This window comes from Triticum urartu, chromosome 4A, assembly GCF_056163025.1.
Source record: "Triticum urartu cultivar PI428250 chromosome 4A, HENAU_Tu73, whole genome shotgun sequence".
Taxonomy (NCBI): Eukaryota; Viridiplantae; Streptophyta; class Magnoliopsida; order Poales; family Poaceae; genus Triticum; species Triticum urartu.
Window position 1 is genome coordinate 400,485,468 of NC_141876.1, and position 72,089 is coordinate 400,557,556.

The window sequence follows — 72,089 nt, forward strand, 5'->3', positions numbered from 1 at the left end:
GCCCTACTACACTGGTCATTTCTGATGCCCCAACTCAGCAGACCCCAGCTGCAGCAAATAGTATGATTATCCAGTTGACATAGCACCAGCTCTATGATGCAAAACCCACATTCCAGCAAAGAGTATACCAAATCCAGTTGCCAAATCCCTTTTCGAAACAGAGAGAGCCCCAGTTGCAGCAAATAGGACCCATGTTCCATTTCTTCCCAGTTTAGAAGATGAAGCTTATATTTTTGTCAGGAACTTTGTGCGCATCTTTCCTTCATGGAAAGATTATACCGCAGACATAGAACAATTTCCAATCTTCCTCCGCAACTTACGCATAAGTAATGTACTAATGTTATTCATGGACATTACTGCATATGTTTCTGCTGACAGAAGACGCAAGATTTCATTCTTTTAAATAGGCGAGGACCAAACTGGATTGTGAAGAAGAGCAAGGGTTGGTTGCGCTTTTCAAGCACTCGTTGATGAAGTATCGTTCCTACCTGAGGCAAGCGCACTTCAATGGCAAGCCTCTAAATGAAATTTATGTAAAGTCTCCGGTGCTACATTTATCTGATGGTGACTGGAATAATCTTGTTACACATTGGTCTCGGCTATAGCGTAAGGTACTGTCTATGATATCACATCCAAATTTTAACTACATTTCTGCATTTGCCTTAACGTCTCACTTGTACAAAAACTGTTAGCAGAAGAACATTCATTCTCAAGGGACCACAGAATCTCGTAACTATACTGCACACTGCATTGCTCTTGTCACTACCTCTTGCCCTGTATGACCATACTTACTTTCATTGTTGTTTGATTATGTAGCATCACTCCACATGTTAGCCTCGTTATCGTCCATGTGGTGGACATTATAAGATCTGTATGGACTCTTACATAAATTTAGAATCAACCCAATGCTTTTGAAGAGGTTTAGCTCAGCGTCCCCTTGTAAGGACTGAACGTCATCTATCATTGTACTTACATTAACAACTACTCCCTCCGTCCCATAATATAAGAACATTTTGTATAGTACACCATTGTTCAAAACACTCTTGTATTATGGGAAGAGGGATTGGTTCATTGTGTAGCATTCTGCATCTTATCTCCCTCGCCCACCATTTACTAAAAAAGATCAGATCTATATTTAATCTTACCAAAAAGTAGAATACATAGACAATGCCAGTGCAGAAGTGTAGCCCATTGCTCTCGTCAATACATTTTGTCATGTAACACTTGTACTTCCAGGGATTGGTAGTTGATTATGTAGCATCAATCTGCATCTTATCTTCATTATCCTCTATCCCTTCCAGTATTATCATATCTATAATTACTCTCTACAAAATGTAGAGTACAGGCAATGCTTATGAAAAAGATTATGTGCTGAAATTCTTGAGTTATCCTTCCCTTGACATGGAGAAGGGCATTATAAAGCCGGTGTTAACTGTTAATGTAAGTCAGTCCTTCTAAAGCCTTTATCCTCAACTGCTTTTTAATTTGTTGATACTCCCTATCGTTTACTGTTGTTTAGTTTGCTGTTTCTACCAAAATGCATGTTCGCAAGAACCGTAAGTTCTAAGTTTTACTTGTAAAACAAAATTCCTTATTCATACCATGCACATTACTCAATGCTCCCTATATATATGCTTGTTTTGTGGATCTATAATACAGTGTGTGGTGAAGCAGCCCACGTTTGCACCTTGTCATCTCCTATTTTATCTTACTGATGTGGCTGATGATATGAACAACATGTCATGCACATTAACCAAAATAGATACAATGATTTTCTTTGCCCTTCATCTATTCTTGCTATGTTCACATGGTAATCCAGTAGTGTGGTGAAGCTCCTGCATTATGAACAATGCCAAATTATGCTATTGATATTTTGAACTTACTCTTTATTTTATAATTTGAAATTGGATGGAACTGACAGCACAGTTATCATCTTTGTTTATACACATGCAAAACATGTCATCTCTCTGCTTTGTTTCAGGGTGATATGCCTGATGGCATGCACAAGTCTGCTGAAGGCTGTGAGACAAACCCAACATATATTGCAGCAAAGAAGGCAAAACATCTTGAAGATAGCGAGACAACCCCAAAGTCTTGTCTTGATGCAGTGTTCAAGTTACTTGAGACTAGCAGTCATACAAGCTCACAGAATTCGTTGTGTGGATCAGTTTGACTTCTTCAGTCCTAAGTTCTAGCAGAAAGGCATTCTGCAACTCAGCTTCGACTTGAAGTCCTATCTCTAAGAAAGATTGCAGAGAACACCAATGAGAACCTCATCGCTAAACAGCTACACCTAGAAGCTATGACCGACATGCTAGGCCGGTCTCACAGCCTTGCTCAGCAGCTTGCGCTGCAGTTTCCACACAAGGCTAACCTTTCTTGAACTGTCTTTGAAGTGGTCTCGGTTCAGTATTATTTTGTTACATTGCAATGGTGCCCAGTTTTTGTAATATGCTTCTTCGTTGCGCTTTATGATCACTGGTGGCGAACTTCGATGCCCAGTAGATGTAATATACCATAAATCCTTTATTGTATACTGTAGGTTTATTCTTAGTTACTATGCCGTAATTTATTTATTGTATAGAGTAGGTTTGTTCTTAATTCCTACTAGTTACTGCCATCATTCGCTATCTGAAAAAAGTAGATGTAGTCGATCGGGCTGAAACATTCGCCTCTAACGGGCCTGGTTTTAGCGGGCCACAATTGGGTCGGCCTGCATCTTTCTTGGGCCCAAATGATTGGGGCCTTCACACTTTGCATGAGGCCCACAACTTACACCGGCCTATATTTTAGTTGGGGCTTTTGTGGACCCAGTGCTTAGTTTGGCCCAGGTAGAGTTGGGCCATTAACAGGCCAAATATTGTACTGGCCTGTTACGGCCCAGATAAAACCATGGGCCTTTAGCAGGCCCAAATGCATGTTGGGTCTCAATTTCTTCACTAGTCGTCGACGGGCCTTCAGCAGGATGAAATGTAGACCGGGCCTTTTTGGGCCCAGTTATATCACGGGCAGTTACCAGGCCGAAACATATCTCGGGCCTTAGTTGGCCCACTGATATCATGGGCCTTTAAGGGGCCGAAAGCTTAGTACAGACATCAACGGGCCGAATTATGCGACAGGCCTTTAACAGGCCCAAAGTCACGTTGGGCTTAATTGTTGACACCTTTATCACGGGCCGTTAGTGGGTCCGATGTCCTGTCGGACCATATATGGCCCATGGGCAGCACGGGCCACTCCTAGGCCGAAAGTCACACTGGGCTGAAATGGGCCCATGTCTACATTGGGCCTCTAACAGGCCGAAAGTCACTGGGCTATAATTGGGCCCAAATATTCGGCGAACAATTAACGGGCCAGATCTGGCTTCGGACCGTAAATGGGCCCAAATATTCGGCTAACAATTAACGGGTCAGACCTAGCTTCGGGCCGTAAATGGGCCTTTATTAAGAAGGTCGTTATTGGGCTGGCCCACTAGTACCTGAGTAAGTACTATGTGCCTTTGAATGGGCCGGCCTTTTTAACCTATATGGGCCTCTGTTGGGCCCAGCCACATGTCGACGTATCATAGGCATGTCTCCTCCAATGGACAGGCGACATCTGGCCCACTGACAAGCTGACAGGTGTTCCCTCCGGCCAATCAGAATTTTTACGTGGAAATTTCCCATTGGTCCCGGCTGTTAACGGGTTATCGGATCCAAAACTGGACCCGATAGCTTAACGGTGTTCCGTTACGATGGATGCCACATGTCGGTCACCCTTGACGAAAGCACTTCTGTGATGCGCGATTTATTGTCATGGAAGTGGACACTTCCATGATGATAATTTTGGTAATGTCATGGAACACTTCTACGACAGCACAGGTATGACTATCTTGATTCTGTCATAAAATCGTCATGGATGTACATGCACGACAAAAACGCGACCTACTGTGACAAACACGTATCATCACAGAAGTGTATTTTCTTGTAGTTCTATCGCACACACTGGCAAGGCGATGGTTTAAAACTCCGTCGTGAAAAGGTGTTAAAAACCGTTTGTATAGCAGCTCGCTGTACCAGTGCTCTAGTGAAAACTATGGCCATCGGGTCTACTTTAATCATATTACTAAAAGGTATGCACTACGAATAGGAACCCTAAGATGAGGCCCAAAAAGGTATGCACCACTATGCAGCTAGAAGGATTACGAATATGAATACAACATAGAGCATAAAAGAATTAGATTAATCAGGACAGATGCAAATTTGCCTGCATCTATAGCTCTGTATTCAACTCCATTCGAGGGGTGAAGATGCAGTGACCGGTGAGGACACCAACTAGTACAAGTGAGAAGAGAGTAAATCTTTAGGATGATAACAGAAACCAAGAGCCAGAGCGGAGGAGAGGAGAGGGGAGAAGGTCTGAAGAAATTCATATATGTGGGAAGCAAGCTTAGTAGGGAGCACAGAAATAAATGAGTCGTATCTCAAAGGGAGGATGTGGGTTGTGAGGAATACAAGAACTGACCAAGAGGTTGGTATCCTGTAAGTATGATACAATAAAGCATGGTATTTTTATTTCGGGGCAACAAGTTTCGGATGAAAGAACTTAGAATTTAAACCGGAATAAGGTAGAAATAAAATAAATGGCAAGTTACGTTCTAAATTTAGTATAACCTCAGTTGAGGAAAGAAGAGGTTCTATTTGATTTGGACATTGTAGGGAAGGTAAGGAATGTTTTTATCTAATTGAAGTATCGGAGCTTTCAATTTATTGGACTGAGTTAATGTAGGATCGGAAGTATGTCTAGAGAGGGGGTGATTAGACTACTTGACAAAAATTAATGGACTCTTTTCCTAATTTTAGTTCTTGGCACATTTTAGCAATAACTAGCAACTCAAATAGCACCCTACACATGCAAGCCTAGAGTGTAGGCAGTGGAAAGTCCACGAGGGCTCACACCCACGAAGGGTCCACGAAGAAGCAACCTTGACTATCCAACCATGGCTTACGCCCACATAGGGTTGGCCTCAATCAGGTAGATCTTCATGAAGTAGACGATCTCCTTGCCCTCACAAACTTCTTGGTTTCTTCATAATATTTGGATACTCCCAAGCACACCTAGCCAATCTAGGAGGCACCACCCTCCAAAAGGTAATACATGGTGTCATTGATGATGAACTCCATGCACTTGTGCTTAAAAATATAGTCTCCTCAACAATCAAACACTCTCTCACAAATTTGGATTTTGGGTAGGATAAGTTTTGGTGGAAAGCAATGAAGGTACTAGAAATCAAAGAATCAATAGTTGGAGTTGAATCCCTTTGAAATCAACACAAGAAGTAGGAGCTCTCTCTCTCTCTCTTAGAAATATGGATGTGTAATGCTTTTTGCTTTGAGATATAATGGTGGAGTGAGTGGGTATACATAGGCGTCACCAAAAATTTGATTGTTACTCACCTTTTAGCACACCTCAATGAGACCGGCTGAAAACACTCAGACAGACCGATCTATTCAAAAGGTTTAAACTTTGGATATTTCCGTGACTCCGGATGAAACTGCTCTGTGGCTCTGAGTTGTCTTGACCTAATCACTTTCCACACTTTGGCATCATCGACTAAAGCTGTTCAGAAATTCTGAATGAATTCCAGTAGGCAACAAAAGGTTGGCAAGTGCTCTTCGGTGAGACCGAAGGGTCAACTCGCTGAGACCAAAAGTCTAGGGTTTAGGACAATGACTATATCAGTGTGACTCGATGACTCTGATGGGTTTGGTTCAGTGAGTCCGAGTTAAAATTTTGGTTTGCGATATAGAGGAATCATGTGAGGCTTTTGGAGTTTGATCTTTAAGCACTTTGAGCGATGAACTCATCATCTCAACCTCATCCACTTTTTACAGTATTGGCATACCTATGGACTTAATGTGATCTTGGATCACTTAAATATAAAATGGAGTGTTGAGGCATTGACCAACACTTGTCTTTAGCATTTTGATGGGTCCATTTTCACATCCCATTGTTGTACCTAAATTGAACTTTCCTGAAATATTCTTTTGAATAGGCATTAGTTCAATGATGTATATGTTCTTATGAATTACCAAAACCATTCGGGGATTAGATGCACTTCCATTTAATGCACGAAGGTGGTTTTGGGAGCATGTGTGACACACGAACATACAAACACGAAAGATGGCATCACGTTGTAGACTACCCTTTAATAGTCACAATTTACTTAACCATGTAAGTTGTAATATGTTAGGACTATAGACGCGCTATACGGATGACAACATTTCGAAAGACAACAGGTTCTCCCTCTTGTTTTGCAAAACCTTGCATCGAAGTTGTTTGAAAGGAGAACAAATCAGTTGTCATGAGTTGAATATATATTATTTTTCTAAAGTACTGATTGGATAGATTATAAATATTGAATTTGTCCTTTAGTCCTCACGCTTACCGGTGTGATCATAGAAATAGTTGGTATCCCACACATGGTCTAAAGAAACGCAGTTAAGGGTTTAGGGTTAGTGTTAGGACTTAGGGGTTATGGTTTCTTGGGATATAATTCTTGTAGGGCAAGTTTGAATGGCCTGATTATGTTTATGAGGCAAGTTTTGGACATGAAATCTAAAGAGGTAAACAGGAAATATGGTAGAAAGGGAACGAAAGGCAAAATTGGTAGAAAGTAAGTTAGGAAAAGAAGATGTAAAAGGTGATTGATGTGGTATATTGGTTGATCATGTTCACCTAAATATGCTTTCGGTGTTGTGGTGCGCTGTGACAATGCAGTAGTAGTTTCTTTCATGTCATATATGGTTCCTATATAGTTATGACACCTAGGCCCTTCTCGTAAGGCAACTTCAGAATACAAAAACTAGTAATGATGCTTTATGTCTGGCAAGGTTGGCAGCATGGAAATTAAGAGTTAAAGGGGAATCTTATAGAAAAAGAAACAAATGGCAAGTTTCACAAAACTTAACTTAATAAAACAAGATCTAATAGGTTAGCAATAACGAAAAGAACAAATGGAAGAAGAACAACTGTGAGTGGAACAATGAGATTGTCGTGTATATATAACTAATCAAATCACAATAGACGAAGATTTATGTGTGGGATGACATAAACTGGCGTACCGCAGTAAGGACAAGGGAAAAAGAGTCGATCAATTTCAGAACGAAGAACCATGGGAATCTGACAGAACAAGAAGAGGATGTGCAACTAGAGTGTACAAATTATTCATCAGAAAAACGATGGCATGAAGTTGCAAAGGGACAAAACTAAAGGAAGTCATGAGTTCATGTGAAGTAAAGGAAAGTAATCATACATAAAAAAGGGAATAGAGAAAGAAGACGATGAAAAATTGGTGGAACCTGAGAGTGAAACAAGACTGGTCCCAAGGAAGATAGAGGTGAACAGGGGTGAAAAACAAACAAGACGATGACGAACTAGTGCAACATGGTTGAAAAAGAAAGAAGTATGTAGAAGAACGGGAATGCAGCATACAAACAGGTAGAAAGCCGTAGAAGAACAGTCTGCTTAAGTATTTGTACATAATAAACATGTGTACCATCTCGTATTGAGTCAGTTAAGAATTTGCATCAAATTTTCAAGCAACTTCTTTCGGAACATTTCTTCCAATCACGGTGTCGATGAACGGTAGCAAAAGGATCCACATGTGTGTCCCCCCCCACCTGCGTGCCCTTAAGATTTTCGGGTGTGAGCATATCAGGAACTACCGAATCGTAAGACAAGGAGGGTTTGGGTATTAAAGAACAAGTGCCTACTTAGTAAATGACTATATCATCTTTCGGTGGAGGAGCATGGGGTGTGGATACAATTATTGCATAACAAATATCTGCATTCCAAAACTCTTGCACAAGTTATGGCGCAGCTAGATGATTCTCCTCTTTGGAAGGGGTTGATGAAGTCAAATGTCACTTTCTCTAACATAAGTAAATTTATTGTTGGTAATGGTCATACTCCTAGATCCTAGGAGGATACTTAGCTGGGGGAGACACCTTTAGCCTTGTAGTATCCAACACTTTATAATATTGTACAATGTAAAGATGACTTTGTGAGTATAATATTAGGATATGTTCCCTTAAACATTCAGTTTAGGCGGGCGCCAGTGAGGGAACGATGGGATACATGGAAACATTTAGTGCGTAGGTTGATAGAGGTCAACCTGTCTAATGTGCCAGATACATTCCGTCGAAAACTTTTGGTTTTAGGCGTATTCGCAGTTAACTCTATATATGTCATTGACTTGATTAATATTGGACCAATCCCAAGGTCACTCCATATTTGGAAAATAAGGTGCCTTTAAAAATCAATATTTTATGTGGTTTGTGCACAAGGGGATGAATTTTACTAAAAGACAACTTGTTGAAACGTAGGTGGGAGGATAGTAAATGATGTTACTTTCGTGATCAGGAGGAAACGATTCAAGATATGTCTATCAAATGCCCACTAGCCAAGTTATTGTGGAAAACAATACATCTGCCCTTTAATGTTTTTCACCTAGTAGCATCTCCAATATCTTCAGCAATAGATTAACTGGGGACGAGTCTAGTACAGTGGCACAAATTTGCTTGGGAGTTATGCATTACATTGGGTTATTTTAAACTGTCGGAATGTCATTATTTTAACCAAACTAATATCACAAATGTTTTGCACATTATCTTTTGGGCATCTACGCGAATCCGTACATGATCTTTACTCAGCCATGTGTAATGGCTGAGTAACCGCTAGGAGACGATAGCATGGATTCGTACAACTGGTTTGGATGGGGGTCCAATATATATATATATATATATATATTGAAAATGGGAATATATTAATATCAAGTAGATACCAATTATACCCAGTCTTTGCACTAACAAGATGCCTAATAACATCCAGGATGCACACAACTGAAAAACAAAATAAAAAGAGGAAGAAAAGAGAAAATAGACCCTCTCATGGTGATCAATCACCCGTAGTAGTAGCACTCTAACCACCACCGTAGACAACACCCGGACTAGAAAGAAGGTTCCCCCAAAGCAACGCCTCCAGGAAGGAAACAGTGCACAAGTTTTGTCGTTACCCAATCAAAGAACTTAGGTTTTCACCCTGGAGAAAGACTGTGTTCCCAAAACAATGTCTTCAAATAGGCCACTGCTAGGCACAACCAATAAAGGCTATAGACCCTGGGTTTTTACACCAGAAATCATGACTCGTTACTCAAAGGAGCACCACCAACAAAGAAGTCCTCTAATGTTGCCGCCCCCATTTGCGGAGGCTACTACTACAAGTCACATACCACCAGGCTCATAGCAACTCGTGCTCGGTCTAGACGGGAACATATCCCGCAAGCCAAGATTGAACAACTACATGTGAAGCAAAGTCTTCATCGCATCCAAGACCCCGCCTTCGCCACTTGCAGGTCCTCTAATCACGCCATGGCATTCTCCGCATGTGTTGTTCCCTTGGAAATCTTGGTGCAGACATGTCCCAAGGTGTCAACAAAAACAGAGCTTCGCGAAACCCTCGTGAAGCTGGTTATGCTGATGTTGCGGGTGCACACAAGCGGCCCTATCCAATCAAGGTGTCCAAAGAGCACCATGTACGCCAATCCTTGTTTTCCTTCAAAGGAGAAGTACGAAACTCGACGATGGCCAGATCAGAGAGTACTGATCATAGGTAGAACGATGACTTCGCGCAAAGACCACTAGGGCCACCGACTGGCTGATTATTTTGGGTGACATGAGATCCCATGATCAACCATATCTAGATGCACATCTCTGGCGGGAGGAGGAGTCCGCCGCCGCCATGTCTGGGGCCGCTGCCCTGTTGGAAATATGCCCTAGATTCAATAATAAAATGGTTATTATCATATCTCCCTTTCATGATAAATGTTTATTATTCATGCTAGAATTGACCGGAAACATAAATAGATGTGTGAATACATAAACAACACTATGTCCCTAGGGAGCCTCTACTAGACTAGCTCGTTGATCAAATATGGTTAAGGTTTCCTAACCATAGACATGAGTTGTCATTTTATAATGAGATCACATCATTAGGAGAATGATGTGATGGAAAGACCCAACCATAAGCTTAGCACCAGATCATATCACTTAGTTATTTGCTATAGCTTTCGTAATGTCAAGTATCTATTTCTTAGACCATGATATCATGCCACTCCCGGATACAGGAGGAATACTTTATGTGCTATCAAACATCACTTCATAACCGGGTGATCATAAAGGTGCTCTATAGGTATCTCCGAAGGTGTTTTGTTGGGTTAAATGGATCGAGATTGCTATTTGTCGCTCTGTGTGATGGAGAGATATCCCTAGGACCTCTCGGTAATACAACATCATAAGAAGCTTGCAAGCAAGTGACTAATGAGTTTAGTCACGGGATCTTGTATTACGGAGCGAGTAAAGAGACTTGCCGGTTGATAATCCCCAAGTGCAGGGAATCATCATAGCAATTCCCAATGGTGGAAGTGATAAGTATGGAGTGTCGAACCCACAATGAGCTAAGTTAAGATCAATATTCTCTCAAGCCCTATCTTCCACTGATACGACTCTACGTACACCGAACGTTTGCTTCCAACTAGAAACGAGAAATAAAACTACGTTGTGGGTATGAAGAGGATAACTTTGCATGGTATCGGAGAGATAAAATATAAAAGTAGGTGCTATTATCATAAAGTTAGAATATATTACTAAATATTATAAATAGCGAGTGTGGAATAATGGTGGATCAGTGTGCAGAATTGTCTTAGGCAATTCTTAACAAGACCGGTAGTCGTCATTGCAATTTCATATGAGGGAGAGGCATAAGCTAACATACTTTGTCTTCTTGGATCATATGCACTTATGATTGGAACTCTAGCAAGCATCCGCAACTACTAAAGATCATTAAGGTAAAACCCAACCATAGCATTAAAGCATCAAGTCCCCTTTATCCCATACGCAACAACCCCTTACTCGGGTTTATGCTTCTGTCACTCAAGCAACCCACTATAAGTGAATCATGAATGCATTGCAACACCCTACAGCGGGAATCCCTCACGCTTGCGCGACATGGAGGGCACAATAGGACAGCACCAAAATAAAACATACAACTCGTACCAATCTAGATCATCAATCAACCCAAAGACAAAGGATATCTACTCAAAACATCATAGGATGGCAACACATCATTGGATCATAATATGTGGCATAAAGCACCATGTTCAAGTAGGGATTACAGCGGGGTGCGGGAGAGTGGACCGCGTAAAAGAGATGAGGATTGAGGGAGTCCTGGATTAGGGGGTATCCGGACAACCGGATTATATCCTTTGGCCTGACTGTTGGACTATGAAGATACAAGATTGAAGACTTCATCCCGTGTCCAGATGGGACTCTCCTTGGTGTGGAAGGAAAGCTTGGCAATATGGATATGTAGATCTCCTTCCTTGTAACCGACTCTGTGTAACCCTATCCCCCTTTGGTGTCTATAGAAACCAGAGGGTTTTAGTCCGTAGGACAACAGACAATCATACCATAGGCTAGCTTCTAGGGTTTAGCCTCTCTGATCTCGTGGTAGATCAACTCTTGTACTACTCATATTATCAAGAATAATCAAGCAGGACGTAGGGTTTTACCTCCATCAAGAGGGCCCGAACCTGGGTAAAACATCGTGTCCCCTGCCTCCTATTACCATCCGCCTTAGACGCACAGTTCGGGACCCCCTACCCGAGATCCGTCGGTTTTGACACCGACATTGGTGCTTTCATTGAGAGTTCCTCTGTGTCGTCATCATTAGGCTTGATGGCTCCTTCGATCATCGATAGCGATGCAGTCCAGGGTGAGACTTTTCACCCCGAACAGATCTTTGTATTCGGCGGCTCCGCACTATGGGCCAACTCGCTTGGCCATCTGGAGCATATCGAGAGCTACGCCCCTGGCTATCAGGTCAGATTTGGAAACTTGAACTACACAGCCGACATCCACGAAGACTTGATCTTCGACGGATTCGAGCCCTTGACGAGTGCGCCACACGGTCACGATGAGCATGACTTAGCTCCACCATCGGACGGTGTTTGGGAGATCGCACCGGCGACCGCTCCGACCCTCAAATCGGAGCCAATTGCGCCATCCAGTGACAGGTGGATAGACCCCGCCGTGGAGGCCGCACTCTCATCGGCGATCGAGCCGAGTATCGACCTTACCCTTCAGGAGAGCCGTGACGCCAAACTGTCGGATTCTTCCCCGGCCACGGACTCCGAACCGCCTGCGCCCGTGCCCATCGAATCCGACTGGGTGCCGATCATGGAGTTCACCTCCGTGGATATCTTTCAACACTCGCCTTTCGGCGACATACTGAATTCATTAAGGTCTCTCTCTCTCTCTGTCAGGAGAGCCCTGGCCGAACTATGACCGGCAGAATTGCGATGCGGATGATGAAGAAATTCGCCGCCCACCCACCACCCACTTAGTAGCCACTGTCGACGATTTGACCGACATGCTCGACTTCGACTCCTAAGGCATCAACGGTATGGGCGACGATGCAGGAGACGAACAGGAACCACTGCCCACAGGGCATTGGACGCCCACTTCATCATATGATGTATACATGGTGGACACACCCAAAGAAAACGACGACGAAGAACGGAAGGACGCAGCGAAGGGTTGTTCCCTCGAGAAGCAGTCAAAGCGGCAGCGTAAGCGCCGCTCCAAATCCCGCCTCGGCAGAAGCAGCGATCATATAAACCCAGCGATAGAGCAAGGCGAGCCAGCGGATGACAAACACAGCATTGAACCATCGTCCGACCACGGCAACACGGAGAATCAAACCGAACAACCTGACTCCGTTGAAGATAACAGTCAGGATGACATCACACCGGACAGGCACCCGGAGCAACAGAATACCCATCAAAGGCTTGTTGCACTGTGAGGAGTCTGAAAAAGCAGAAGCAAAGGCTCAGGGCTACACAAGACACACTCAGAATCAGATGGAGTGAAGTACTCAACACTGCAGCGAAGTACGGCGGTAATCGCCACACCAAGAGCTACCCGAAGCGAAAGTTGCTACCTGAATTCGATGAGGAGGCCTTAGATCCCCCGCAATCAAAAAACAAAACGGCCATCCGGTCGGATAGACGACCTCGTGGCCAACATAGAGTGGCAAACGACGCCGCACATAAGCCAGTACGCGATCCACGTGAGGGCTCGCATCAAAAGGACAGCTCAACCAGATCCATCTACGGGCCACGCAAGCGCGCTCCAGCATGCAATGCAACACAAAAAAATCCCAACACCACGGTACACCCAAATACAGGGGTGTCGCACACCCCCTATGTTTCACCGATGAGGTGCTGGACCATGAATTTCCAGAGGGATTCAAACCCGTAAACATAGAGGCGTACGACGGAACGACAGACCCTGGGGTCTGGATTGAGGACTACATCCTCCATATCCATATGGCTCGAGGAGACGATATCCACGCCATCAAGTACTTACCCCTCAAGCTCAAAGGGCCAGCTCGGCACTGGCTTAAAAGCCTCCCCGAAAACTCCATTGGAAGCTGGGAAGAGCTCGAAGACGCTTTTCGGGCAAATTTTCAAGGGACCTATGTCCGACCACCGGATGCAGACGATTTGAGTCATAGAACTCAATAGCCCGGAGAGTCAGCCCGAAAGCTTTGGAACAGGTTTCTCACTAAAAAGAACCAAATAGTCGACTGCCTGGACGCCGAAGCCTTAGCAGCTTTTAAGCACAGCGTTCGAGACGAATGGCTTGCCAGACACCTCGGCCAAGAAAAGCCGAGAACAATGGCAGCATTAACAAGCCTCATGACCCGCTTTTGCGCGGGCGAGGACAGCTGGTTAGCCCGATGCAGCACCAGCGACCCAAGTACATCCGAAGTCAGGGACGGAAATGGGAAACCACGACGCAACACAAACAAGCGCTGGAATAAAGAAGACAGCCCGAAGAGCACGGCGGTAAACGCCGGATTTAGAAGCTCTCGGCCAGGTCAACAAAAGCTGCCCTCCAAAGGCAACAGAGATGAACTGTCCAGCCTAAACAAGATTCTGGATAAAATATGTTAGATCCACAGCAACCCCGATAAACCTGCAAATCATACCCATAGGGAATGTTGGGTCTTCAAGCAGTCCGGCAAGCTCAACGCCGAACATAAGGGGCAAGATACACCAAGCGAAGACGAGAACGAGCCTCGCAAGCAAAGCACTGGGGAACAGAAGAAATTCCCACCATAAGTCAAAACAGTAAATGTGTTACACGTGACAAAGGGGAGAAACAAAGCGGCACTCCTAGAGACACATGCCCCAGGGCCTATCACTACGGAGTTCTGCCACTGGTCGTCCCAACCGATCACCTTTGACCATTGGGATTACTCGGCAAGTATCCGTCGTGCAAGATGGGCTGCCTTGGTACTAGACCCAATAATTGACGGATACCACTTCACATGAGTCATGATGGATGGCGGCAGCAGTTTAAACCTGATATATCAGGACACAGTCCGCAAAATGGGGATAGACCCAACAAAAATTAGCTGCAGCAATACTACCTTTAAAGGAGTAACGCCAGACCCAGAGGCCCATTGCACGGGCTCCCTGCTACTAGAGGTTATATTCGGCTTTCCCGATAACTTCCGCAGCGAAAATTTAACATTCCACATCGCTCTGTTCCAAAGTGGTTATCAAGCACTGCTCGGACGCGAAGCTTTTGCTCGCTTTAACGCAATACCGCATTACGCTTCTCTCATGCTTAAGATGCCCGGTCCATGTGGCATCATTACAGTAAATGGAAATATTGAGCGCTCCTTGCGCGCGGAAGACCGTGCGGCTGCCTTGGCAGCCGCACACTAAACGGCCTCACCAACTAAAGCATCTGACAGGTCGTTAAGACCACGGACGCGGTTGGGCGAGTCCGGTGCAGCTATATGTAATTGATACAGGTTTGATGGCTATACCCCTATTACAATACAAGGGGCTCAAAGCGCGCAAACAAGTGGCAATTAGGCTCAACTTTACTCATTTTGAACTGTACATGGTTTATTTAGTATAACCTACCTTTTGCACGACAACTTTTCAATTAAGTTCCTTTCTTTTTCAGATGACCATCGTGCTACACCCGTCCAGAATACGGCACAACGGAGACACAGGCGCAGACGTGCAGCAGGGACCCGTTCCGAGGATTCTTTTTAGATTAAGACTCTGCATAAACCTTTTTTATTGTCTCTTGTTGATACACATCCCTCGGATTCTCAGTACAATCAAGAAGGATGCTGATGTATTGGCATGTGGCCACGTCGGAATATTGCACGTACCTGGACACCAGGGGCTCATTACAAAGGGCAATATTTCGACCCGGTTTACATCATAAAGACCGAATACCCTAGGGAGTGTTCGGCGTCGCGAGTTTGGCCTTATATGCATCAGCTCCGAATCATGTCTTTGGTAAAATGTTGGGTTTGCCCGGCTCCTGTGTTTTGCTGCCTTACGTTCCGCTATATTGGCTAAGGCGGCACCATGAGACTACTGCGATTGTGCCCTGGTTCATCCGGACAAGCACCTCGGTAGAGAAAGCCAAAAACTGACTGTCATGATATAGCGTGAGACTTGTCAACCACTCGATGACCTAGCGGAATCTTCGGGGTTCCTCCGCCTTAACGAAGGGCCGTTTCCCGGCCAGGCATGTACGCGCCCCGAATCCGGATGAGCGTGGAGCCACCAGGGGCTATATAGTAGCCCCACTGTCAAACTCCTCTGGCTAAGTGAGGGTGTTAAAGCATTATAGTCTGATTGCCTAGTTCGCTGCGCTTTCACCTCCTTAATGGACCAAGATGTTGGATCAAGTGTGAACATGCGTCTTCTGCGAACACCCCCGCATTATATGCGTGGGGGCTGAAGCCGACGACTGCCATCTTTCAGGTTATATACATATATACATAAACAGCTGCACAGGAGGCATCATAGCACTTTCGAGCAAAAGTATAAATACAGCCTTGATAAATTCAATAAAACATTGTTCTTACAATGGGAATACATGTCACTTAAACATAATATTCTTCGAGCACTGAGCCTCTATCAAAAGAGCGCCTTCAAGAACTTCTTCAAAGTAGTGCTCGGCAGCCACTTAGCCTATGGCCGAACCCTGTGCCGCAACAGTGCTGGCATCCATCTCTGCCCAGTATGTTTTGACATGGGCAAGTGCCATCCGCGAGCCCTCTATGCATGCCCTCTTTACAGCATCGATGCGTGGCACAACACCAAGGAATTGTTGCACCAAGATAAAGTAGTTATTCGGCCTTGGCCCTCCTGGCCACAGATGATCCACTACGAACCTCATGGCAAGTCCGGATAATCTATGGAGCTTGGCCCAACCGGTCAATCGCTCATTCAGCAACAGTGGACGGACTGGAGCGTGAAACTGTGACCGGAACAGCTTCTCCACTTCAGGACCCTTCTGGTCCTTGAAGTACTCGGCCGCATCAGCAGCGCTTGCAGCCAAACCCATGTACTCGTCTGCGGAACTCCATAGCCGGTCTAGAGGAGCATATTTTGGATCTCCGAACTTAGTCCGTAACAAGAAGGGCTTCCCAGAAACGATATCTGCAGCTTGATTCAGCTCCTCCTTCGTCGCTCTAATTTTGGAGCGGGCTTCCTTGGCAGCCACCCGGGCCTTCTCCAGGTACGTCGCCTTCGCCCGGTTTTCTTCTTCAAGAAGCCGGTAACGGTCAGCAGCATCTTTTAACTCCACGGCCATCTTGGCAATTTTTTCTTTGCTCTCGCAATGTGCGGCCTGTTCGGCCCTTAAACCCTCGGCCGCCTTTAAAGCGGCCGCATTGCTGCTCCTTGCGTGCTCCTTGGCTCGGGCAAGCTCCGCCCGAAGGGTCTCCACGGTGGCAGCTCCATCTGCAGTCACAACACATTAAAGATACTGGCATCATGCTGCTCTTACTATGTGACGATCACCAAAAAAATCACTGACCCTGTGCCTCGTCAAGCCGCTTGTTGACAAGCACGATGTCGGCATCTGCCGCATACAGCTGTCGCTTCAGTTCGGCAAACCCATCAATCTGGCTAGCCACCGGAGCTTCCACCACCTGCACATAAAGGCAGTCTGTTTATTACCTGGGACTATGATCCTCTGTTTGCCGCCGTTCTCGACGGCAACCAGAGTCTCAGGGGCTACTATCTACACAGGGCACATCTAAAAATGCGCGGTACTGTCAAAAATGTACATCATTTCACGTACCTCAAAACCTGTCAGTAGACTCATAAAGGCTTCATGCAACCCGCTTTCGGTGGACGAAATCCTTTCAATCACTGTACCCATCAACATGTGGTGCTCCTCTGAGATAGCCTCTTGCTCCAGCAGATCCCTCAGTACGACCGACCGCACACCAGACGGTGCCGGACTCTTTTGATTGCTCTCTTCGAGAGCCGGATGCTAAGGACTTCGGGTGGCCATAGGATTACCTCCTGGCCTTAGCGGATCTAGAGAAACCCTCCGCGACGACACCTCGGGGTCGCCCGCTTCGTGAGGCGGTGTGGCAGGGGGAGGCCTTTCGCTCTCCATCATCTCTGGAAGAAGATCCCCCGAAGACGAGCTCTGCTGAGAAGGGCTAAGATCCGAACTGCGAGACAAATGCTTCGATTATTTTCCTCAGAAGTAAAGCAAGATATTTTCGTTATTAAGTACCTTTTTACTTAAAACTCGGTGGAGGGCTGGTCCCCTTGAGGGCATAGTACGGCCAGGGTATCCCCCAGGGCAGGACCCTCCAGTGGAGATTTCTTCCCCCTTTTGGAGGCCATTGTCTCTGGGTCCTCAGAGGCGGTTCTCTTCCTTCCCTGGGGAGAGGAAGTTTCAGTTCCTCCTCCCCGGCTAATCTCCTTCGTGGAGGCGCTAGCCTCCTTGTTCCTCCCTTTATCCTCTCCTGGGGGCTCTTGATAAGGCGCGATCTCCACCATCCTGGTTCGCACGGGATTTGGTGAGGTCTCGGGGAGGGGGCGGACACCTGATCAACTTTGCCTTCGCTATCCAATCCTGGACCAAGAGCGGTTTTTCTTTTTTTAGGGCAATGTTGCTATAAATAAAACGGACAGTGTGTTCGGATGCGGGGCTACTTACTTGGGTATCCGGGTGATTACAGCTCAGACCTGCATCCTCGGTGATGTCCGGACACATTATTTGTGGTCCAAAGAACAATTTGTACATCTCTTCGTACGTCATGCCGAGGAAATGTTGGATAGCTCGCGGTCCTTCTGGGTTGAATTCCCACATGCGGAGAGGCCGGCGTTTGCAGGGCTGGACTTGATGGACTAGCATAACTTGCACCATCATAACCAGACTGATATCTCTCTCGAAGAGATCTCGAATACGATTTTGCAGCATTGGCACGTCCTTGGCTGGACCCAAGCTCAGCCCCCTGCTGATCCACGACATCAGTTGTGATGGGGGGCCTGAGCGGAAGGCGGGGGCAGCTACCCACTTGGCACTTTGGGGAGCTGTGATGTAGAACCACTCCCGTTGCCACAATCCGGACACCTCTAGGAAGTAACCCTCAGGCCATGGAGCGTCGGCAATTTTGCTTATTGAAGCGCCTCCGCACGCCGCGTGCTGCCCCTCGATCATCTTCGGCTTCACATCGAAGGTCTTGAGCCACATGCCGAAGTGAGGGGTAATGTGGAGGAAGGCCTCACATACGACAATAAATGTCGAGATGTGAAGAAGGGCATCCGGGGCCAGATCGTGAAAATCTAGCCCGTAATAGAACATGAGACCCCTAACAAAGGGATCCAGAGCGAGGCCTAGTCCTCGGAGGAAGTGGGAGACGAACACGACGCTCTCATTGGGTTCGGGAGTAGGGACGACCTGCCAGCGGGCAGGCAGCCGATGCGAAATTTTGGCGGTCAGGTATCTGGCCTCTCTCAACGTCTGGATGTCTTCCTCCGTAAAGGAGGAAGGCATCCACCGACCTTGAAGGTTGGATCCGGACATAGTTGAAGGTCCGAGGTGCCTAAACCTGAGCTTTGGGTGTTGGAACTCGATGTGAGAGGCGGATTCGATTAAAGAGGAAAAGGCCTTGTCCCCTTTATAAAGAGGGTGAATATCAAGCGTCCTCCTCGTGGCCATTTGGGACTTGCCTAAGATTTTGGAGTCCTACTAATAGGCACGGTTGGGTTACCCATGTCCGTATTAATGGGAATCCCATAATAAGGGGACACGATCTCTGCTTCGACAAGACGTGCCAAGGAAACCGCCTCGCGAAACACGCTGAGATAGGTTAGGAAAAATGATTCGAATAAAGACCTGGCTGTGGTGTGATGTCACACTACGGGGTACGTCAGCAGATTAGATTTGTGTAAATATTATTCCCTCTACGATGGTATGTGGAACTTATTTTGCAGAGCCGGACACGATCCTTGTGTTCAAAATCTTCTATGAATTATTCGGAGGAGGAACCCGCCTTGCAATGCCGAAGACAATCTGCGCGCCGCACACATCGTCATTGAAGCCTGGTTCAGGGTCTACTGAGGGAGTCCTGGATTAGGGGTATCCGGACAGCCGGATTATATCCTTTGGCCGGACTGTTGGACTATGAAGATACAAGATTGAAGACTTCATCCCGTGTCCAGATGGGACTCTCCTTGGCGTGGAAGGCAAGCTTGGCAATACGGATATGTAGATCTCCTTCCTTGTAACCGACTCTGTGTAACCCTAGCCCCCTCCGGTGTCTATATAAACCGGAGGATTTTAGTCTGTAGGACAATAGACAATCATACCATAGGCTAGCTTCTAGGGTTTAGCCTCTCTGATCTCGTGGTAGATCAACTCTTGTACTACTCATATTATCAAGAATAATCAAGCAGGACGTAGGGTTTTACCTCCATCAAGAGGGCCCAAACCTGGGTAAAACATCGTGTCCCCTGCCTCCTGTTACCATCCGCCTTAGACGCACAGTTCGGGACCCCCTACCCGAGATCCGCCGGTTTTGACACCGACAAGGATGGTGATGATGATGGTGATGTTGATGAAGACGCTCACCACGAAGATGATTCCCCTACCGATGGCACCCCGGTGCCACCGGGAGAGAGGAGGAGATGTTCTCCCCTTGTGCTCCCTCCACCATGGCCTCCCCCTGGATGGGGAGAGGTTCCCCCTCTAGTCCTTGGCTATCATGGTGATGATGGCCCCTCCGGGATCCTCCTCCATGCCCTCCGATGATGATGGCCCCCTCCGGTAGGGTGCAAGAGAGGGCCTAGATTGATTTCTCGTGGCTACAGAGGCTTGCGGCGGCGGAACTTCCGGTCTAGGTTATTTTCCGGAGGTTTGGGCATTTATAGGAGAGGTTTGTGTCAAGAACAAGTTAGGGGGCCCCATGGGAAGTCCACGAGGCACAGGGGCGCGCCCAGGGGGGTGGGCGCACCCCCCACCCTCGTGGGGCCCACGGGACTCCCCTTCAATAGATTTTTGTTCTAGTATTTTTATATTTTCCAAAAAAATTCTCCGTTGATTTTCATCACATTCTGAGAACTTTTATTTCTGCACAAAAACAACACCACGGTAGTTCTGCTGAAAACAGCGTCAGTCCGGGTCAGTTCTAATCAAATCATACCAAAATCATATGAAACTACTGTAAACTTGGCATGAATACTTCATAAATTATAGATACATTGGAGACGTATCAGCATCCCCAAGCTTAATTCCTGCTTGTCCTCGAGTAGGTAAATTATAAAATAAATAATTTATGAAGTGTGAATGCTAAGAAGTGCATAAGTTCGATCAATGATAGTTCCAATCACTTTTTCTAGCATCATTATATATCATAACAGTAGCTCAACTCATAAAACTTCTCATGATCAAGTAACAAGCTATTCACATGTTAAAGTATAGATCATAAACTTTCTTGAGAACTAACAAACCGTGCTCTTAGTCATCAAACAATTGCAATTCATCTTATTTTCGGGAAGAGTCTATGTAAGAGCTTTGATTCAGCAAACTCCACATACTCAACTATCATTTAATCTTTCACAATTGCTAATACTCATGTGATATTAATGGGTTCAAAGTTTTAATCGGACACAGAGAAAGATAGGGGCTTATAGTTTCGCCTCCCAACATTTTACCTCAAGGGTAATGTCAACAATAATAATTTATGAAAACCCACATCCAAGTGGATATATATATATATCCGGATCGCTCCAACACAAAGTGCTTGCCAAAGGAAAAAGTGTAAAAAGGAAAGGTGATGATCACCGTGACTCTTGTACAAGGGTAGAAGGTAAAAGTAAAAGATAGGCCCTTCGCAGAGGGAAGCAGAGGTTGTCATGCGCTTTTATGGTTGAATGCACAAAATCTTAATGCAAAAGAACGTCACTTTATATTGCCTCTTGTGATAAAGACCTTTATTATGCAGTCCGTCGCTTTTATTTCTTCCCTATCACAATTTCGTATAAAGCTTATTTTCTTCGCACTAATAGATCATACATATTTAGAGAGCAATTTTTATTGCATGCACCGATGACAACTTACTTGAAGGATATTACTCAATCCATATGTAGGTATGGTGGACTCTCTTGGCAAAACTGGTTTAAGGAATGTTTGGAAGCACAAGTAGCATCTCTACTTGGTGCAAAGAATTTGGCTAGCATGAGAGGGAAGGCAAGCTCAACATGTTGGATGATCCAAGACAATATAACGTTTTGGATATAAGAAAACATAACCCATTAAGTTGTCTTCCTTGTCCAACATCAACCTTTTAGCATGTCATGTTTTAATGAGTCTCACAATTGCAAAAGATGTCCAAGATAGTATATTTATATGTGAAATCTCTCTTCCTTCAATATTCTTTCATGAATTGTTCAAGTGACCAATTCTGCGTTTGCTAACTTCCAATAAGTTTACTACCTATACTTATTATGTGTGAAGTCATTACTCCCCATGTTGTAAGCATATGAAACATATATAAATTCAGATTTATGATATTAAATTCATTCAACCATTTACTCATAGGTTATATATGTGAAGCACATGAATAAATGACAAACTACTCCAAAAAGATATGAGTGAATAATACTGAGTAGTCAAATAATTAAATAGTACGATCAAAATCAGGGACTCACGGGAAGATATCACAACACAAATCTACAAGTAAAATAAGTCATACAAGCATCATATTAAAAGTCAGGAGCCTCGAGGGCTCGAATACAAGAGCTCGATCATAGACGAGTCAGCGGAAGCAACAATATTTGAGTACAGACATAAGTTAAACAAGTTTGCCTTAAGAAGGCTAGCACAAACTGAGATACAGATCAAAAGAGGCGTGGGCCTCCTGCCTGGGATCCTCCTATACTACTCATGGTCGTCGTCAGCGGGCTGCACGTAGTAATAGGCACCTCCAGCGAAGTAGGAGTCGTCGTCGACGGTGGCGTCTGGCTCCTGGGCTCCATCGTCTAGTCGCAGCAATCGGGTATATAAAGGGGAAAAGGGGGGAGCAAAGCAACCGTGAGTACTCATCCAAAGTACTCGCAAGCAAGGAGCTACACTACATATGTATGCATTGGTATCAAATGGAAAAGGGGTATCATATGTGGACTGAACTATAGAATGCCGGAATAAGAGGGGGATAGCTAGTCATGTCAAACACTACACTCCTGGTAACCTCCATCTTGCAGCAGAAGAAGAGAGTAGATGGTAAGTTCACCAGGTAACATCGCATAGCATAATCCTAACCGATGATCCTCCCCTCATCGCCCTGTGAGAGAGCGATCACCAGTTGTATCTGGCACTTGGAAGGGTGTGTTTTAATAAGTATCCGGTTCTAGTTGTCATAAGGTCAAGGTACAACTCCAAGCCGTCCTGTTACCGAAGATCACGGCTATTCGAATAGATTAACTTCCCTGCTGGGGTGCACCACATTTCCCAACACGCTCGATCCCCTTTATCCGGACACACTTTCCTGGTTCATACCCGGCCTCGGAAGATCAACACGTCGCAGCCCTGCCTAGGCACAACAGAGAGGTCAGCACGCCGGTCTAAATCCTATGCGCGCACGGGTCTGGGCCCATCGCCCATTGCACACCTGCACATTGCGTACGCGGCCGGTGAGCAGACCTAGCCTCCCTTATACAAGAGCAGGCGTTCCAGTCCAACCCGGCGCGCGCCGCTCAGTCGCTGACGTCACGAAGGCTTCGGCTGATACCACGATGTCAAGTGCCCATAACTGTTCATGCGTAGTTGGTTAGTGCGTATAGGCCAGTAGCCAGACTCAGATCAAATACTCAGGTCTCGTTAAGCATGTTAATTGAAGTATCCGCGAACGCCGACCAGGGCCAGACCCACCTCTCTCCTAGGTGGTCTCAACCTGCCCTGTCGCTCCGCCTCAAAGTACAGTCGGGGGCCGTCAGGAACTCAGGCCCACCACTACCTGGATGGAGCCACCTGCCCCTTCAGCCCCCACAACAGAATCACTTGCGGGTACTCAACCAGCCGACCCGACTTTAGTCACCACCTGTATAGTATGTATATAGGTATGTATTTACCCGTGATCAACACCCGACGTGATCACGGCCCGATAGTATAGCATGGCAAACTGACCAGAATGTAGGGTCACTGATGATAATCTAGCATCCCATACTAAGTATTTCGGATTGCAGGTAAGGTATCAACAGTTGTAGCAACAATGACAGGCTATGCATCAGAATAGGATTAAGGGAAAGCAGTAACATGCTACACTACTCTAATGCAAGAAGTAGAGAGAAGAGTAGGCGATATCTGGTGATCAAGGGGGGCTTGCCTGGTTGCTCTGGCAAGAGAGAGGGGTCGTCAACACTGTAGTCGTACTGGGTAGCAGCGGCGTCGGTCTCGGTGTCTAGCGAGAGAAGAGGGGGAAGAAACAATAAATATTAAGCAAACAGATGCATAGCGATGCATGACATGACAAATATCAGTGCTAGGGGTGCCCTAACACGGTATGAGGTGGTACCGGTGAAGGGGGAAAACATCCGGGAAAATCTCCCCGGGGTTTCGCGTTTTCGAACAGATGAATTGGAGGGGAAAGTTGCATGTTCGCTATGTTAGAGATGCGTGGCGGACGAACGGGCTGCGTATCCAGATTCGTCTCGTCGTTCTGAGCAACTTTCATGTACAAAGTTTTCCCATCTGAGCTATGATTTATTTTATATTAATTTTAAAAGATTTAAATCATTTTTAGGATTTATTTAATTATTTAAATCAACATTATCTAGAATAGTGTTCGCTGACGTCATCATGACGTCAGCATGACGTCAGCAGTCAACAGGGCTTACTGGTCAACCTAACATGTGGGTCCCACCGGTCAGTGACACATTTTAATTAACCATATTAATTAACCTAACCAGGATTAATTAGGGGGGTGGGCCCCACTGTCATTGACTAAGGCTAAACATGATTAATTAGTTTAATTAGTTATTTAGCTTAATTAATCAAAATTAATTAAGTTAATTAATTCTTTAATTAATTATTATTATTATTTTCTTATTATTTTTTTAATTCTAAATCTTTTTTCAAACGTTCTCAGGGGGTGGGCCCCTCATGTCATGGGCCCAGAGGCCAAACGAGCACAGGCAAACGGGTACTAGCTCGTGAGCACAGCGGGGCGAGGCTGGCGGGGCTCTACCCGAGCATGCACACGCCCAGGGGCGCACGACACGCCGGAGCAGGGGGAGGCCGGTGGCCTGGGGCCGGCGGTGAGGGGCTGGGCGCGGCCGCAGCAGGACGGGGAGGCAGCGGGCAGAGGAAGCCCGAGCGGCACTGGGGCAGCAGTCGGCAGCGCCTATCGCAGCAGAGAAGAAGCAGTGGTGGCGACGATGGTTGTGGCGGCGGGGGAGCGCCAAGGCGAGGTGCGTGGCACACAGGCAAGCAGCGGAGGGCCGTGGCAGGTCCAGCGGTGGAGGTGGGGGTTTGGCAGCAGCGGAGCGGGAGCCGTGGCGGGGCAAGCGGTTGGGCATAGCCAGGCGCGGTCGTAGGCGGCAGCAGCGCAGGCGATCGGCGGCGCTAGGCGCGGCACAGGCGGGCGGCTGCACGGGCGGTGCTAGCGGATCGGAGCAGAGCCGCGGCTGCAGCGGGACGGACGCGATGCACGGGGAGGAGGGCCCGGGCGGGTGCGGTCGTGGGGGCGTGCAGTCAGCGGCTGGCGGGTATGGCTGGGCGACCGCGCGCTGGGCGGGCGATGAGCGTGTGCGACAACGGTGCGGCGCGGGAGCAGAGAGGGAGGAGGGGAGGCGGTGGCTCACAGGGTCCCAGTCGAGGAGGGCAGCGGGCTCGAGGTGGTCCGGCGTGGCAGACCGATGACGGGGGCGAGGTGGCGGCGCCGGGGTCGACGACGAGTTGGTCGAGGCGGAGGCGCTCCGGGTGGCGGCGGCGAGGCATGGTGAGGACCCACACGGAGGGGGTTCGGTGTGGACGTCGAGGACGGGGCGGCGAGGTCCATCTACAGGGGGCGCTAGTGCGGTGGCGACATAGGGCGGCGAGGCGATGGCGTCGGGGTCGCCGGGGTTGGGGTTCGGCCCGATCCAGTTCTAGATCGGGGAGAGATGGGGAGCGAGAGGGAGAGTGGGGGTTTCGTGGGGGAGTGGGGGTGCGCGAGTGGGGCTAGGGTTTCGGGCGCCCAGGGGGTTAGTAGTAGAGGGCGTGGCTGGGCCGGTTGGGCCGGCCGGCTGGGCTGTTTTGGCCCAGTTGGCCAGGGGTTTTCTTTTCTCTTTCTTTTTATTTTCTCTTTTTTCTATTTTCTATTTTCTTTTCTTTTTATTTATTTACTTTTCTGTTTTAAATCATTTTAATTTATTTAGGCATTTTATAAAACTATGCCTTCTGCACCATAATTATCCATGTAATATTTAGTACAAACCGTATATTTTTATTTTAATGTTTGAAAACTTTTGTTGTTTGCCTTGATTTTGAGTTTGAATTTTGATTCGGTTTTTGAACTAACCCGAGATTAACTACAGTGACAGAGGTGACGTGGCATCGTTAACGGGGGATTACTATAGCCTAATTATCCGGGCGTCACAATTCTCCTCCACTACAAGAAATCTCGTCCCGAGATTTAGGAGCGGGAGTAAGGGGGAAGAGATTAGGTTACAAGATTCTAACGAATCTTCTCGGTTGTGGTTGCTCTTCTCGAAGAAGTTGACCGCTTTCATTAATGTCGTCATTCCTTAGCTTCGGGTTATCAGGATAAGTCATCAGCCTTTCTTGGTGAACTCCATCGTACTTACCAATAAGAAAGGGGCGGCCCGACAACGATAGAATGCTATCAGGCGAACTCATCTGGGGTTTATCCCATGAATTATCACATGAGTAACTCTCGAATTGGTCAAATGGAACACATCGAGAGCCGAGCAAGAAGGTACGGTAAGAAGTTTCAAGTGGCTAGCCAATCGTTCGTTGCCTAAAACAGAGTGTGAAAGGGTTTTAGAGCAACGGGACTAAGTATTATGTCTGATACCAGAATTGATGATTTATTGGAAGGTGGTTCATGAATTACATACGAAGCCAAGCATGAGGAATAGCTTTTAGGAGCTGGGGGGTACAGGAGAGTCAGGTTTCGATCCTGGGACCTGTGGGTTATGGGCCCACCATGTGGGTTGAAAGTAGGAGGAGCGGTGACATTTTGCATGGTCATGATAGCAAGGCATGTCAGAGGGTAGCCTGCCAGTTATGTCGGCAACAACGTCGGTACTAAGGGCGAGGGATGAAGAGAACCATCTTCCTGCTCGTTGAACGAGGCGGACCAATAGGCAAAGTTCTCGTCCATCGGTGGTTACCGGAATGTCAACAACAATAGTAATAGGGTCTTACTGACAGAGTTGTACACTGAGGTGCTTATAAAAGCAGTGACGTATTACTGCTTAGATCATATAAACCTCAAGAAGGTTAAACAAAATAATGTAAAGGAAAATGTGATTATCAGATTAAACAGAACAATGGAAAGGAAAATGTGTTTAAACACATATTTCAGGGGTATATCCTTCCCAAGAACAAGCAGAGTATGATATCCAAGACCGGATAGAAGGTACAAAACCACTTAGGTAACGGGAGAGGAATTTCATGACGTTACCCATACAGTGGTGTTTGGGTAATTGAGCAGGAAACATTTAGCATTGGGCTTCAAATGTTCTTGTTGAAAATCGGAGTACCACAGACAAGCTTCGAGATATCATTGACATGGTCACTGGGTAAAGATCAGACCTTGGATACACAAGGCATCCATCGGGAAAAACTCATAGAATAAGTTCTACAAATTACTCATGTAAGAATGACTAACCTTGCTAGAAAGGAAACTATAACAATAGGCCCTCCGGGCAGGTGTGTTAGGATGACATCACCTTATCGGGTTAAAGACCAATGTTATATCTCTTGGAAATATGTTCCAACCATCATACCTGACCGAGATTCAGGTCTGATTGGTGTCAGGATACTGCAGACTCAAGATGCCTGAGAAAGAAAAGGTGCAACACAATTGATGAGATGACATTGTAATATTTTCGGGGAATGAACTATGGAAGCAAGCTCCGAATCATGAGTTCATCATTAACCCAAGGAGATGGTGAGGGGGTGGCTGATGAACTTAGCGACAATGAATCGAGATTTCCAAAGATGGATTCCCACCAGTATTCGAACAAGGAGATAACATTTCTTAGATCAAAGATATAATGAGGTATGCTCGAGGAAAACATACACAGTTAGTCATTGATTGAAAGGGGCACCCGAAATATGGGCTTAGGTAGCATGATCCATGTTATAATGGTGATTCGATAACCAATGGTCTAAGAATGTTATCGACCATTAACTTCAAAGCAATAGGGTTGCTAGAAGTTTTGAAGTCGGAAATCCTAGTTCAATTGTCGGTTTTCCCGGTTAGAAACAACAAGGGGACCAAGAAATGAACAAACATGGCGGGAAGTATTTCATGTCAAGAATTCTCAAGAGGTGGAAAAATTCTCACAACATTTTTGATATATAATATGGTAATACTCCAAGGTAAAGAACAAATGTTGGATAGCAAGGATCTCAAGGTATAACATGAAACACGAGCAAGTTTGTGTTGAACGGAAGGCAATAAAGTGGTCGATGATAACACAAATCATCGAGGGCAAGGATGGTATTTCTCATCATGAATTCAATTGATATCCTGGAAGAGCTCAGAATGCTGATGACGATCATGACAATTTCTTTTTTTGAGAGGGTCCACGAAGATGTAACCGATCGACGATGACATCAAGGCAACGGAATGATGAAGCGAAAAGTTATTGAAACCATAGTTACGACACAAACTTGAAATCCAGCTTGTTGTTCAAGGTCAATTGATATGACGAGGAAGATCGACGTAAGAATAGCTCACCATCGAAATTTTTGCTCCGGGAAGAAGGACCAGGTAGCACAGTTAAAATCGGCAAGACAAGGATATAGCCAAGCAGGCTAGGAATGATGCGATCGAGTTCAAACTCGTAAGTAATGAAGGTTACCAAGAGCTGATTAATCACGATGCGGACTTGAGTCAGTTATTGGTGTCTTTGAGTGTTTAATAACTCAGAGCCCGTGAAAAATTGGAATCAATGATAATGTAGCACTTGATGCAGAACTCATAAGAAGTTATGCGGTTCCATGATAATCTCGAGATACCTGGGGGTAATACTCGACGATAGATCAAAGTAGAGGTTGGACTAGGGTAATGCTCTGCAGATGACAAGTGCTCAAACTTGCACGAGAAATGGAATCAAGGAGAAACATGGTCGGAACCACGTCCACAGATACAAGATGAACTTATAACAAGGGGATAATTATTGTTACAAGAAGCTTCCATGATAGGATATACATCGTGTCCATGGGCATGAACACAAAGTTCAAGGTCGACTCCCACTTCTTTAATGTATAACCTTCCATTCACCTCTCGTATTTCGAAAATGATATTAGTTGTTGAAAGTTTTACCTGGTGCAATACTAGATGATTATGACCCGTGGAATCTTTCGGGTTTACACAGAGTAAGGAAGGCATAGGTTTAATCCATCGGGGCATCTTATGAATACATACCCCCAACTTCAGGAGCGAATAACTCAAGCTCGAGAGCAGAGCATGGTTGACAAAAGCAGGGGATACAATTTACCAAAGGCATTATGTATCCGATGAAAGGCTCACAAGTTTAATGAATATGAAGGACGGTGTTGGACAAAATCCAACAAAGGATCTAGTGGTCCATAAGGGATCTGATGTGAGTATCGGTACTCAACCAGAGGAAGAAAGAATGCAAGGAGATCAGATTATAGAAACAACTGACTAACTCAAAGCTCAAATGCAAAGGAATTATGATTTCCAAGACAAGGGATCAGAAGCAATGCTCTGATTAGGGATGGATAAGTTGAATAGCCTTAGAGGTACAATCGATGGCAATTTTATTGGTCAAGATCCAGCTCATGTTTAAAATGACGTTTGAGCCGGAAGGACGAAACGAAGGACCTGATTAAGGAATGCGAGCATTCGCAACATAATGATTCAACAGACTCAAACTGATAATGACTAAGAATGCCAATAAGATTACTGGACTTATGAGGTTAATCATAATGCTGGCAAGCAAGAATTTCAAGAGAAATAGGCTATTGAGGATTTTCGGGGATCGAATGGTATTTCGAAGACTTTTGTGAAATACATGAATCAACTGGGGATGAGCGGATACTCGATAAGTGCGAGAAATTATCCGTAAGGGTATGTCTGCGGCAAAGAGATGCAAAGCGGTGGGCAAAAAGGATTCTCGAATTATCAAAGAAATTTTCAGGGTATCAAGTAATAACAGGCACAACTAGGAACAAAGGTAAGAACGACAAGTGTAAGAAGTTATCCATAAGGATTTATCGGTGGTCGGGGGTAGCAAAAGTGGTGGGCACAAGGTCTCGAAAGAATAACGAAGAGTATCTTCGGAATCTTCTGGTGAAGCAGGCCATCATCTGGATTGAAGGGGCTCTTCGGAAAAATGTACTTACGAGAACCTAGAGTTAGAGTTAGCAAAATCATTTAACTCGAATAGAAGAGAGATCAGAGTCCCAAAGTATAGGTCGAGGAATAAAAGATCCTAATACCACCCAATGGCGACGTGGCCCGTAAGACACACAGCCATGTTAGTAAACAGTTTTGCAATGTTTAGACTCAACTTCGACCAAGGAGTGTGGAAGGGGGATTCCTACAGGCAGTCGGCTCTGATACCAACTTGTGACGCCCCCGATTTGACCGTACACTAATCATACACGCAAACGTGTACGATCAAAATCAGGGACTCATGGGAAGATATCACAACACAACTCTACAAGTAAAATAAGTCATACAAGCATCATATTACAAGCCAGGGCCTCGAGGGCTCGAATACAAGAGCTCGATCATAGACGAGTCAGCGGAAGCAACAATATCTGAGTACAGACATAAGTTAAACAAGTTTGCCTTAAGAAGGCTAGCACAAACTAGGATACAGATCGAAAGAGGCGCAGGTCTCCTGCCTGGGATCCTCCTAAACTACTCCTGGTCGTCGTCAGCGGGCTGCACGTAGTAGTAGGCACCTCCAGCGTAGTAGGAGTCGTCGCCGACGGTGGTGTATGGCTCCTGGGCTCCATCATCTGGTCGCAGCAATCGGGTATAGAAAGGGGAAAAGGGGGGAGCAAAGCAACCGTGAGTACTCATCCAAAGTATCTCGCAAGCAAGGAGCTACACTACATATGTATGCATTGGTATCAAATGAAAAAGGGGTATCATATGTGGACTGAACTGCAGAATGCCGGAATAAGAGGGGGATAGCTAGTCCTGTCGAAGACTACACTTATGGTAACCTCCATCTTGCAGCAGAAGAAGAGAGTAGATGGTAAGTTCACCAGGTAACATCGCATAGCATAATCCTAACTGATGATCCTCCCCTCGTCGCCCTATGAGAGAGCGATCACCGGTTGTATCTGGCACTTGGAAGGGTGTGTTTTAATAAGTATCCGTTTCTAGTTGTCATAAGGTCAAGGTACAACTCCAAGTCGTCCTGTTACCGAAAATCACGACTATTCGAATAGATTAACTTCCCTGCTGGGGTGCACCACATTTCCCAACACGCTCGATCCCCTTTGTCCGGACACACTTTCCTGGGTCATGCCCGGCCTCGGAAGATCAACACGCAGCCCTACCTAGGCACAACAGAGAGGTCAGCACGCCGGTCTAAATCCTATGCGCGCAGGGGTATGGGCCCATCGCCCATTGCACACCTGCACGTTGCATACGCGGCCGGTGAGCAGACCTAGCCTCCCTTATACAAGAGCAGGCGTTCTAGTCCAACCCGGCGCGTGCCGCTTAGTCGCTGACGTCACGAAGGCTTCGGCTGATACCACGACGTCGAGTGCCCATAACTGTTCCCGCATAGTTGGTTAGTGCGTATAGGCCAGTAGCCAGACTCAGATCAAATACCCAGATCTCGTTAAGCGTGTTAATTGAAGTATCCGCGAATGCCGACCAGGGCTAGCCCCAGCTCTCTCCTAGGTGGTCTCAACCTGCCCTGTCGCTCCGCCTCAAAGTAACAGTTGGGGGCCGTCAGGAACTCAGGCCCACCACTACCTGGATGGAGCCACCTGCCCCTTCAGCCCCCACAACAGAATCACTTATGGGTACTCAACGAGCCAACCCGACTTTAGTCACCACCTGTATAGTATGTATATATGTATGTATTTACCCGTGATCAACACCCGACGTGATCATGGCCCAATAGTATAGCATGGCAGACTGACAAGAATGTAGGGCCACTGATGATAATCTAGCATCCTATACTAAGTATTTAGGATTGCTGGTAAGGTATCAACAGTTGTAGCAACAATGACAGGCTATGCATCAGAATGGGATTAAGAGAAAGTAGTAACATGCTACACTACTCTAATGCAAGCAGTAGAGGGAAGAGTAGGCGATATCTGGTGATCAAGGGGGGGCTTGCCTGGTTGCTCTGGCAAGAGAGAGGGGTCGTCAACACTGTAGTCGTACTGGGTAGCAGCGGCGTCGGTCTCGATGTCTAGCGAGAGAAGAGGGGGAAGAAACAATAAATATTAAGCAAACAGATGCATAGCGATGCATGACATGACAAGTATCGGTGCTAGGGGTGCCCTAACGCGGTATGAGGTGGTACCGGTGAAGGGGGAAAACATCCGGGAAAATCTCCCCGGGGTTTCGCGTTTTCGGACAGATGAATTGGAGGGGGAAAGTTGCGTGTTCGCTATGTTAGGGATGCGTGACGGACGAACGGGCTGCGCATCCGGATTCGTCTCGTCGTTCTGAGCAATTTTCATGTACAAAGTTTTTCCATCCGAGCTACGGTTTATTTTATATTAATTTTAAAAGATTTGAATCATTTTTAGGATTTATTTAATTATTTAAATCAACATTATCCAGAATAGTGTTTGCTGACATCAGCATGATGTCAGCAGTCAACTGGGTTGATTGGTCAACCTGACGTGTGGGTCCCACCGGTCAGTGACACATTTTAATTAACCATATTAATTAACCTAACCAGGATTAATTAGGAGGGTGGGCCCCACTGTCATTAACTAAGGCTAAACATGATTAATTAGTTTAATTAGTTATTTAGCTTAATTAATCAAAATTAATTAAGTTAATTAATTCTTTAATTAATTATTATTATTATTATTATTTAATTCTAAATCTTTTTTTAAACGTTCTCAGGGGGTGGGCCCCTCATGTCATGGGCCCAGAGGCCAAACGAGCACAGGCAAACGGGTACTAGCCCGCGAGCACAGCGGGGTGAGGCTGGCGGGGCTCTGCCCGAGCATGCACACGCCTAGGGGCGCGCGACGCGCCGGAGCAGGGGGAGGCCGGTGGCCTGGGGCCGGTGGTGAGGGGCTGGGCGCGGCCGCAGCAGGACGGGGAGGCAGCGGGCAGAGGAAGCCCGAGCGGCGCTGGGGCAGCAGTTGGCAGCGCCTATCGCAGCAGAGAAGAAGCCGTGGCGGCGACGATGGTTGTGGCGGCGGGGGAGCGCCAAGGCGAGGTGCGTGGCACACAGGCAAGCAGCGGAGGGCCGCGGCAGGTCCAGCGGTGGAGGTGGGGGTATGGCAGCAGCGGAGCGGGAGCCGTGGCGGGGCAAGCGGTTGGGCGTAGCCAGGCGCGGTCGTAGGCGGCAGCAGCGCAGGCGATCGGCGGCGCTAGGCGCAGCACAGGCGAGCGGCTGCACGGGCGGCGCTGGCAGAGCGGAGCAGAGCCGCGGCTGCAGCGGGACGGACGCGATGCACGGGGAGGAGGGCCCGGGCGGGTGCGGTCGTGGGGGCGCGCGGTCAGCGGCTGGCGGGCACGAGTGGGCGACCGCGCGCTGGGCGGGCAATGAGCGTGTGCGACAACGGTGCGGCGCGGGAGCAGAGAGGGAGGAGGGGAGGCGGCGGCTCACAGGGTCCCAGTCAAGGAGGGCAGCGGGCTCGAGGTGGTCCGGCATGGCAGACCGACGACGGGGGCGAGGTGGCGGCGCCGGGGTCGACGACGGGTTGGTCGAGGCGGAGGCGCTCCGGGTGGCGGCGGCGAGGCGTGGTGAGGACCCACATGGAGGGGGTTCGGTGTGGACGTCGAGGACGGGGCGGCAAGGTCCATCTACAGGGGGCGCTGGTGCGATGGCGACATAGGGAGGCAAGGCGATGGCGTCGGGGTCGCCGGGGTCGGGGTTCGGCCCGATCCAGTTCTGGATCGGGGAGAGATGGGGAGCGAGAGGGAGAGTGGGGGTTTCGTGGGGGAGTGGGGGTGCGCGAGTGAGAGTGGGTTAGCTTAATTAATCAAAATTAATTAAGTTAATTAATTCTTTAATTAATTAATGTATTATTATTATTATTTTCTTATTATTTTTTTAATTCTAAATCTTTTTTTAAATCGTTCTCAGGGGGTGGGCCCCTCATGTCATGGGGCCAGAGGCCAAACGAGCACAGGCAAACGGGTATGTAACGCCCCGAGACCGATGTGCCAGGTGTCCTCCGCTTATTTGCTGTTGTTGGCTTGTCATTCGCTTGCGTGTTGCATCTTGCCATGTCATCATGTGCATTGCATCATCATGTTTTCAAAACTTGCATTCGTCCGGGTTCTCCGAGTTCTCTCTGTTGTCCGTTCTGAGTCCAATCACACTTGCACGCGCCCGCGACATGTCCGAAATAATATTTTATAAGTGGCCGGAAAATGTTCTTGGAATGGGATGAGAGTTGACGTGTGGTCTTATTATAGTGTAGATAGACCGCCTGTCAAGTTTCATCGCATTCATAGATCGTTTGATGCCCCAACGGATAACTATAGCGGCAGTATAGTCGGTCTAACGTCGGACGTTTTCGGTCTCCGGAAACAATCGCCGGGCCTCTCCTCTTCTCTCTTCTCAGCCCTTTGCCTTCTGCACTACCTCTCACCGCCAGGCCTTACCTAACCTCTCTCGTCAGCCCGCGTACCTCCTCCCGCGCGTGTCCGAAATCTGTCCCAGACCCGACCCGGACAGTCGGTACCGCTGTGTCCGGATCAACCCCAAACATCTACAAAATGTGTCTGTTTTGTTTTTGACTTCCTAACATATTTTATCCACGATCGTCCGTTTGCGATCGTAGGATCGAGATAACCCCTAACCTAACCTACCCGCTATATATAACTAGTCTAATCCTAGATCCTAGGAGGGCTGTCCCATCCAATCCTTCTCCCCGCCGCCACTCCTCTCCCACCTTGGGATCCTCCCGATGCATCCATCCACCAACCAGTGCTCCCCATGTCCCTCCTTGATTTCCGCTGCGCCCAAATCACAGCAGACAAGAGCCAACCAGCCACACCTTCCCCTCTATCCATTCGTCGTCCGAGCCCGCAACCTCCTCTGCTTCCCAGGCTGCCTCCCTTCCGCCACCGTACGTATCGCCAGCGAGCACCTCCTGGAGTCCCTGCATCCTCATCGACCCAAGGAAACGAGCTCCTCCCGAGGCCTCCTCCTTCCCTGATGCCCGTCGCCCCGAGCCCCAGTGCTCCAAGGCCGGCCCTCCTGCAGCGCCTCGTCCCGCTCCTCTTCTTCCCTTTCTCTCCCTCGTTGCTCTCTCTCTCACCCGGTTCCCTCTCTCTGTGTTTCTTCGCACAGGAGCCGCAGCACAGCATGACCGGAGCTCCTTCCTCGACACTCATCGCCGACCCCCTGCTTCTTCGGTCCCAGCAGGAGACAAGCCGCCGCCCTTCGCCAAGTTCTGCTACTGCCGAGCACTGCTTCTGTCAAAACCTGGGACGAGCACGTCGCCCCGCCAAGTTCCGCTCCTGTTGGCCGCGTCCCGCCTGCATCGCGCCTCTCCCGCCTTGGATCCGGCCGCCCTTGCCATCCCGCACCTCCGCGTCCCTGCAGTCCCGTGCCGCCACTGCTTCCTGTCGAGCGAGCAGGGGAGGATGATGCCTCGTTCAGCGCCGTTGACCGCGCGAGCATCGTCAGTGCCTCCCTGCCTCGCATCGTGATCTGACTCCAGCGCCCCTCGCCAAGGCCCACCTCCAGCGCCATCGTGGGCCGCGTGAGCAAGCCAGTGCCAGGCCTCCCTCCTCCCACCGAATGGGCCAAGCCCATGGTGAGAACACCCCTGGCGCCCACCCCCTTTTTTTCCCTGTTGTTGGGCCAGCAGATCCGGCCCAGTATCTTTTTTTTAGGCTCTGCGAATTTAGCTAATTTCCAGGGATTTGCAGTTTTACAGAAAACCCCCCTAGTTTCATGCATTTAATAACTTCACAACCGTGCATCGAATCTAAATAAATTATATATGAAAGTTGCTTAGAATTTTGTCTACTTTAATAATTTGCAACTTTCATCTATGTTTAAAATGTTTAAAATGCTGTTTGGTTATATTTGCTCCTATGCCATGCTAAAATGATTTATTTCGTAACTAAATAACCGTAGCTCGGATTTTAACAAACTTTATATGTAAATGGGGTAGAAAAATGCCTAGTTTAACATGATGCACTCATCTAGAATGTTTAACAACTCTAAAATTATGTTTAGGGCAGAACAGTACCAAACCTAATATATGCATATGAGGAGTTTCCGGACTTGTTGTTTTGTTGTTCCGGCCTCATTTAAACTTGCCTAGGTTAGATAGTTTCATCATGCTTCCCCTCTTGCCATGTTTAACAACATTTAATATTGTTGGGTACATAAACGAGATCGAACTAAATAACTTGTCGTGGTGTTTCGTCAATATGCAACTCATTGCATATTGTGCTCCACTTAATTTGTAGGATTGTTTGTGCACTTTGCCATGCCATGCTTCATTAAACCGGACATGCATCATACTTGATTGTGCATCATGCCATGTTTATGTGGTGGATGTTTTACTATGTTGTGTGCTTCTTTCCGGTGTTTGCTTCTTCGGGTTGGTTCCGGTAACGTCGCGTTTGTGAGGACCCATTCGACTACGTCCATTTGTCTTCTTCATGGACTCGTTCTTCTTCCTTGTGGGATCTCAGGAAAGATGACCATACCCTCGAAATCACTTCTATATTTGCTTGCTAGTTGCTCGCTCTTTTGCTATGCCTATGCTACGATGCCTACCACTTGCTTATCATGCCTCCCATATTGTTGAACCAAGCCTCTAACCCACCTTGTCCTAGCAAACTATTGATTGGCTATGTTACCGCTTTGCTCAGCCCCTCTTATAGCGTTGGTAGTTGCAGGTGAAGATTGAAGTTTGTTCCTTGTTGGAACATGGAGATGTCGTTCCTTGTTGGAACATTGTTTACTTGTTGGGATATCACAATATCTCTTATTTAATTAATGCATCTATATACTTGGTAAAGGGTGGAAGGCTCGGCCTTTTGCCTAGTGTTTTGTTCCACTCTTGCCGCCCTAGTTTCCGTCATATTGGTGTTATGTTCCCGGATTTTGAGTTCCTTACGTGGTTGGGCTATAATGGGAACCCCTTGACAAATCGCCTTGAATAAAACTCTTCCAGCAATGCCCAACCTTGGTTTTACCATTTGCACTAACAACCTACCACCTTCCCTTGGGTTCTGCAGACTCAAGGGTCATCTTTATTTTAACCCCCCCCCCGGGCCAGTGCTCCTCTTAGTGTTGGTCCGACCGAGCAGACTGCGGGGCCACCTCGGGGCAACTTGAGGTTTGGTTTTACTCGCAGGATGTCTCATCTGAGTGTGCCCTGAGAACGAGATATGTGCAGCTCCTATCGGGATTTGTCGGCACATTCAGGCGGTGTTGCTGGATTTGTTTTAACTTGTTGAAGTTGTCTTGTAGAACCGGGATACCGAGTCTGATCGGAATGTCTCGGGAGAAGGTATATCCTTCGTTGACAGTGAGAGCTTGTCATGGGCTAAGTTGGGACTCCCCTGCAGGGTTTTGAACTTTCGAAAGCCGTGCCCACGGTTATGGGCAGATGGGAATTTGTTCACGTCCGGTTATAGAAAACCTGAAGTTGACCGTAATTAAAATGCATCAACCGCGTGTGTAACCGTGCTGGTCTCTTTCCGGCGGAGTCCGGGAAGTGAACACGGTGTTGGAGTTATGCTTGACGTAGGTTGTTCTAGGATCACTTCTTGATCATAGTTTCACGATCGTGCTTTGCCTTCTCTTCTCGCTCTCATTTGCGTATGTTTAGCCACCATATATGCTAGTCGCTTGCTGCAACTCCACCTCATACCTTTACCTTACCCATAAGCTTAAATAGTCTTGATCACGAGGGTGTGAGATTGCTGAGTCCCCGTGACTCACAGATACTTCCAAAACCAGTTTGCATGTGCCGTTGAACCATGCAGATGACGCAACCAAGCTCAAGGAGGAGCTCGATGAAGATCTTGTCCTTTGTGTTGTTTCGTTCTAGTTGATCAGTAGTGGAGCCCAGTTGGGGTCGATCGGGGATCTGTGTAGCATTTGGGATATTCTTCTTTTATTTTGGGTTCCGTAGTCGGACCTTGATTGTATCTGTTTGATGTAATGCTTTATTCATGTAATTGTGTGAAGTGGCGATTGTAAGCCAACTATGCATCTTTCCCTTATGTATTACATGGGTTGTGTGAATATTACCTCACTTGCGACATTTCTTTCCATGCGGTTATGCCTCTAAGTCGTGCTTCGACACGTGGGAGATATAGCCGCATCGAGGGCGTTACAGGGTACTAGCCCGTGAGCACAGCGGGGCGAGGCTGGCGGGGCTCTGCCCGAGCAGGCACACGCCCAGGGGCGTGCGGCGCGCCGGAGCAGGGGGGAGGCCGGTGGCCTGGGGCCGGCGGTGAGGGGCTGGGCGCGGTCGCAACATGACGGGGAGGCAGCGGGCAGAGGAAGCCCGAGCGGCGCTGGGGCAGTAGTCGGCGGCGCCTATCGCGGCAGAGAAGAAGCAGCGGCGGCGATGATGGCTGTGGCGGCGGGGGAGCGCCAAGGCGAGGTGCGTGGCACACAGGCCAGCAGCGGAGGGCTGCGGCAGGTCCAGCGATGGAGGTGGGGGTATGGCAGCAGCGGAGTGGGAGCCGTGGCGGGGCAAGCGGTTGGGCGCAGCCGGGCGCGATCGTAGGTGGCAGCAGCGCAGGCGATCGGCGGCGCTAGGCGCGGCGCAGGCGGGCGGCTGCACGGACGGCAGCAGCGCTGGCGGAGCGGAGCAGAGCCGCGGCAGCAGAGCAGGGCGGCTGCAGCGAGACGGACGCGATGCGCGGGGAGGAGGGCGTGGGCGGGTGCGGTCGTGGGGGCGCGCGGTCAGCGGCTGGCGGGCACGGCCGGGCGACCGCGCGTTGGGCGGCAACGAGTGCGTGCGACAATGGCGTGGCGCGGGAGCAGAGAGGGAGGGGGGAGGTGGAGGCTCACAGGGGCCCGGTCGAGGAGGGCAGCGGGCTCGGGGTGGTCCGGCGTGGCAGACCGACGACGGGGGCGAGGTGGCGACGCCGGGGTTGATGACGGGTTGGTCGAGGCGGAGGCGCTCCGGGTGGCGGCGGCGAGGCGTGGTGAGGACCCACACGGAGGGGGTTCGGTGAGGACGGCGAGGACGAGGCGGCGAGATCCAGCTAAGGGGGGCGGCGCTGGTGCGGTGGCGACATAGGGCGGTGAGGTGATGGCGTCGGGGTCGCTGGGGTCGGGGTTTGGCCCGATCCAGTTCTGGATCGGGGAGAGATGGGGAGCGAGAGGGAGAGTGGGCTTCGTGGGGGAGTGGGGGTGCGCGAGTGGGGCTAGGGTTTCAGGCGCCCAGGGGGGTTAGTAGTAGAGGGCGCGGCTGGGCCGGCCGGCTGGGCTGTTTTGGCCCAGTTGGGCGGGGTTTTCTTTTCTCTTTCTTTTCGTTTTCTTTTTTTCTATTTTGTATTTTCTTTTCTTTTTTATTTATTTACTTTTCTATTTTAAATCATTTTAATTTATTTAGGCATTTTATAAAATTGTGCCTTCTACACCATAATTATCTACGTAATATTTAGTACAAATCGAACATTTTTTATTTCAATGTTTGAAAACTTTTGTTGTTTGACTTGATTTTGAATTTGAATTTTGAATCGGTTTTTGAACTAACCTGAGATTAACTATAGTGACAGAAGTGACATGGCATCATTAATGGGGGATTACTGTAGCCTAATTATCCGGGCGTCACAAGGAGGATTCTTTTTCATTCAAGATTTCAGATTCAATGGTTTTATTCAAACAGCAAGTAAAATTGAAAATACACTCCAAGCAAAACACATATCATGTGACAAATAAAAATATAGCTTCGAGTAAGGTATACCGATAGTTTTGAAGACGAAAGTGGGGATGCCTTCCGGGGCATCCCCAAGATTAGGCACTTGAGTCTTCCTTGAATATTACCTTGGGATGCCTTGGGAATCCCCAAGCTTAGGGTCTTTCCACTCCTTATTCTCCTCATATCGATATCTCACCCAAAGCTTGAAAACTTCAATCACACAAAACTTAACGGAACTTCGTGAGATAGGTTTGTATGATAAAGAGTAAACCATTCACTTTGGTATTGTCAAAGACAAGTTTCATAATTGTTCTCACACAATTCCTACTATACCATATCATTTCTACAATTTATATTGAGAATTATAAGCCACAGAAACTAGAAACCAAGCAAACTATGCAATGAAAATAGAATTTGTCAGAAATAGAACACTCTGTAATAATCTGAACACCAACCATGATTCTGCTACTCCAAAAATTCTGAAATAAATTGGTGGACGTGAGGAATTTGTCTATTAATTTTCTGAAAAAACAATCAACTCAATCGCATTCTTATGTAAAAAAATGGCAGCTAATCTCGTGAGCGCAAAGTTTCTGCTTTTACAGCAAGATCACATTAACTTTCACCCAAGTCTTCCCAAAGGTCTTACTTGGCATTTTATTGAAACAAAAGCTATAATACATGATTAATACAGTAGCTTAATCATGCGAACACATAAAAACAGTAAGGGTAAATATTGGGTTGTCTCCCAACAAGTGATTTTCTTTAATGACTTTTAGCTAGGCATAATGATTTCAATGATGCTCACATAAAAGATAAGAATTGAAACATAAAGAGGGCATCATGAAGAATATGACTACCATATTTAAATCTAACCCACTTCCTATGCCTAGGGATTTTTTAGCACATAATTTATAGGAACAAGAATCAACTAGTATAGGAAGGAAAAACAAGTGTAACTTCAAAACTTTAAGCATATAGAGAGGAAACTTGATATTATTGCAACTCCTATATACATGTATTCTTCCCTCATAATAACTTTCAGTGGCATCATGAATGAGTTCAACAATATAACCATCACATAAAGCATTCTTTTCATGATCTACGAGCATAGAAATTTTACTACTCTTCACATAAGCAAAATTCTCCTCATTCGGAATAATGGGAGCAAACTTCTTCCAAATACACTTTAGATGATATTATTATTCATACTCCAAAAGATATAAGTGAAGTTCATGGAGAATTCTACAATTAATATAGACTAACTAATATCCAAGATCAAAATATATAAGTGAAGCACACGAAGCATTCTATAAAACCATACTCGAAAGATTTAAGTGAAGCACAAAGAGCAATTCTATAAGATCATACTTAAAAGATATAAGTGAAGCACATGAAGTATTCTATAAATCAATAAAGGGATATCTCATAGTATCATGGTTCTTAAAGGAAAAACAAAAACACAAAGGACACAAATTATGTGGACAAAACAAAAACCGAGGTATACCGATAATTGTTGAAGAAGAAGGATGGGATGCCAACCGGGGCATCCCCAAGTTTAGATGCTTGAGTATCCTTGAAATATTTACTTGGGGTGCTTGTGCATCCCCAATCTTGAGCTCTTGCCTCTCTTTATTCTTCTCATATTGATAGCTCCTCGATCTTCGAACACTTCATCCACACAAAACTTTAACAAAAACTTTGTGGGATCCATTAGTGTAATAAAGCAAATCACTACCTTTAGGTATTGTTGCAAACTTATTCCAATTTCATATTAGAACTATATCTATTGTATTCCAATTTCACCATGGTTCATACCCCCCAATACTACCCATAGATTCATCAAAATAAGTGAACAACTCATAGAAAACAGGATCTGTCAAAAACAGGACAGTCTGTAGTAATCTGCAATTTTAGTATACTTCTGTAACTCCAAAAAATTCTAAACATATATGAAAATTTAAAAAATTTGTACAGAAATAATGTTCAAAAAAATTCAGACCCATTTGACTTTCCAGTAAAAAATGTAAAATCACGCGCTACAGCCAAAGTTTCTATTTTTGTACTGCACATAGTAAACAACCAATCTAATCATCCTAAAACTGAAGCTTGGCACATTATTTTTATAATCCAATGGATATATACAAGGGGATAATTATTTTCAGATAAGCTTCCATGAAAAAATTTACATTGTTTCCATGAGCATGAACACAAGTGCTCAAGGTCGACCCTCATTTCTTCAATGCATAATCTTCCAATCACTTCTCTTATTGAAAAAAAATTAGGCATGAGAGGCAAGTAAATTCTTTTTGTATTTTCATTCTTTAAAAAAATTGTATGTTTTACCCACAACTAAACAGAAACAAAAAGGAAAAATAAAATCTACTTAGTGAAGAAAGCAAACAAGCACACACGAGAATATCAACCCCACACTATTGCTCCCTGGCAACGGCGCTAGAAAAGAGCTTGATAATCTCCAAGTGCAGGGAATCATCATAGCAATTCCCAATGGTGGAAGTGATAAGTATGGAGTGTCAAACCCACGAGGAGCTAAAGGTAAGATCAATATTCTCTCAAGCCCTATCTGCCACTGATACGACTCTACGTACACCGAACGTTTGCTTCCAACCAGAAATAAGAAATAAAACTACGTTGTGTGTATGAAGAGGATAACTTTGCATGGTATCGGAGAGATAAAATATAAAAGTAGATGTTGTTATCATAAAGTTAGAATATATTACTAAATATTATAAATAGCGAGTGTGGAATAATGGTGGATCGGTGTGCGGAATTGTCTTAGGCAATTGTTAACAAGACCGGTAGTCATCATTGCAATTTCATATGAGGGAGAGGCATAAGCTAACATACTTTATCTTCTTGGATCATATCCACTTATGATTAGAACTCTAGCAAGCATCCGCAACTACTAAAGATCATTAAGGTAAAACCCAACCATAGCATTAAAGCATCAAGTCCCATTTATCCCATAGCAACAACCCCCTTACTCGGGTTTATGCTTCTATCACTCAAGCAACCCACTATAAGCGAATCATGAACGTATTGCAACACTCTACAGCGGGAATCCCTCACGCTTGCGCGACACGGAGGGCACAATAGGACAGCACCAAAATAAAATATACAACTCGTACCAATCTAGATCATCAATCAACCCAAAGACAAAGGATATCTACTCAAAACATCATAGGATGGCAACACATCATTGGATCATAATATGTGGCATAAAGCACCATGTTAAAGTAGGGATTAGAATGGGATGCGGGAGAGTGGACCGCATAAAAGAGATGAGGATGGTGATGATGATGGTGATGTTGATGAAGACGATCACCGCGGCGATGGTACTCGGTGCCACCGGGAGAGAGGTGGAGATGTTCTCCCCCTTGTGCTTTCTCCTCCATGGCCTCCCCCTAGATGGGAAGAGGTTCCCCCTCTGGTCCTTGGCCTTCATGGTGATGATGGCTCCTCCGGCATCCTCCTCCATGCCCTCCGGTGATGATGGCCCCCTCCGGCAGGGTGCCAGAGAGGGCCTACATTGATTTCTCGTGGCTATAGAGGCTTGCGGCGGCGGAACTTCCGATCTAGGTTATTTTCCAGAGGTTTGGGCATTTATAGGAGAGATTGGTGTCGAGAACAAGTCAGGGGGCCCCATAGGAAGTCCACGAGGCACAGGGGCGTGCCCAGGGGGTGGGAGCGCCCCCCCCCCCTCATGGGGCCCATGGGACTCCCCTTCGGTAGATTTTTGTTCTAGTATTTTTTATATTTTCCTAAAAAATTCTCCGTTGATTTTCATCGCATTCCGAGAACTTTTATTTCTGCACAAAAACAACACCATGATAGTTGTGCTGAAAACAGCGTCAGTCCGGGCTAGTTCTAATCAAATCATATCAAAATCATATAAAACTATTGTAAACTTGGCATGAATACTTCATAAATTATAGATACATTGGAGACGTATCACCGGTAATGAGATTAAACTAGGTATGGAGATACTTACGATCGAACCTCGGGCAAGTGACATATCGCCGGACAAAGGGAATTGCATACAGGGTTAGCTAAATCCTTGACATTGTGGTTCAACTGATAAAGATCTTCGTGAAATATGTAGGAACCAATATGGGCATCCACGCCCGCTATTGGTTATTGAGAGGAGTCTCGGTCATGTCTACATGATTCCCGAACCCGTAGGGTCGCAAGCTTAACATTTGGTAGTGCTAGGGTAGTATTGAGATATTCAAATGGTGAAGTCCGAAAGTAGTTCAGAGTCCCGGATGGGATCCGGGACATCACGAGGAGCTCCGGAATGGTCCGGAGGTTAAGATTTATATATGGGAAGTCATATTCCGGGTTCCGAAAAATGTTTGGGATTTTTCGGTATTGTAACAGGAAGGCTCTAGAAGGTTCCGAAGTGGGGCCCACCTGCATGGGGGCCACATGAACGTGGGTAGTGGGTCAAGGCCCCACACCCCTAGTCTAGGCACACCAAGACCCCCCTTTACAAGGAATAGGATCATATCCCGAAGGGATTAGATCAAGATCCCTAAAAAAGGGGATAGCGATCGGTGGGGAAAGGAAAGGAGGGATTTCCTTCCCCTCCCCCCCCCCACTGGCCGACGAACCTAGGGGCTTGGAGGGCAAGCCACCAGCCCCCTCCGCCCATGTATATAGTGGGGAGGCCATGGGGAGCTGGACCCTTCCACCCTTGCCCCATCTCACTCCCGTTACTCCTCGTCCACGTTCCGTCAGCGCTTGGTGAACCCCTGTCGGCGTTCTGCTGCCACCAGCACCACCACGCCGTTGTGTTGGTTCAGATGTCATCTACCTCCTCTCCCTTGCTTAATGGGTCAAGAAGGATAGGACGTTGTTGAGCCGTACGTGTGCTGAACTCGGAGGTGTCGTCCGTTCAGCGCTAGATCATATTGGATCGCGATGAGTACGACTACATCAACTGCGTTGCATACGCTAAGCTTGCGGTCTACGAGAGTACGTAGAAACACTCCCCTCTCGTTGCGTTGCAGCTTCTAGATTAGATCTTGTGTGTTTTTTTAATTATTTTCATGCTTTGTTCCCTATCACGCCCCGGCGCCCAAGTGACGCGGGCAGAGCCGCAGGCCGTCGATGCCACACACAGGAAGCAACAGGGGTGCCTGCCAGGCCCATGCAGGACTAGATCGAGCTTGCCTCGCCGCCGCTGCCATTCGCCTGTCACCGTTGCGCCTCTGGCCGCCACCATGCACCACCGCAGCAGAAGGAATGGGAACGGGCGTCGCCGCCGCCACTCCCAGCCATGACCAGCAGGAGCCCTGTCGCCGCCACAACATGCGGGCTTTGCCCGGCGGCTGTGGAGGGAGGGGAGAGGGCCTCGAACGCCGACAGGGGAAGCCCCGGTGCGGCGGGGCACCGCCGCACGGGGGGTCAAAGAAGGGTTAGGTCGGGGCTGATCTAGATATAATATGATATGTGTTTAGGCATTGTTTTCTATTTTTGTGGGTTGTGGCACTTTGTTTTATGGTTTGCTTTTGCTTTTGCATCTGAGTTAAGTTTCATACTTTATTGCTGTACTACTTAATAAAATGTATGTGTGCGTCGTTTGATGCAGAGGTTGGGGCTAATGCTTCTTTTCAAAAAAAATCATATCAAGATCGTCGTTTTGTTTCCAATGGTGTCACCAAGCTAGGTATATACGATCTTTAACCCACCTACTCCCTCCTTCCATCTATATAGGGCCTAATGCGTTTTTCAAGGCTAACTTTGACCAAATGTTAGAGCAATAACATATGACATGCAACTTACACAAAGCACATCATCAAATTCATATGTGAAAGGAGCTTTCAATGATATAATTTTCACATTATGCATGTCATGTAGTATTAATTTTATCAATAGTCAAAGGCAGTTTCGAAAAATGCATTAGACACTATATAGATGGAAGGAGCGAGTACCACGTTTGGAAACTAGATGCCGACTAGATATATATTCAGTGAATCATTTTACATGGGTACCGGTGGACAAAGTTGGCAAAATGATTGGCCCTAATGCAAGAGGGTCCCTGTGATGGTGAATGTTTGATTTCTCCCCACTCTCATGTAATTTTCCACCATTTATCTTTTCGCCTTTCACGAGATCGTAGAGAAGATCGAATCTAGCTTGCTGGCTGGCAGTATTTATCTCTGTGGGCCGCACATCTCATCTCTTTGACTAACGTCCATACATTTTCGATGCGCTCAAACAAGAAAAACATGGGCTCCTCCTTTCTGCACTCATTGCATAGGAGAACAGTGATTGTTTTGCACACCCAACTAGAACGGCCATTGTTTTTCCTTGTGCGTTCAAAGTAGACACGGACACCATTCTACCGATGTAGGTGATAAATTCTGAATTTCACAAACTTTGTTGTTGAGGCGCATTTGCGTCATAAATGCAGGGCGAAAAATCAGCATTTGAGCTTTGCTAAGAGCATCTACAGTCGGGCTTATCAAATCTGACTCTCTAAACGCGACGCGCTCGGTCAATGTCCGGACATGTCCGTTTTAAGCCCTATTTGTTCGCCCATGCATCTATACTTCTAATTTTCTTCCTTATATGTCTGGTCACTTACATGTGATTGGTGGAGATGAAAAAAAAAGAAAAAAGAATAAACAAAGAAAAAAGATGGTCTGAGGTGGGCCGCGTCCTACGTGACGGACTGACCGGCGCGTCCGCGAGCCATCTTATTCTCCCTACATTTGTCCTTACTATGAGGGTTCGTGGACGGCCCGGACGTACAGGGATGATATGATGGGTCCGATTGAGTCATTTTTTTTCCTTCTCTCTCCTGTCCAGTCACTAACAGATCGCATCCGCGAACATTTGAGGAGGATTTGAAAATGCCGGCGGTAAATGCTCTAAGGACAACGCCAACACACCGACGCAAATGGATGCGACTTTTGTTCATTTTTATTCATTTGGGTCGGTCGAGCAGACGGGCATGTCCGCTTTTTCGTTCAGGTTAGTCGGTGCACACAACGGTGGCTTAGCATTGTCTGCGTGGACTCAATTTTTTTTAAACATGCGTATAAACTAAACATAATTACACATTAAAATGGTCAGTCAATCGTCGTCCAAAGTCCACTTCAACATAATTAAACATAAATATTAAAACTAAAAAAAGAAATTGCGACTCCCAGCCGCTCAACACGCCGCCCTAGGCGTAGCCATCATCCGGGCCGGTGAGGTCGAGAAAGTTCGGCGGCGGCCTCGCCCACGGGAAGGCCTGCTGTGACGCCGCCTCCTCCGACTTGTGTTGCACCGATGGATCTGGTGTGCGGCACGCACGCTCCTTCTCCACACACTCCCGACGTTCCTCCTCCTCCTAGTGTGCCCAGCGCTGTCGGCGCTCCTCCTCGCGGTCCATTTGCATGCACAACGCTCGCTGTTTTCCCACTCCTCCGCCAGTGCGCGGGCCTTCCATTGCTGGAGGTACATCGCCTCCTACTCCGGCATCGCGCCTAGCCACAGGGCGGCGCGCCCACCCACTCGCGAACGTACCCCGGCCAGTGGTACTGCTCGTCGAGGGTGGTAGTGGTGGTGGCGTTGACATGGGCATGGGCTCGAGGAGAGGCGGTGGTGACTGGGGGTAGACGCAGTCCCCCTCCATGCCGAACCAGCACGTGTCCTCCTCGCGCTAGGACTCCTCGAGGGCGCGCTGGAGCACCTCCTTGAGGGCGGCCTAGTATGCCGCCTTCGCCTCCTGGTCCTCCAGCGCCACCACCGGGGACGGTGGAGGGATGTTGTCATCGATCTGGACGAGCTCCGCGTCGAAAAGCGAAGCGAGCCACGCTAGAGCGCTATTCTTCCTTTATGAGTGAGTTTATCCAAAACTACTGATCTAAGGACTCCACGAGCGAACTGAACGAGCGGCGCCGTTGCAGGCAGTGACGTGCTTGGTGGCGAACCAGACTTCCCAGTTGAGGGAATCTGGTGCGAACGCCGGATTACGGGGCTGCTCCGACGTCAGGAAGGCGCGCCGCTTGCGCACCTCCTCCGAATGCGCGCGAGCTGACATCGGCATCGCCAACACCAGGATGCGATGGGTGTTGAGGTGCCAGCCGTGGGGGAGGTTCATGTCCAGCCATGGCAGCGGGATGCGGTACTCCCAGTGGTACCGCCCGCGGTGCATCATGATGTACAAGCGGTCCCGCAGCCAACGCGCCCTCCCGCCGCTGGCACCAGCGCCCACCTCGCCACCAGTGGGCATGAGGAGGAGCCCTCCTCCACCTTGGCCTTGCTCTTCCCTTTGCCGCCGAAGAATCCCATGGCTCGGGCTAGGGTTTCCTATCGTCGACATGGAGGCGAGTGTGACTAGATTTGCTAGATGTGGACGGGGAAGTGGATCACCCCCCCCCCTCCCCCGGACCGACACACACCCACACACACTTGCTATTTTAAAAAGAAGTGGACTTCCCGACGCTGTGGTTGGGCAGCTGACACGCAAGCCCAAGACAGACACCGAACAAACGCGCGGCGCGTCCGTCTCGTGTCCATGTGGACACAAATAGGACTCAAATTTAAGCCAAAAATTTGTCTAGACGAACAAGGAGCAAACGGGTTTTGGGTTTGCGTCGGTGCATTAGACCGTCGTGCAGACCAAATGCATCGCCGTGTTGGAGTTGCCCTAACGAGGAAAGGGGTGTGCCGTGCAGCAACAAGACCATTCCACCGAGAGGAGAGGAGAGGTGGGTGGAGTCACGCATCAGAATTATTTTTTGCCGACTTTGGTGGATAAGATTGAACGAGACGGCGAGATTTGAGAGCTGCTGTCTCCTAGCTAGCTCAGGTGGTAGCTCAGACTGTTTCATGAAATGAGGCCGCATGCATGCCTGAACAGTGAGTACGAACCTTTTGATTCGTCGCCGCAGATCAAAAGAGATACTGGATCGCCTTCCCTTCCCGCACCAAAAAGAAAGAAGGGGAATATATTATATAGTACTGGTACTAGTACTGTAATAAAAAGAAAAGAAAAGAGAACGCTCGATAGATAGACAGGCAGTACACACTTTGGATATTACCCCAGGGCCCGGCCCACACTCTCACTGCTGGTGATGGATTTCTTTTCGGGGGAGCCATTCTATGCCAAACTTGGCGTTTGGACTCTACCACCTTTCCCCACTTGTTTCCCGTCCCCCGTATAACACAGTACCACCTCTCCACCTCACATAGAGAGAAGTGCATACAGAGATCAAGCAGTTTAGAGAGAGAGAGAGAGAGAGAGATGATAGAGGTGGGCATGGCGACGAAGGTGGTGCTAAGCCTATGCTGCGTGGGGGCGTGCTGCCTCGCGCTCTACCTCTACTACACCGTCTGGGTGGTGCCGCAGAGGCTTCTTGCTGGGTTCAGGAGGCAGGGCATCGGCGGCCCGCGCCCGTCTTTCCCTTACGGCAACATCGCCGACATGAGGGAGGCCGTCGCCGCCGCAAAGTCGGCCCCCCGAGCCGGCGGCCGCATCGTCCACGACTACCGCCCAGCCGTGCTGCCCTTCTACGAGAAATGGAGGAAAGAGCATGGTATATTTGTGTCTCCGGCCATCACCTTATATATTTGCTTTATTCATCCTTTGAAGCATCTTCTTCCTGTTGCATACATACATATTTGGCTTACTAATTTCTCAGTCAACTTCTTTTCCCTGAAAAACAAAGCCATCTTCATATTTCTCACCCCTCATGCCCCTCGTTTGGCATCGGTCGGGCACCAAACAGTTTGCAGCGTCGCTCCCAAAGAAGAGAGGGAGCTTAATTATCTAATTGTTTTTTTTTGTTGTTGTTGAGGGAAGGAGCTTAGTACTAAGCACTAACAGAGCCCAAAGATGCCTGATTGTTTATATTAGCACATACATATTTAGCCGAATGATTGATTCATTCTGGTGTTGGACACTAAGCTGGTGTACTCCATATAGTAGCAACAAACATAGGTTGGCCATTTTAAAAATCTGGCATCATCAAGTGCAATCTCTCTCAGGACCCGGCAATGATGAGGTCCCAGCTGAGCAGTAGGAGTATTAAACAAATGGTTTCCTTAAATAAATCAACCTGTCAATCCGTATTTGTGATGTGGATCTTAAGTTAACTCTAGAAGTTGCAACGTTAACAGGTCGACTAAACTTGTGGTGGTCTCGTGCTGCAGAATTTCAGAATTTGGCCTTTCCTGTTGCTGCATGACAATGTTGGATAGCAAAGATGCATACCATATATTAGGTGAGCTGGGCGCCATCAGCTTGCACGATTTAACTGTTCTCTCGAACCCACCCCTACTAAAACTGAATGATGTTGCAGGAGAGGACATGCATGCCCACAAAGAACAACAAACCCAACCCCCCTATACGATAGTACTTTTATTTTGTTTATAAAAGGAAAGAAACAAAGCACGTAACTGTAGAGAGCTGAAATGGGTCAAGGTGATGAACTCCCTGTAGATCCTATCCTATAGTTTTGGCGTGATGCAAACGGCATAGCCGTGAGCTAGCCACGTACAGCATGTGCATCATCCGAGCTCCCTCGAAATGAATCTTGTTCGTCCTTGATGCATGCATGTATAGATAGCGGCTAGTAGCTTGCAAGTAACAATATATATAATTTGATGCACTAAGCAGAAAGACACAATCAAGTCACATGGAAATGGATCGGATTAGAAGGATAATTTCAGATTATCCATGATGATACATACGAGGCAGCCCCGACATATCACGTCAGGTGGGTGGGCACGCAACGCAACATAGAGTAGTACGTACTACGAGACCACCTCTGGCTTCCCAACGCCAGCAACAGCAACGCCATCCATTCCATTCCTCCACCGGTGCGGTGCGGTGTCCGCGCCGGGGTGGATCATGTCATGTGTGGACCGCCAGAGACGATTGGACCGCCGGCACGTCCATGTCGGACTTGGGATTGGGAGCCGGAGCTGGAGCTATCGCCCCCGTGTGCGCCTGCATGCATGCGCGTGGGCTCGCGGCTCATTCGGCCGCCGCCAGCCAGAGCGCGCGAGCTCCCGTCCACCGCTTTGCGGAGGGGCGCGTGATGAGGCGATCGGCGATGGAGACGCCGCTCCCTCAACTTGGCCGCCGGTTGTGTCGTCTGTCCCATTCCGCACGCCTGCGCTTTCACCTTTTCTTATCTTGAGCGCCGGGAGGAGCCGGACTCCTGTTGGATGCCTACCGTCGTGTCGGTTTACGGTCGTTCCGCCGAGGTAATCCAACAGAGCCGTCGATGGTGACCGGCAACCCAATGGCAATGCCAATGCCAAGAACGATTCCTACTCTCTTTTTTTTTATCTTTGATTTGATTGATTGATGAAACGGAATACAACTCATTATTTTCCCAACAATACAGTACATCTTTGATTCTAGCTACTACGTGTGATGAACATGTATTATCTACAGTACAGTAATTATTACGTGTGGGAACCGGGCAGGGTTCATTTCATATTCATTCATTAACATGTAGTATGAGTGCATGCAGGTCCAGTGTTCACTTACTCCATGGGGAACGTGGTGTTCCTTCACGTGAGCCGGGCAGACGTGGTCCGGGACATCAACCTCTGCGTCTCGCTGGACCTCGGCAAGAGCTCCTACCTAAAGGCCACGCACGAGCCACTGTTCGGCAGAGGCATCCTCAAGTCCAACGGCGAGGCTTGGGCCCACCAGAGGAAGATCATTGCGCCCGAGTTCTTTCTCGACAAGGTCAAGGTACTCCTACATAATTCTCAGCTCCAGCTAGATAATGCGTCGCGAGTGTTCTCATTTGGACCATGCATGCCCAGCAGCAACACAACATTCTGATCCAGCTAGGTAGTGTCTGATAAGATTCGGAGTAATTAGGACCACTTACAGTATGTAATCCTGCATTATTCTGCGCTGCTGTGGTACAGTACTCTATTTAAGAGCAGCATATATACAGCTAGACTCATTTTGTATCTTCATCTATATATAACCAAACCAAACCAGGGAATGGTGGATCTGATGGTAGATTCTGCGCAAACACTGCTCGAGTCATGGGAAGCGAGGGTCGACAAGAGTGGCGGCACCGTAGACATCAAGATTGACGACGACATAAGAGCCTACTCCGCAGATGTCATCTCCAGGACATGCTTCGGAAGCAGCTACGTCAAAGGAAAGAAGATCTTCCTCAAGCTCAGAGAGCTGCAGAAGGCCGTGTCCAAGCCAAATGTGCTAGCTGAAATGACCGGCCTAAGGTTAAAAAAATGTTCATCAAAATGTAGAAACTTTCACAATTCACCATTTTCGTCGGTGAAGGAACATAGACTAAGATCCTCATTCTGCAGGTTCTTTCCTACCAAGAAGAACAGGCAGGCGTGGGGGCTTCACAAGCAGGTGCACAGGCTGATACTGGAGATCGTCAAGGAAAGCGGAGAGGACAAGAATTTACTGCGCGCGATCCTTCACAGCGCAAGCAGCAGCAAGGTGGGGCTCCGCGAGGCAGAGAACTTTATAGTGGACAACTGCAAGAGCATATATTTTGCAGGATACGAGAGCACAGCTGTAACAGCTGCCTGGTGCCTAATGCTCCTTGGCCTGCACCCAGAATGGCAGGACCGGGTCCGCCAAGAGGTCCTGGACGTCTGCGGGGGGCGTCCACTAGACTCCCAATCACTCCAGAAAATGAAGAATGTATGTACATATGAATGTATCCCCAATCTTCACAAAGTGATCATATTATGATGATAGCTAGCTGACTTGAACTCCGATAAAATTGGAAATGCAGCTGACGATGGTGATTCAGGAAACCCTGAGGCTGTACCCAGCAGGCGCCTTTGTGTCAAGGATGGCACTTCAGGAACTGAAGCTGGGGGGCGTGCACATCCCAAAAGGCGTCAACATCTACATCCCTGTCTCCACAATGCACCTTGACCCCAAGCTGTGGGGTCCTGATGCCAAGGAGTTCAACCCGGCACGCTTCTCCGACGCTCGACCCCAGCTGCACTCCTACTTGCCGTTTGGCGCCGGCGCTCGGACCTGCCTCGGCCAAGGGTTCGCCACGGCAGAGCTCAAGATACTCATATCTCTCATCATCTCCAAGTTTGCGCTCAAGCTCTCGCCGCTCTATCACCATTCTCCAGCGCTGAAACTCATAGTGGAGCCCGAGTTCGGCGTCGACCTCGCCTTAACCAAAGTGCAGACTGCTTCTACTACTACTACATACTAAGAGAGGCAACGTCCTGGATATAATAATGTTAGCATCCGTCCTCGCTCATGCAAAGAAATTTGTACGTACGTAGTTTAATCAATGAATGCAGCTTGCTTGCTTGAGAGAATGTACAGATACACACGTTCGAATTTGTTCAGATATGATCGTTCTCGTGGGTATGTTAAGGTTCAGCTTGACTAGAGGAAGGTGCCAGATGAGTAAATGTCCTAATTTTCCATTCAAGAAAACAGTCGCAGCTGTTATGATGCGAATACCCAGATCAAAATACAACACTAATTACAAGACTAGAGAAGTGTAATAAGCATGTGAATAAAGGAACACAAAATCCTGTGTGCAGCAGCATACTTTTGTCTGACAAACAAAACGCAAACCACTGTCCAACTTGCAACACAAAATCTGTGAATGGGTCAATCATCCTTCTCCCATAGCTTGATCATCATCTAAAGTTGAGAAGCTCAGGAAGAGTTCAAATATAAAAGCAGTGCCAGCACAATGTATACAGTACTAAACCAAAAAAAAACCTTCACAGAAACAACCGAAAACAAGAGACTAGGCTCAAAATGATTCCCAAGGAAAAGGATATACTACAATCAACAATTAAGACGGCAAATAAGGCAAAACTACAGAAAACGTTGGTTCTGCCACCAGATAACGTCTTTAACCGAACACAGTACCGATGTTTAAATTAGACCGAACATTTACATGGTGATCATGGTAGCGTAAGTGCATACTCCCACACCAATAGCAACAGATGCATGCATGATTCAGAAGTCATACAGGAGGAAAGATTACCCTCAGAGCAGAGGGATTTACAGCAACAAAGCCAACAGGCCACATTCAAGTCAGCGTGAACATCTTGCAGCAACTTTTGAACATGATTAGCTTTTACATAATGCTGGTACTGAAATCAGTTCAACCCAACAGCAGAGAGCCTCAGCCTGACACCATTTTCACAACAATGATAAGAACATTAAGCGCTATCAAGGGCATCCGCAAAAACTGTGTGGCGTAGATGAGCCCCACGATCTGCCCCTTCAACGACTTTGTTTGCCCATTTCCTGAAACTTCAGACATGCTCCATCCCCTGGGACCAAGAAAGCGGTCTTCATTCAGGATCGCCAAAGAATTTGCAAGAAGCAAAAAACCCTCCAGCAGCATCCACAAGCCCATCTCTGTACATGAATACCACAACTCTGTTAGTTGAAAACTTTGGTACTTATGTGCCACCAGTCACCAGACCATCATAACTGAACCAATAGACAATTCTGTCCACATGGATTCAACATAGCAAAGTAACATCATCTTCTGAAACATAAACATAACTGGACAAGAAAATACACTAACACATACATTATGACTTCCATCAGGCCCAGATGTGGCACTAGAATGTTAATGATATGCCATAAGTTTCTAAAGTAAATTTCAAGGTTCACTGGGAAAGATCCCTCCGTCGCAGGAATGCCCATATGAGCAAACCATCACTAGGAAATAAGGTGAGCAAAACTGAGAAATTCACACTGGGGGTATATGAACAACTAGGGAATTTCTGAAAATCACGCTAATTAACTGGGAACAATCCAGGGACTGCAAACCAGGGTTCCGTACCAGAGGGGCAGGCCTAACATGAAGCACAGGGCCCATTTTTTTCAAAAATAAACTGCTATTTGTAGTATCACTTCAGGGTAACTGAGATTGGTAACAATGAAGAAATATATGGTAGGACTCAATTGTTCACAGCATACAAAAAGGCTAGAGCAGACCGAATTACAATCCAGGCAAACTAGGGGTTCTCTTACCGGCAAAAGGAATCAAAATCAGATGGATGTTTGACTGGTGGTGGGGGTTTGAAGTTCCAAAAACAGGCTTATGGATTACGATGGGAATAAACTAAGGTAGCGAGAAGCCCTGACAAACTGTTTATTTTTTTCTGTTCGTTTCGGCTTATCGAATTCAAGCTTACTATCAGTCTTGAGTGTGCAAAGTGGTTAATACCCTAGACTTTGATGGTTGTTTTTTATTTATATCGTGGCCATATAGGCACACAAAACAGCAACCAAACCAGCAGCTTGCACTATCAGCGTATCTCGGGTCTTGCCGTTGTCATTCATCTATATAAACTCAGCACAGATTTATAAGGCATGGGCACTGATAATATTGACATCATTTGCATCATCAAAACAAAATAAAATATATGCACACATTATTCAGGAGGTTAACATATTGAATTGTTGTGATTGCATAACAATTTTTACTACCTACTGATTTCTTCTAATTTCCACAAGTTAGCAAACTCTTGGGACAGATCACACAGATCCATGGCAATCAAAACAATTACTAGCCCAATTGTTCACATAGATGCATGCTAATCACACAGATCCATAGGAGGAGAAGGAGATTCGGGACAGAGCATGTGCATCGCGGCTGTGGGCATGCGTGTGCGTGCGGGACAGGGGTGAACGCGCGTGCTCGCGCATGGGTGCGTGTGGGTGCTCGCGCCTGTACAGGAGCGAGGGGAGCATCTCCCATGGCCACGGCGGCCATGGCAGGGAGCTCGGCTCCGAGCAAAACGCGCGCAGGAACGGCAGCACCCCGCCTAGCCGCCTGCTCACATCCGCATCGGCAGAAGCAGCAGCGCAAGGGGCAGAGAGAGATGAGGGATCCGAGAGGTATGGGGACAGATGGAAGAGGGATGGGAGGAGGAGAGTTCAACCTCTGCGCGGTGAGGATGCGCACCGGCGACGTGCTTGGGAGGCGACGGGGCGGCGAGATCCGTCCGCAGGAGAGAGGAGAGGAGTGAGGAGAGCGACGCGAATGCGGGTGTGAATCGACAGGGGGAGAAACCCTAGTCCTCTTGCTCGCGTGGCTGCAGGGACGAGGATCCTCTACCGTGCCCACTCTGCCGTGCCTTCTTACCCAGCGTACACATTGGTATTGGGCCTATGGGTCAGAAATTAGAACTAACCAGCCCAGCCGTTCATCTATGCACAGATTAACTAGAGCAATTACCTACTTATTGGTTCCTCGAACATGTCGGCGGAAGAAGGCTCCTGGAAAACCTTATGGAAGACGACTGTCCCTTCCAAGATAAGAATGTTTCTATGGCGCCTGTCGAAGCATTCACTTTCAACAGAAGATGTGCGCTCCTATAGGAAAATGACGGAAACTACGTGATGTGGACTATGCGGGGCAGAGGACTCGTGGAGGCATTCGCTTATCAATTGCACTGTCGCGAGATGCACATGGGCACTGGTGGACGAGGAGTTAGCGCAGCACCTGATAAGCACAACGGAACCGAACGCAAAGCAATGGCTTTTCACACTCATGGAAACCCTGCAGCACCACCAGTTCGTGCTCATCGCTGTAACGTTATGGGTAATATGGTCCTCTAGGCGCAAAGCAATACATGAGGGCATTTTTCATTCACCACAAGCGACTCATTTGTTTATCAAAAGATTTATATCTGAGCTTGACATGTCCAACAAAAGTCGCCCAGCAGCGCATGCACCTTCTGCAAGAGGGCCAAGACGATCACCAAGAATACCGCCACCGGGTTTTGCAAAGATCCATGTGGACGCGGGAGTTTGTTCGGGTAGAAGAGGAACAGCGGCGGCAGTCTGCAGGGATAGCCAAGGGAATTTCTTAGCAAGTTCATCATTGGTGATCCAAGGTCTTGATGATCCAGCCACCCTTGAAGCGATCGCATGTCGTGAGGCACTGGCGTTAGCTGAGGACTTGCATCTACAGAGCTTCATTGTGGCATCGGACTTAAGACAGGTTATCTCAGATATCAACAAGAATGCTCGGGGGAGATATGATGCAATCATTAGCGAGATTCGCCTTCAGGCAGAACAATTTCAATGTCTTTTTACTTTTGAGCGTAGGGAAGTGAATGTAGAAGCTCATAGTTTAGCTAAATTTTCTTTGTCTCTAGATCCGGGACGCCATTTCTGGTTTGGCCAATCCCATGATCTAAACCGTATCCCACATGTTGTGGATTTTGATGAATAAAGACTAGTTCTACCCCTCAAAAAAAATTACCTACTTATTATTGTAAAAAAGTTAACTTTTAATTAGCAATACACATGAGCAACATTCTTTAATGAAAATGAACTCTTATTAGAAAAATGGTTTTGCTAAATCTCAGTCATATTCTACGCGGAGCGATTTTTAATATTTATGCCGTTATGAGCACCTATGAGAGGCACGTGAACACATTTACGCCCGCCCGACTGACATGCAACTGTAATTACGTGCGATCCATGAACATGTAAATGCGGCCGCATGAATCCCCGGATATGGATTTTGGTCAACAGGATATTCGACGGATATGGTAGCGGATACGGTATCGATAATATCCGACGGATGTGGATTATCCGGGCTTTTTGCGAATTATCTGAAGTTATCAAATAGGATTATCTAATAGATTTAGCCCAAACAACAAGTAGCGGTCTATTTTTTGGTAGGCCACTCCGCGAGCAAGGAGCGTCGCGAGGAGAAACAAAAAGGCACAAAAAATAAAAATAAAAGGACCGATCCAACTGACAAAACAATAATAAGTAATAAAAATTAGGAAAAGGAAAATATAAAATACAAATTCCGCTCCGTGTAATATATGACTGAGATACAAAATCCGTGTTTTTAGATAATAATATTTTTTGGGGAAAATAATAATAGTTAATTGCTTTTTTCAGAAAAGTAATAGTTAATTAGTTAATGTGCAGGGGTGTGATGCATCCATTTTTTTTTAGCGGTGTGTGATGTATCAGGTTTGCTAGGCTGGTTAGATTCTGGCCTATATCTTCTCTTTTTTGGGATATTCTGGCCCATACCAGTGCGTACCCCTGGGTAGGAAGAAGGCACGGCAGAGTACCATACCGCTGGGCACGGTAGAGGAGCCGGATCCTGACTGCAGGCGTTTTCTTACACAACCTTACAAACTTTATTATCGTTTACAGAGAAGATCTTTCGTTGGCCTAACTAAAACATGACGAACAGCTCCTAATAAAAATCGTGTTTTATGAGATTGTGAGTCTCTACGTTCGAGATTTTAAATTCATGACTAAAGATGCTGAAAGCAAAATCTAATGATGTAACTTTGATTTCTATGATAACAGCTCCATACGTAACTGAGCTCCTGTTCTTAATTTCCTCCACAATCAACTTGCAGTCCGAAGAGACGAAGATATGATGGACATAAAGGTCATGTGTAAGAGCTAATGCCTCCCTGATGACTAGAACCTCAAGTATAGAAGGATCAACCATGTGTGGAAAGATCTCACAATAAAAAAATGTGTGGAAAGAACAACATAGACGCGCCCATGAACGTTCCCCCTAGTCTCGGCATATTGCATCGACCGCGCCGAAAACTCCATGTCTTGATATCGCTGCATCAACATTAATTTTCACATGATTTGCCGACAGAGGGATCCGCTGGCTCGGACTTGGTACTCGAGCTCACCGTGTGCTTATGTGGAAACTCAATATTTGACAAGAAAGACATAACAAAACCGTGGGTAGTTAACGGGCTTTGAAATATGTCCTCATGAATCCTTCATTCGGGAGCTCCGTATCACCCATAATGCGAAGATCAATTGTGTAAACTACTCCTTCAACAATGTGTCATTTCTAGCAAATAGCCACTCCTTTGCATTGGGTTTGGTGTTTTTGGCACATATGTTCGACCATTTGCTCATCTGAGAGGGCCCGAACACTTCTCGACATGCTACACTCAAGTAAAATGTGCCTCGAGCTGTCCGCTTCTCCACACAACGCACATACACGTGAAGTAGCCATGTTGCGATGATCAAGCAAGTCGTCGGCCGGGAGAGACTGTCGGGCCAATCTCCAAGAAAATACTTCTAGTTTAGAAGGAACACATGTCCTCCAAATTGGCACCCAGTCGTTCGAGTTTTGCTACCTGTTGGAGATGCCATGATGTGCCTCCAGCATTGTTCACATAGGTTTTGTAAGTGCATCTAGTGCCCCTTAGTGATTTTGGTGTATTGAAGACTTATAGGTTAAGGGACTAATGCGTTTATGAGTATACACAGGTCTATAAGTCTATGAGGAGTTTGATATTTACGATGAAAGTCGATCCCTAAAAATGAATGTCTTCAGGTGAAGACTTTGGTTTTCTTGAAGACTTTGAAAATGAAGAAATTGGTGTGATTGTGAAGACTTGATATTCACGCGAGGATTATGAAGCGTGAAGACTTTTATTTTCGTAGTTTCATTTTCTCTTTCTTAAGTCATAGGAAACACCATACTGTTAAAGGGGGTCGAGGTAAAATTAAGAAAAAGTTTCCAAGTGATGCTCATTTCAAAATCCTACACCTACCCAATCCTTTCGAGTGAAGCCATTAGAAATCTCATACAGTTCAGTCAATTTCTTCAGTGACAAAGACGAAGATCTTTTATTCTCTGAGGAATTTGTTCTGACCGAGGAGTTAGGAATTCGCCAATGCGGATTGCCTACAAGTGAGGAACATGATAGCCCTGAGGAATTCGATACTCAAATATCCGACCGTTGCTGTGCTATGCGCCAGCTTTCCCAAAATATCTATCCACCTAACGGTCATATCATTGAAGGGCATTTATGTCTTATCATGTCGGGCTGCTCCCTAGGCTATAAATAGCTGCCCCCTACAACCACTAGTTGGTTGGCTGCTCCGCGAGAAACTGACACTTGTCATTGAGAGCATCCCATCCTTTGAGGACTTTGAGCGAAAATCATCAAGTGAGGAAAAACCCAAACCCAAACCCCTACAAACCCAAAGTGATTGAGCATCACTGAAGAGATTGTTCCTGTGTGGAACCGACACTTGTTACTTTTGCGGATTGTGCATCCTCCAGACGGTTAGGCGTCATGGTCTAGAGCATCCAAGAGGAAATTGTGGATCGCCGAGTGACCGAGTTTGTGAAGGTTTGGAAGTCACCTGAAGACTTACCACGAGTGATTGGGCGAGGTTTGTGTGACCTTAGCTCAAGGAGAATATGGTGAGGACTGTGTGTTCAGGACTATGTGTCTTCAGGTTTAAATACCTAGCTGCTCCAACCAAACGTATGTAACACCCACGATGCGACTATATCTCCCACGTGTCGGAGCACGACTTAGAGGCATAACCGCATAGTAGGCATGTCGCAAGAGGGGTAATCTTTACACATCCCATGTACTGAATAAGAAAGAGATAAAGAGTTGGCTTACAATCGCCACTTCACACAATACATAAATATAGCATTACATCATCCAGAATACAATCAAGGTCCGACTACGGAACCAAAATAAAGACAACCCCAAATGCAAAAGATCCCCGATCGCCCCAACTGGGCTCCACTACTGATCGTCTGGAAAGGAAACATAGTAACATCCTGAATCCTCGTCGAACTCCCACTTGAGTTCGGTCGCATTCCCTGCACTGGCATCGTCGGCACCTGCATCTGGTTTTGGAAGTAATCTGTGAGTCACGGGGACTCAGCAATCTCACACCCTCGCGATCAAGACTATTTAAGCTTATGGGTAGGAAAGGCAGTGAGGTGGAGCTGCAGCAAGCACTAGCATATATGGAGGCTAACTTACACAAAAGAGAGCGAGAAGAGAAGCAAGGCACGGTCATGAAACTATAATGACCAAGAAGTGATCCTGAAACTACTTACATTCAAGCATAACACGAGACCGTGTTCTCTTCCCGTACTTCGCCGAAAAGAGACCATCACGGCTACACACACTGTTGATTTATTTTAATTAAGTTAAGTGTCAGGTTTTCTACACCCGAATATTAACAAATTCCCATCTGCCCATAACCGTGGGCACGGCTTTCGAAAGTTCAAATCCATGCAGGGGTGTCCCAATTTAGCCCATCACAAGCTCTCACGGTCAACGAAGGATATTCCTTCTCCCAGGAAGACCCGATCAGACTCGGAATCCCGGCTACAAGACATCCAACTTGGACCTCATCTGTTGAAAATTATGGGAGTCTCATTATCAGCAACCTAGAAAATATTGGACAGAGCAAGACGATATTACTAGTTTCCATACATAACCATACTTACAGATAAATGGTCGAGGAAGATGTTGAACTGGGTTTCGTCTTTGTCATTCCTGTACTGAATCCATGCTGGGAGGATACGTACATGACACCTAACAGCAACCGCTGCCTCTGATACTAACTTGGCTGACTCTGTAGTATCATGTGGCCTTTTTAAACCTGCCTCAAAACGGATCTCCATTCTTCCTCCTCTAGATTTAGTTAACCTATCGAGCATTATCCCTAATGTTTGTTTCCTCTTGCGCCTAGGTGCTAGTCCAACAACAAACATAGGAAGTGTTAGTGTACATCAAACTGTGAGACTACATATAAAGAAGCATGCAACTGTAACTTGACTCCAGTAACTACCTTCTTGCTGTTGAAGCTCACAAGGTTCATCTGATATTGCCAACTCATCTTGTGTCAAGAGTGCTTGGGAAGTAGTGTCAGGTGGCAAGGGAGCTTGGGAACGTGCTGCTAGCTCAGTTGACGCACGAGTACGTCGTGCGGCTGGTAGTACTGTGGTAGGTGTTGCAAGAACTAGGGCTGTCTCTGCTTGTTTGGTGGCAGCTATTTGTTTCTGTTTGTCTTTTTTTGCAACTCATGTAGCATGGGATGCCATGTTTGTAGAATTTTCTGCTGGACTTTGACCTTCTATTGCACCATCAGTACCAGCAGAATCTGCAGGATTCATCCGCTTCTCATTCCCTGCCATTCTGTGTTTCTTCCTCTTTCTCTGTGCCATGTTAAGTCAAGCCGACAAGAAAAACGAATAACAATTTAGTTCTTCAGAACAAATTGATGCATGATGCAGACGAACTAAACTTTGATGTTAGACAACCACATGATAGGAGGATGTAATATGTATGAAAAACAGGACGGAAGAGATAACCAGAACTATGATGTGTAAACTAAGAAGACATTTCACCAAATTAGAAGCAATGCAATGGAAGGTAGAAACCATATGAAAGATGCTACAAATATCGCTCTGCCAAGTTAACAGTGTCTCATCATAAATGGCGTTTAAACAAATGTGAAGCAGTACAAGAAATAAATCATATGCAAGATGCAAACAACATCACACTACCATGTTAGAGGTCTCTCGTCATTAGTGCCATTGCATATTCACAGCATTGCATATTCACAGCTTATGATGTGTAAACTAAGGAGAAGGCATTTCAACAAATTAGAAGCAATGAAAGCTAGACACCATATGAAAGATGCAACGAATATCACTCTACCAAGTTAAAACTGTCTCGTCATAAGTGCCATTTCAACAAATTAGTAATACAAGCTAGAAAAGAATGTGAGATGTAACCTATATCACACTCCGAAGTCGAACATGTCTTATGATAAGTGATTGTTGCAGGTTACACAACAGTAGTAATTTGATGTAAGAACATGGTGTGATAGACAGATATTGTATGTTCTAGAAACAGGAATACGTGTCTTATTCAAGTATAATGTGTAAAGTAAGCAGATGGAATTCAACAAAATTAGAAGCAGTACAAGCTAGACATCACACATAACATGCAACCACATATAACAGTGCCAAGTTAGAGGGAGCACCGATGATGCTGCACTAGGGGAGACGTGCTCATCATAAACACAGCTTTGTTGAGTGTCTATGCATGTGTTGTCTTGGAAATCATCTTGGGGGTGTGGAGGAGTAGAAACTGTAGAGGCCCTCCGTTCGGAAGGAGCACCTTTATTCGCTACCTTGCTAACTTCCTTCCACTTTATTGATTTTGAATTGTCAAGTAAAACCGACAAGAAAAAGCAATAAAATTCTCTCTCCAGAACTCATTCATGCATGATACTGACAATCACTACTTTGATGTAAGGCAAACACATGATACCAGGATGGAATATGTACGAAAAACAGGACGACATGGCATGTTCACAACTGTTTGTGTAAACTAAGCAGAAACCATTCCAGCAAATAAGAAGCAATGCAAGCTAGACACCACATGAAAGATGCAACCAATATGACTCTGCCAAGTTAAAAGCGTCCCATCATAAATGGAATTTCAACAAATTAGAAGCAGTGCATGCTATAAATCATATGAAAGATGCAACTAATATCGCACTGCATATACTAAAGGTGTCTCATCATGTTGATTGATGCGGGATACAAAAAAACACAATAGTTTTATGTAAGGACATGCTTAATAGACAGATGTACTATGTACTAAATACAAGAAGGCATGTCACATTAACAGGTATAATGTATAAGCTAAGCAGACTAGCACATGCAGTTTAACCAGATTGGAAGAATTACAATCTAGACACCATATGCAACATGCAACCACATATCACGCTGCCAAGTTAGAGCAAGCACCTGCGATGCTAGTGTAGGGGAAATGCTGTAATCAACTACAGAGCTACGTTCACTATCTTCATCTAGCATTTCTGTTTCTTGAGAATCATGTCGGGAGGCTGACGCTGCATTCTTTAAATGAGGAGTAGTCCCATTGCCTGCCTGCCTCGTCATAAGTGATTGATGAGGGATACACAAGAACATTAGTTTGATGTAAGAACATGGTTAATACACAGATGTACTAGTATGTACCAAAAACAGAAAGGCATGTCATATTCAAAGGTATAATGTGTAAGCTAAGCAGATGCAATTTAACCAAATTGGAAGCAATACAAGCTAGACATCCGGCTGGAGTGGTGAGCATGATCATCTAGGACCTGAGAGCCTGGTGGGAGGCGGGTTGCTTCTCCACCATCGCAACTTTTTAGTTGGCTTCCAGGTGATGCCTATCTTTGCTGGGCTTGTCACTGGCTCGGCCAGTGCCCTGACTAGCTATTTGTCTTCTGGTGCTCACGGGATGGTGGTTCATGTAAAAAAATATCTTTCCTTATCTACCGACTTCGGCCTTTCGAATACAAGCTAGACACCATATGGAACATGCAACCACATATGACACCGCGAAGTTAAAGCAAGCACCTGGGATGGTGGTTCATTGCGAGCGAGGTCATCAACTCCAGAGCTACGTTCCCCGTCTCCATCTGCTGACACTACACCCTTTAAAGCGTTGAAACGTGTCTTGCATAGCCGCACACCAAACTGGAGCGACTTCTCTCTTTTCTTTTTGGCTTCTCTCATGGCAGCAGAGTCCGCAATACCCTTGCATAAAAACACAACAGTGAGAGTAAGGGTGAAGTGTGTGCAGAACTAGTGCATTGTAAAAGTAGCAGATAGCAGGTGGCTGAAAAATAAATGACAGGAGAAATATGATAGCTCTACAACATTGCATGGCAAACAAAATTAGATTCTACTATGTATGATTTTGTAATATATGAGCACAGGAAATGCAGGTACTCCTCCAACACACCACCATATGTGGTCATATCTAAGATAACAGTCGACTGAAAATAAATAGGTCAGTCGATTTTTTTAATGAACCATCCGATCTATAAGGAACGGGCAGATGGCCTTCGTCTACCTCCCGCCAGTCACTGTTGACGATCTTTCTCGAACCGCCAGCGACCACCAGCCCAGACCCCTGCCTCCGCCGCCCCGCCCTCCCATCGACCTCACACCACCGCCGTGCTTGGCAGCGCCCCCAGGCCATCCCTTTAATCCCGCCGACCTCCAGATCGGGCGCCAGTAGCTCTAGGCCGCACACACCCTTAAGATAAACACCAAGGCGCTGCTTCCCCGGCGTAATAGGCGTACTAGCGCCTGTTACGCCGGGGAATGCTTCCGTTAATTGGGAATCAAGTGGCCAGAAATTGAAATTCAGGGGGGCGACGGACCTCTAGCTAAGGTGAAATAGTATATGAGGAGAAACCTTGTACATCGTGAGTTACTAGGAACATCTAGTATCAAGAAGAATCGGTCAACTAGTGTCTTTTGTGGGATGAATACCGTGCAAGCAGAGACGTAAGATTTGCACGAATAAGGGAAGAGGAGTACCTTTTTCGGTTGCCGGTGTGGTCACCTCCACAAGTCGCGCCGATTTTCTTCTTTTTACCAGGGAAACCGATGTTCTGGAGGGTGCAGGCTTGGACGAACCCATGGACAAATTGTTGACTGTGTTGCCATGGCCGTATGTCGGCGGAGGGGAAGCAGATCCGAGGCGGCGAAGGACGGCGTAGCAGGAACAGCTCCGGTGCGGTGGAGGGTGGCAAAGTTGGAGCGGCATCGCTGAGGCACATGACGGCGTGGTTGAACTGGCTCGGGTACGGACGGCTCGGCCTCGGCTTCAACTACTAGCCATGGAGGGCGTTGCGATTGAGGTTGCGGTGGACGATGACGTCGGGGTATCGGCTCCAGCGTGATGGAGGAGGGCGGCGGTTGATGGGTGGGATGGGGTGGCAGACGGAGGACGCCGGGGTTTCGCGGCTGGTGGAGAGGTAGTTTTGGCGCCCACGGAGTACGAATGGGGAATCGGACGGGTGAGGGGGGGAAACCATGTTTCGGTCTGGGACGCGCTTGTTTTTGGCTTTTTTGAACAGAAATGGGACGCGCTTGTTTGAAATTTGGGGATAGTACAAACTTTGCCCCCCTCTTAAATTTCGGACCTACTGCAGGTCAGGGGTAGGATGGTAATCCCAGGTGTCCCAAATAGTGGGCGGGAGCGATTTCGGCCACGCGCATGTGTGCTTAGGTGGCCATTGTGTATGAATGTTTTTCAGATGCGGTTGCGTGGCATCTAGATGAAGCTACTAACCTACCCCGGTTTAGACCTTTGGACGTCGGGCCGGTAGGTTTCATGGGTCGGAGTTATTAGAAAAGTAATTTCCTTGTACTACAAAACATTGGTCTCACGCGGTTTCGGGCGAGTAGAGGCTCTTTTGGCGCTTCATTCGAAATTTTGAAACACAAGCATTCACGTTTAGAGTACTCCTGAACTATGAGGATTGACCTAAATATACAACGTTATATTTGACCTTGTATGTTTGAAAGCCTCATTAAATTATCCGCTTCTTTTTGAAATTTTGACACTTGAAAATCCTATAACTACGATTATTTTGGAATGGAGGAGCTAAATTTGAATCTATTTTGTACACGACTACATATGCTATTATGTACAAAATCAGAGCAAAGATTGGTGCCCCCATAATTTAGGTATGGTTTACAAATGCCATGATATCAAATTCAAATAATTGAATGGACTTCATGTTGAATTCAATTTTTTTAAACCACCTTAAGTTGAATACAAATGTATGCTAGTTCATAGGTAGTAGCTATTTATAATGTCCATTGTGTAACTTTCGTATGTATAATGTGCTTTACACACACAACATGAACTATACTCACGTTTATATTCGATTACTAAAGCGATGCATTGTCTGGAGTTCAAAATACTAACTATGTGGATCAATTGTGTCAAATAATAACATAGACATGCTCAAATTCGATAGAATCTAGATGTCTGATGGATCAATGACCGCTCCTTATGCGAATTGCAAATATCATGATCCCATCCTAATATTTGGATACAATTTATATCTTTAATCAATGTATAGAGCAGTCTTTTACGTGTAGTTTCACTCTCCATCGGTGGTCTCTCACACATGCTCACACACTCTCTCCCGAGGTGTCTTTCTCGCACACATGCTCTAGATATAACCCTCCCTCCCTCTCGTAACCATTTACAACTGTTTTCACTAACCTTTATCACAAGCACTCTTCCTCTCGCAAACATACACACGCACAATCCTCATCGACCCTTTCTATATACATGGACCTGCCTACGTGTCTCATGTACGCACATTATCTTTACGCCTGTCTCTCACGCATTGTCTCACACCTCTCTTCCTAATCGACGAGTATGATTCTAGCAGAGCATTCTGTAGGATGCCCCTTAAAGTTAGGTTGGATGAATAGTAGTATCAGAGATAAAGGGGTTACCTTAGCCCGAGAACCCAGGGTTACAAATCCTAGCCGGCTTTGTCAGTGGACACAGAGTCCTTCACAATTCTGCTATCTTTATCTTGTACGACTAGTCATCCATGGGTCTTCCTAAATGCATCACAGGCCGACCAATGTGGCGCAGGACGGAACAGAACGAAGGGCCTCACCTCGACCCACCGGACCTCACGCGGTGACACACCCTCTGCCCCCACGTCTCATTATCTTCTCACACCCACACATACCAACACAAACACCACACACACATAAAATTTCTCCTGGTGCCTCTATTCCCTCCCCCTTGCATATACACACTCAAGGGAATGGAATCTCTTGTTGTGACGTCATATTCGTCTCTCTCTCCCTAGACCACTCTCATTTCTCGTGCTATCTCTCCCACGCCCCCCGTCGTCCCCTCTATCCATGCCTCTCTTGAATACGTAATACACACACATACCTCTCTAGGCCCCGCCAAATGCATCAACTACACATTCACACATGTTACATCACGTACCCCATTGATCTAAAAAGCCCTCTCTTCACGTTTATTTCGCATACAACATTCCTTTTGAATAAAGTGTGGCCAAAAAATTATTTTAGAGTTTCTACATATATACAACATTACAAAGTTATATGAGGAGTACGAACGCTAATTTGCATTGCATGGTGCCCACAATGATATTTATTCCGCACTATGAATTTGTATATTTTTATACTATATACAAAGTTAGTCATAATAAAGAGAAACGAAGAGCATCTCTCTCTCCCCATCGCATACCCCCCATGTACGCCCCTTTCACGTATGCACACAAAACTATCTCCAGGTCCTCTAAAAGTAAGCCCCCAGAAAATTCACGCATGTTTCATCTTTCTCTCGCGATATATGCAATGACGATCATTGTATTTGAAGCGAAAGCACGATACGTACATTGGACTTCAGAATCCACTCATTACGGTCACCATTTACGTTTAGTGGTTATTATGCAGTCACGGGCTCACCGTACAACTCTGTATTTGCTCATGACATGACTAGTTGACCAGTTAAACGCTCCACATGGCACCTCTAGTGTTGCATCACATTTTCTCACTACCATCGTGCCCACTTGTCGACTTGTATCTACTCTACATCTACACTCTTATAAAATACATAAAATACACTCTTATAAAAAACAAAGTTGGTGATGATGGTGTGCCTGCCATCCTGCAATATAGGTTGTCCGATTTATATCTGATGGATAGGAAAGAAACTATGGCAATTTTGCAAAAAGGTACCCACACACCTCTCCACATTTGCAAATAAGGCCTTCCCTCGTTCATCCTTTTCTCTCACAAGATAAACAAGTCATACAAATGCATCTTGATGTTACATGCAACGCACGGGCATCTTGCTAGTAAGAATAAAAACAAACGACAAAAAAATATTTGGACGGTGGTTCGAAGTCATGACCGTGGGCACAACGGACAAGGTGGCCTTGTATTGGTATGCTGAGCCGTTTGTTTTAACACACAGGAGCTGGTGTGGTGATTATACACACACACACACATGCACACGAACTGCATCCATGCAACACTCACACAAACACATGCACCCATGCACGCACGCAACACTCACACGTACACACGTAGCCACACACGCACGCAACACTCACACGCACGCATGCATGCACACACCGGTACACCACACGACCAACACACACTCTCACGCTCAAGTGCTCAACCTACACGTGCATGCGCACACATCAGGCCCTGACAGACACATACACAACCAGGTGATTCCCGCGCACGGGTTGGAGCCTTGTTGCGCCTGCGTAAATTTGTGTTTATCTGACCTTTTGCCTATGCGAACTGACAGGTGGGACCCACAACGAACGTGGTCAATTTAACTAGTCAACATGGCACCACGCAGACTATTTGGCCGGTCAACAGAGTGCAATCCGATGTTGAGCTGTGAGCAAGTGACCGTATAATCACCGCAAAACGTATATAGTGACCGTAATCAGCTTATTCTAAAGTTCGGTGAACGTATTATGCTTTTCTCTCTATAGGCCCTCCAAAACTACATCTCTACACGTTCTCGCATGTTACATCTAACAACTATGCAATACAGCACTACTACTACACTCTAACATAATAAATCATATGTGTTTTTAGTTTTACTAGATATCATATTGTTACTTATAATTATTCAGTTTGCATACATTAAAATTGCCTTTGAAATGTATGGCCAATATCATCTACCGGGCGGGAAAAATCCTGCCCTTTCCTGTTTAACCGGGTTTGTATCGATGGATCGTGCGAAACAGCAAAACTATAGTACTATACAGTACAAGTGACAGCTCACTGGGCCTCATGTCGTCTACTCCTCCGTCGTAAGAGTGGAGCGCTCGCTTTCATAAATCTTCTAGTCCCTTTCGCCGACATGTGGGACATCAAGCTACCGGGTCCACGTGCCATACTGGAATACAGTGCAGAGCAGCCGGGGTGAAGCACCCCAGTCATGGCGCCGGTGTAGTAATGAGCAATGAGGCGTCAAATCACAAAGCTGCACCTTTCCCACAGTTAAGTTGGAGGGACGAAGCAACCATCATTTCACTCGTTGCTGAATCCGCTTCTCCCTCATCTTCTTCAACTTAACCACGTGTTGCTTCTGCCGTTGTTCTGCCTCATGTGGGACGCGGATCGGCTTGGTAAAGCACTGACACGTGGGACCGCATGTTAGCAAACCGCCAGGACAACGTCCTCCAAAAATAAGAAGCCTAATCCTAGACTTACAAAGGGCTACGTAGCTGCTACGTATACTTTCCATCTAATCTATATATGCCCCCCTAATTTTCAGGTGGGGTGGGCCTAATCCTCTCCTTTAATCCAATCAAATAGTCCCACATCACATCAGTTCGTAACTTTACGTAAACCATTACGTGGATGTAGCATTGCTCAAATAAGAAACCTCCCCCGCCATCCGCGCGGCAAAAATCACCTCCTTTTTACTAATCTCGATTCTATAATTTTTTAGATCAATATAATTGAGATTTGTATAGATAGCACACAGGAGAAAAACCAAGTGGTACGGTTAAGGACATCCACAATGTGTAGCCAAATGTGAAAATAGCTTTTGGCATCGTGGGAACCATTGTGGACGGTGTTGCCAAAGCCAAAAAGATGGAACCGAAGCTCCCTGATTGATTGATTGAAGGAATAGAAAAATGCAACGTCTCTCCTCTTTCTCCCATGCTTGGACGCATGTAGTACAGTATAGAGCACAGAGTCTACTCCCCTGTCCCTTCTATCACAAATCACAAAGCAGTGAGGCGTCAAATCACAAAAGCATGGACGAAGCAACCATCATTTCACTCTTCGCTGACTCCGCTTCTCCATCGTCTTCTTCGAGAAGCCATCTCACCGCATTAGTTATAGTAGTACTAGTAAAGGACTTCCTGGATGCAAATAAGGCGGTTGTCTCGGCTTGCAGGCGGCACTTGCGAATGACTTACCGTGGTCTCCCTCAATGGTGTTCTTCGTCGAACGCACTTCGCCAAACCACCAAAAAAAATATCGTCGACGTCACTGCAATGGGGAAGGAAGTCAAATATAGTTACTACCTCCATTTTTTATACACAAGGCCAGTATATCAAAATTACAATTTGCAAAGGGCCACTAACACTAATCGAGGCAAAATTGATGGGGTTAGCAACCAAGGACATTAATATCCCCTGCATGCATGCGGAAGTGAGAAGGTTGGTTTGCATGGTGCTGCATTAATCAAGCGATGAGGAGTGAGATGGTTAGCTCTTTGGTCTTTGGAGAAAAAAATACGCATTAATTGACACATGAAACGAGGATTTGTATCGATTAAATCCCGCAAAGGAAAACCCAACCTTTCTTTCTTAATACTAGTACTCCTAGTACATACGTACTTATCCTGTTTGGGTCTAGGCCTTGCATTGCCAAACTTTGCCACACATTTTTGCCAAGCTTGCCTAAAGTTTTCAAAATGAGAAGGAGGTACACTTGCGCACGGCTATCGCGGTCGCACCGCACCCTCACATGGTTGCTCCTGCACACCGTGGTCGCACCACACTCTCACACGATCACTCCTGCACGCCGTAAACCCAACCAAGGGAACACACCCTCACTGACACGTGCTGTCGCATGTGAACACACCAAACTCAGCCATCCTATTGCTGACACATAATTTTCATTCATAGAGTATGTTTATCCAACCGTATGTTGGGGAGTATCCGTACGACCCGTGCGGTGGTCTATTGGGGAAGAAGAAGAGGTGAGGAAGAAGGAAAGAAGGGTTAGGAGACGTAGGATATTCATCCAACCGCCTGAAATGGTAGACTGACCCAAGTCAGGCGACTTGCATAACAAATATATGTTTTTACACAGCAAAAGATCCATAAAAACAACAACATAAAGAAAAACTATCACTGCTCGCGGAAAGAGACGACCTCGTCGTCTTTGGCTGCTGGCATGAACCAGCCGTCGCTGCCGACGTGTGTCTCCGCACCGTGGTTGTCCTCGGCCTCCAGCTACTCGTTCAAGCAGAGCGTGCGGGCGCTCTGCACGGACGAGAGCACAACCTGGTTCAAGTTCAGGACGTCCGGTTCCACCTGCAGGAGGGCCTCAATGGTAGCGGCATCCGCGCGCTCCGCGTCGAGTCGAGCCTCCGCCGCCCGGTTCAAGTCCAGGACGTCCGGTTCCGCCTGTAGGAGGGCGTCAATGAGAGCGGCATCCGCGCGCTCTGCGTCGAGTCGAGCCTCTGCCGCCCGGTTCAAGTCCAGGATGTCCGGTTCCGCCTGCAGGAGGGCCTCGATGGCAGCGGCATCCGCACGCTCTGCCTCAAGTTGAGCCTCCGCCGCCCGGTTCACATCCACGACATCCGGTTCCGCTTGTAGGAGAGCCTCGATGGCAGCGGCATGCGCGCACTCCGCGTCAAGTTGAGCCTCTGCCTCCTGGTCCTCCTTTAGTATCGCCATGTTGAACCGCTGGTCCGCCTGCACCATGGGGGACTCGGACGCCGCCACAAAGTCGATGTCCATCGTCTCATACCCATCGGGGGCCTTCTGCACCGCGACCTCCGCCATGAACATTGGATCGGCTTCCTCCTCCTCGTAGCTTGGCTTCAGAGAACTCGGGGATTGGCCCGCCGCAAAGCGAGCTTGGGAACGGAGGTCTGTGGCGCCGACCGCCGCCGCGATTTCTGCGCGGCGCTTCGGCGTCAGCATCTTGTAGTAAGTGATCTTGCGGCGCACCATGGCTTTCCGGCGAACTAGGGGACGCTTGATGCGGGCTAGGGGATCGAAAGGTGGGG

At 46.8% G+C, this 72,089-nt stretch overlaps 2 protein-coding genes across 3 annotated transcripts; one reads left to right on the forward strand and one right to left on the reverse strand.

Moving 5' to 3' along the window:
• The first annotated feature begins 48,748 nt into the window (after positions 1-48,748).
• LOC125551760 (cytochrome P450 714B2) lies at positions 48,749-53,058 on the forward strand. Of its 2 annotated transcripts, XM_048715081.2 has the most exons (5): positions 48,754-49,225; positions 51,173-51,399; positions 51,658-51,905; positions 51,996-52,341; positions 52,436-53,058. In XM_048715081.2, the coding sequence occupies exons 1-5, from the start codon at positions 48,934-48,936 to the stop codon at positions 52,874-52,876; spliced, it is 1,554 nt and encodes a 517-aa protein (XP_048571038.1). In that variant the 5' UTR covers positions 48,754-48,933; the 3' UTR covers positions 52,877-53,058. The 2 variants fall into 2 exon arrangements, with proteins under 2 accessions (XP_048571037.1, XP_048571038.1); XM_048715080.2 differs by having other exon boundaries at positions 48,749-49,225; positions 51,658-52,341.
• Positions 53,059-53,535: 477 nt separating this feature from the next.
• LOC125551761 (protein transport protein yos1) lies at positions 53,536-54,051 on the reverse strand. Its single transcript, XM_048715082.2, has one exon. It carries the CDS (start codon positions 54,047-54,049, stop codon positions 53,813-53,815), a length of 237 nt encoding a protein of 78 aa, XP_048571039.1. The 5' UTR covers positions 54,050-54,051; the 3' UTR covers positions 53,536-53,812.
• Positions 54,052-72,089: the final 18,038 nt, after the last annotated feature.

What these genes read in the sequence shown, in the direction of transcription:
- LOC125551760 (XM_048715080.2), top strand. Translation starts at nt 48,934, where the DNA reads ATGATAGAGGTGGGCATGGCGACGAAGGTGGTGCTAAGCCTATGCTGC. An exon ending in TCTTTCTCGACAAGGTCAAG is followed by an intron (nt 51,400 to 51,657) that starts GTACTCCTACAT and finishes AAACCAAACCAG; the next exon opens with GGAATGGTGGATCTGATGGT. An exon ending in CACTCCAGAAAATGAAGAAT is followed by an intron (nt 52,342 to 52,435) that starts GTATGTACATAT and finishes TTGGAAATGCAG; the next exon opens with CTGACGATGGTGATTCAGGA.
- LOC125551761 (XM_048715082.2), bottom strand. Translation starts at nt 54,049, where the DNA reads ATGGGCTTGTGGATGCTGCTGGAGGGTTTTTTGCTTCTTGCAAATTCT.